Source organism: Schistocerca nitens, chromosome 9, assembly GCF_023898315.1.
Source record: "Schistocerca nitens isolate TAMUIC-IGC-003100 chromosome 9, iqSchNite1.1, whole genome shotgun sequence".
Classification (NCBI taxonomy): Eukaryota; Metazoa; Arthropoda; class Insecta; order Orthoptera; family Acrididae; genus Schistocerca; species Schistocerca nitens.
The window spans coordinates 310,899,439-310,971,527 of NC_064622.1; positions in this window are offsets into that span (position 1 = coordinate 310,899,439).

Consider the following 72,089-nt stretch of genomic DNA (forward strand, 5'->3'; position numbering starts at 1 on the left):
ACAGGACCTGTTTAATAGAATGGGTGGTCTACTGATAGAGTACAGACTAAGTGTAAACCGAACAAAGATGAAGTATTAAACATCAGTAAAAATGAGGTTAGTGAGAAACTTATCAAAATTAATGACCCTACAGTGGTTGGTGGAATTCTGCCACTGTGGAATCAAAATTGCACATGGTGGATGAATCAAGGGCACAAATGCAGACTAACACAGGCAAAGAGAGCATTCTCAACCAAGAGAAATCTATTTGTATCAAACATAGATCTAAAGTTGACAACGAAATTTCTCATACTGTATATATGAAGAGAAGCAAATGTTTCAGATGTGGTGTTGCAGGACAATGCTGAAAATTAAGGACTGGTGCAACAGGAAATGAGGGGGCTCTCTACACCATTGACAATAAAAGGAATATGTGTAGATTAGTACTTAGAAGAAGGGGCAGGCTAGGACATGCATTAAGACATCAGGCAATTTTTTTGTGCTCTGAGTAGTAGTGTATGTCACACAACAGTGTAAGTCAAGTGTTCAAATGTCTGCAAAATAGTTTTGATTACACAGGATTTTAAATTTAAGAGTGCTGTGTGTGTTTTGTACAAACTAATAAATTGGAATATCTTGGTATGACAAATTCTTTGTTTTGGATAACTTATGGCCAACTGAAATTCATCCATAGCTGGTGAAGTGATCTACTTCTTCATTATCAGTAGTTAAAGAATGAACAATTGAATTCAAGTGATGCTGCTGGAAGCAGCCCTTTCAATAATATGTACAATTATGAGCTCAAAAAATTTAGCAATCAGATGAGAGAGCAACTTGTTACATCAGAATCACAGTTAACATAAAAATGTTGGTGTGTACCTGGCTGACCAATCCATGTTCCATTTGTTGAACAAAGGCATTATATAACTGTCAAGTTCACGAAATGAGAAGAAATTACCTCCAGTTTTAACCAGATACATTGACAATTCCATCAGAGCAAGTTTTCTGGTCTCTAACATTTGTATTTTTAACAAAATTAAGATTTGTGATTACCTAAATTAAACTACAGCTTCTGTGTGCAAGAAAAGTCCTAAGAAACAGCAGTGTGAACAATTATAAGATATTTGGAACAGACAGTTTAACATGGATTAGCACTAATTGTGGAATAGAGATGTATAGCAAATTATATGTCAAATCAGAAGTTTAGGAAAGAGAAAATTTATCGTTTAACATCTTACCAATTTTCTAAAGTGCCCTGATATTCATCTGTGAGAAATTTTTATGTCTTCCTTGGTTAAGGAACATGGTATTACTGGACTAGAGACTAGAATTTATAACTACAGAATGGATAGTGTGTTTGATGCTGTGGAAGACTATCTACATATTAAATGGCAACAAAAAGTATCTACAGTGTGCTCAGCTATACTCTGTGTCAATCATTTCTATGTGGTGTAAGCTATCAGACAGCTTATAGAACAGTTTCTGTGTTGTGTTTAACAGTGGTCTTCAGTTTGTCTACTGGGGCAATAAGGATATACAAAAGTTGACAGGTGTAAAAGTAGACCTTCCAGACAACCAAGGCCAAGAAAATATTATGAACCATATTTTATCTGCCTATAGTTTTCATTTATTTAGTTGGAAACTATGTGAATTTTATTAACACAGACTCCAACAAAGAGGACAAACTATTACATATAAGTGTCATATTTAAGCTGGAAAACATATTTCTCTATTCAGGATGTTGTTCCTGAGAATAACATCAAATATTGTTGAATTAAGATTGGTTGCAATGAATACCGTTATTCTGCTGGTTGTGTGAAAAAGACAAATGTATCAAATAGACTTAACCCATTCCCTACAGCAGAAATAACTTCTTTAAGTGCAGTTAGTGTCTTATGTGTATGTTCAAGGTAGGCTAACTGGAAATAGAAGGGGCTGGAGTCGAAAAATAAAAACTGGAGAATATGGTAAAAACAATTTCCATGGAGGAAAAACATAAACTGCTACCGAAAAAAGAACAATCCATTGCAGATGTGCAAGCAAGGGTTAAAAATTAATTTAAATATCTTATATGATAAAAAAATATTTGATACAGGTGGGGAACAGAAAATATCAGCATTTACTATAAATATAAATGGAAGATGGCACTGTGTTAGAGTATTTGCAGAAAACAATCGATCCAAGGACACTTAATACACTCCTGGAAATTGAAATAAGAACACCGTGAATTCATTGTCCCAGGAAGGGGAAACTTTATTGACACATTCCTGGGGTCAGATACATCACATGATCACACTGACAGAACCACAGGCACATAGACACAGGCAACAGAGCATGCACAATGTCGGCACTAGTACAGTGTATATCCACCTTTCGCAGCAATGCAGGCTGCTATTCTCCCATGGAGACGATCGTAGAGATGCTGGATGTAGTCCTGTGGAACGGCTTGCCATGCCATTTCCACCTGGCGCCTCAGTTGGACCAGCGTTCGTGCTGGACGTGCAGACCGCGTGAGACGACGCTTCATCCAGTCCCAAACATGCTCAATGGGGGACAGATCCGGAGATCTTGCTGGCCAGGGTAGTTGACTTACACCTTCTAGAGCACGTTGGGTGGCACGGGATACATGCGGACGTGCATTGTCCTGTTGGAACAGCAAGTTCCCTTGCCGGTCTAGGAATGGTAGAACGATGGGTTCGATGACGGTTTGGATGTACCGTGCACTATTCAGTGTCCCCTCGACGATCACCAGTGGTGTACGGCCAGTGTAGGAGATCGCTCCCCACACCATGATGCCGGGTGTTGGCCCTGTGTGCCTCGGTCGTATGCAGTCCTGATTGTGGCGCTCACCTGCACGGCGCCAAACACGCATACGACCATCATTGGCACCAAGGCAGAAGCGACTCTCATCGCTGAAGACGACACGTCTCCATTCGTCCCTCCATTCACGCCTGTCGCGACACCACTGGAGGCGGGCTGCACGATGTTGGGCCGTGAGCGGAAGACGGTCTAACGGTGTGCGGGACCGTAGCCCAGCTTCACGGAGACGGTTGCGAATGGTCCTCGCCGATACCCCAGGAGCAACAGTGTCCCTAATTTGCTGGGAAGTGGCGGTGCGGTCCCCTACGGCACTGCGTAGGATCCTACGGTCTTGGCGTGCATCCGTGCGTCGCTGCGGTCCGGTCCCAGGTCGACGGGCACGTGCACCTTCCGCCGACCACTGGCGACAACATCGATGTACTGTGGAGACCTCACGCCCCACGTGTTGAGCAATTCGGCGGTACGTCCACCCGGCCTCCCGCATGCCCACTATACGCCCTCGCTCAAAGTCCGTCAACTGCACATACGGTTCACGTCCACGCTGTCGCGGCATGCTACCAGTGTTAAAGACTGCGATGGAGCTCCGTATGCCACGGCAAACTGGCTGACACTGACGGCGGCGGTGCACAAATGCTGCGCAGCTAGCGCCATTCGACGGCCAACACCGCGGGTCCTGGTGTGTCCGCTGTGCCGTGCGTGTGATCATTGCTTGTACAGCCCTCTCGCAGTGTCCGGAGCAAGTATGGTGGGTCTGACACACCGGTGTCAATGTGTTCTTTTTTCCATTTCCAGGAGTGTATTAGAGGATACATGAAAAATCTATTTATAAAATTCAGTTCCCATTAGGGTCTGCTTAAAAAGGATGATTACACAGTATCGAAAATATGATCTCGACAATGTACATCTAGAAACAAAAACGCCATTTACCGACTTTATAACTGATGGAATAACCACATTTAAAGAAGAGTACAAATCATAAACCCAAGAGGAAGTGGAATGCCTCAACAATATTACCACATAGGAGAACAATGCAAAATTAAAACTCCTGAATGGTCTCAGCTACATGAATTATAGCAGAAGGTATTTCATGTACAACACAAGCACTGTGTGCGGCATTATATGCATTCCGTTACAGGGCAGACAGGGCTCCATCGCCACATACACTACACCCTGACCATCGGACTTTGGCAGGTGGCGTATCGCTTTTATCTGACCTACTACGAGTTAGGAGTAACCTAAAAAATAAGTCTGAGACAATGGTTGCACCATCTAGCAGTCAAGACTAGGTAATAAATGATGTTTATAAATTGACTGTTCCTTATATAATTCAATTCAAGATTCATACAGCTTCCACTATAAAGCAATGTAAATTGGCATTATTGACAAAACCCAACAAAGTGAGCACTTTAGTGTGGGGACTGGAATCTACATGAGCCTCGAAAGCTAGACAACAGATACTTAGAAATTTGCATTGGGTGCATAGAAGGAACTATGAGAACAAGGTGGTGGAACAGGGCGTTAAGAGATCAGACTTTCGCAATAAGTGGTGGCTTTGGAATATGTAGAACGAACTACCAGACCTAGATGGTGGTGGAGCAGCAATTACTGATCCAACTAGGAGAACAAGATGGCGGGTGAGAGAGAGAGAGAGAGAGAGAGAGAGAGAGAGAGAATGGAGGTGCAAGCATAAACACACATTCCGCTTTTCTCCTTGTCACAGCCTTGCCCCTGCTTGTAGGAAACCCTGTCAACCAAGAAGAAAAAAGGTCGTATAGGGGAAAGAAATTCACGCAGTCGAGAATTTTTGGGCAGTAATAGGAGCGAGTACCATCAGCAACATAACAAAATCATGAGTTAGGGACGTGCATTAAAAGTCAACTTTTATGTTTTTCTTGAGTAACTCGAAAACCGAAGCTTCTATCGAAAATGTCTCCCAGTACAAAATGAAACTACATTAATTTCCTACAAAAGACCCTATTCATTTTTCTCTGTGACTAATAGTTTCAGCATTGCATGGCAATGTAAAATAAAGTGTGTTACGGACAAATATTAAACGTGTGAAGCAGGCTAAGTGCAGTAGAGCAGTATTAAGGGATAAATTGTGTTCGGATACTATAACAGGGTGAGGAAGGGGGCTTAACGTAGACACAAGAAGGAAAGCAGGTCTCCAGGTTGTAGTCATCTATATCTACATACTCAGCAAGCCTGTCGCCGGGTTGTAGTCATCTATAGCTACATACTCAGCAAGCCTCTGTGTGGTGGATGGCAGAGGGTACCTTGTACCACTACTAGCCGTTTTCTTTCTTTTTCCACTTACAAACAGAATGGGAGAAAAATGCTGTCTTTATGCCTCTGTGTGAGCCCTAATTTCTCTTATTTTTGTGATCATTACGTGAAATGTACGTTGGCAGCAGTGAAATCATTCTGCCCTCAGCTTCAAATCCCGCTTCTCTAAATGTTCACGATATTGCTTCGCGAAAAGAGTTTCGTCTTCCCTCCAATGAATCCCATTTCGAGTTCGTGAAGCATCACTGTAATACAAAACTGTCAAGCCTTTCATGGCCACTTCTTGACAAACTGCCTGTTGGCTTCTGTTTCAGGTTCTTCGGCCGAATTTGACGATTTTTCTGACGTTTCGCCAACACGAGTGGTTGGCACTGTCAAAACTTCAGCCTCCTTTGCTGGTTGTGGGCTGGAGACGAGCTCGCAGCCTCAGATTATATGTACCTGGCGCGCAAACGTCCAAGGACTTCTCCGTGGTCTTTTTCGGTGTGCTTCTCCTCTTGCTACCTGCAACGGTCGTTTGCTGCAACAAGAAAGAAGAAAGCCTCAAGGGAACGGATCCTGGATTCCCGTGCTTTATGGATGAGTTCCTCTTTCCCAAAATTCTCGCACTAAACTGAAGTCGACCATTCACGTCCCCTACTACTGTCCTTATGGGCTCATTCCATTTCATATAACTTTTCCCTCCTTCACCAGTCTGTAAACTAGTGAGTGAGCAGGCAGTTCCCCACTGTATCACACTGAGTCACAAGAAACAAATACAAGGTGTTTAAAAAACTTGTGCCACCTCTTTCTCAGCGTGCCTCGTGTACCACTGGAGAAGTAGTGTGCAGACATGATCAGGGGCGTGTTTACTTTCCACAAAATGCATTTACACTACGTGGAAAACAGATACGAGTAACTAATAAAGCTATCGCAAGAAACGCATATCTGGATCTAAGGTAAATCTATGCACGCTGTTCAATATTGCTAGAGGGGAAATTGATTCTTAGTCTTTCTGCACGGCAACTATAGCATTCGTCCGGAAAAGGCAACGCCCCACTCTTATCCGTGTTTTTGCGTTTTTCATTTTACAGACTATACTTTCCCGGCTTTACCTGTCCAGTTCTCTTATGTGAGTAGACAAAATAACTTAACTCAGCTCGATATGGAGTTATTTCAGTTAATTGAGTATTTAATTGAAGTTGTTAAGTGAGCTTTTGTGTAAAACGCGTTCGTATAAACAATAGTGCTGAGAAATGTGTAACATGTGTGACCTTGTCAGTGACCTATGTAACGCTGATGGGAAAGGAATTGGACTGGTAAATTTGGAACCTTACTGCAGTCTATCGTTGACAGTGTATTCTACAACTGTGTAACCATGTTGCAGTCATTTGGTGGCGAAATAATGAATGACCAAAATGTTACTGCACTTCCATCGCCGGCCGAAGTGGCCGTGCGGTTCTAGGCGCTGCAGACTGGAACCGCGAGACTGCTACGGTCGCAGGTTCGAATCCTGCCTCGGGCATGGATGTGTGTGATGTCCTTAGGTTAGTTAGGGTTAAGTAGTTCTAAGTTCTAGGGGACTAATGACCTCAGAAGTTGAGTCCCATAGTGCCCAGAGCCATTTGAACCATTTTATTTTGCACTTCCATCGCCGTTAACTGTGTTACTGGCAGACTGCATAAATCTCTTCCATTCAGTAATTACTGTTACTTGCAGAGTGGGCTGTAATAAGCGGAGCCAGTTACCACACACCCACAGTATCTTGCAAGGTGGCAGTGAATAAATCTGATGTAATGGCACTGTTCATGTTTAAATCTAAAAACGTAATGTGCTGTAATGCTTTGATTGACTTACGAAGTTCCAAAACTCGTAAGTGACCTACTTTAGATGCTGGCAGAGCTGAGACTTGAATGATGCACTTGTTGCCCCTCAGGCTATGATTGGAAGATCTTCACTTAACATCTGAAACACTTTATAAACTGAAAATAACTGCGCTATTTTAACACAAGCTCAATGAAATACTCTCAAAAAGAGAACTGGACAGAAAATGCTGGGAAATTATAGTCTGTAAACTGAAGAGCGAGCAGCGCTTGTGGTGGGGGAAGTTGCTACAGCTGCCTCACAGGATGATTAAGAAGCTAGGCCCCCTCTAGCAGTGTACAACAATCCGCGGAGATTTGCGTAGATTCAGACCATATGCGTTTCTTGCGTATTATTAGTGACTCATTTCTATATTCTATTTAGTGAGGGCGCACTTTGTACAAATTAAACACTCCCCAGGCCTGTCAGGGCACTGCGTTGACAGTGATTCATAAGGTGGGCTGCAGGGAATTGGCTAACTTCGTGAAACACCCTGTAGTTCAGGGTGTATACGCGGAGAAGGAAAAATAAATCCCGGATTTTTCCCGGATTTCCCGGTTAAAATACACTTTTTCCTGGACGAAAATACACTTTTACCGTGTTAAATGACAGGATACTTTCCCTCGGAGCTGTAAAATTTATCAATCCTTTGAAGGGTTAAGGTTTCATGCACCAGCTTGAAATTCCCAGCACATTAGTAAACGACCGCGAGCGGGAAAAAAAATATATATGCAGCCACAAGTACGCTGCATATTTTCATATTACAAAAGTACAAATTCGAATTCAACCAAAATCGGCGAGTTACTTTCCGAAGCATTGAAATCGAGTTTGCGATACGCTTTTGTAAGTCAATCATAATGCCACGTGATCTCGCCAGCCAATGAAGGCAGGTATTGAGAGCATAGAACATGTGATGCAATCAGTCAACAGCAACATCACTGTTAAATAGCACGAACACACGAGTAGGAAAAGTTAATGGTTTAAATTTGGCTGCAAGGGAAGCTACGCTTTCACATATAATACTGGTCTCGAAGATTAATTAGCCACCAGAAAAGCTAAGGTTTCACCTATAAATCGGTTTTTTTCTACGAGTGTTATAATCCAAGAGCATCGGAAATTCGTAAACCACACTAAAATACCCAATTCCGCTTAAAGTGTACATTCTACTGCATTATCTCTTGTTTGGTTGTTTATTATCGTGGCGTTGAATGAAATAAAGACTTGCACCTGGGGGCCGAACTTCCCCGAATAGGGACCTCCCGGCCAACGATGCCATACGCTCATTTCATTTTATCGATAGTGCCATACGTGCCAGAAGAAGAAAACGTGCACTTGTAATCCAGCAAACAGTTGAAACTAGTCAATAGTATGGGATGGAACGAAACACTTCGTTTCAAATAAATTGACTGCCTCAGCGGAAAAGATTAATAATAACTAAATTTCTTTAGCAAAACGACGAAAATAACTTCACCGTTCTGCAAGGCGATTAATGCTTGACTGTTATAAACCCGGAATTAAAATAAAACCAAACAACTGATACAAATAACGTATTTTAGCCTTCCATAATTATGTGATTTATTTTATCTATGAATCTACGAAATCTGTGAATTGGTGGTTCCCAGCCACAGAAATCCGTTTTGTTTTCATTTGACGTGAGATCTGTAAACGAAGAGGAAACAGCAAAATAATTAAATGTAAACACTACATCCCAGAAAACTTTTCCGGGTAGCACCTGGCTGCTTGCTACAGCCACTCTTACAAGTAGCCAGATGCGGGAGAATGTACTGTTCATAAGCGACTAGCATCTTCTCTAACGAAGCTAACGTAAACAGTTTGCTGTTATGAAGTATAGCATTGTCTTTCGTCCTAATGCATTTAACACGTTTTGTTGTTGGCAGACGTTTGCGTGTGCAGTTTGTTTTCTTGTAAATGTCGCATTTCCTTTGCAACTTAAGTTTTACTTAATTTTTTTCTCCCATTAATGTTTTATTGCTGCAATATAATTCTGCAGTAGCGAGGTAGAGTAATATTCTTTGTTAGACTATCAGTTGTTAGCAATCAAAATTACACAAATTTAATTGAAAAACTAAAACTCGAAAAATTCCCGGAGTCTTGAAAAAAATCCCGTGTTTTTCCCGGTTTTCTCCCGGATGAAAAAATTCCCGGGTTTTTCCCGGATCTCCCGGTTGTCCCGGTTGTCCCGGGGCGTATATGCACTGGTAGTTGCTTCTTGTGATATAGTGGGATAGATACGAGTGGGCAGTCACCTGCGCGCTCTTCTGTTTACAGACCTATGAAGGAGAAGTCCATGACCACAATCTGGCGACCTACCCTTCCTTGCGCTTCTACCCTCCACCCCTCCCCTCCCCTAATCCTGTTACACTCTCAAGAACACAATTTATTCCATAATAAGTCTCTACTGCACTTTGAAGTGGTTCACATATTTAATAATTATTCTTAACACATTTAATTTAACAGCAAAAATTAATTTTATACCATTTAAACACTATTTTTAATAATATGTTATGGTTTTTTAGTTTCGTTTCGTTTCACTTTCCGCACGTGGTGTAATATATTAGGTTGAAATTTATAGCTATTCAGGGAGCACGAGGCATTCTCGAAAGTGAAGTGCACGGCAGATTTTCCACTTTTATCAAGAAGACATATACATATTAAAACATCGGCACCCTTATATTTTGTACTGATCAACATTCTGAAGTTTTTTTCAAGTAGTTCATAGCAATACAGTACAAAATATTGAAGTCCAGCTGGCGTCTGAGTTATTTACGAAAGTTGACGCTTCGTTAAAAGTCGTCAACTGCAAAGAGAATGAGGCAGTAGTATTAAGTGGTATCTAAACTTAAAAGTTCTCAGCATACGTGTTCTACACAGGTCTCTCGTTACATTACATTGATACTTGTTCTATAGATCGTGAATACGATATTTCGTAGTGATGTGGAACGTATCAGCTTAAGATAAGGTTTCTTTACACAATACGATTTTTTCCCTACTTCATACCTAAAATTAATGCTGGTTGCCTATTTTTCAGGCTTTTACCGCTGTCTGGTAGATAACCAAAGATTTTTGTGGCAGCATAATGCACCCTTTTCTGTGGCATAGTCAGATTTAACCCAGACTAGTGAAGATGATCATTTCTTCTAGTGTTTTAGCTATGCACTTTGTTATTATTTTTGAATTGGGGTGGGTTCTTAATAACAAATTTCATTTCATACCGTGTAACTTTTCCTCACACAATTTACAAAGGGAATCATGGAATTCAACATTTCAGCTATTGATAACATTTCTATGGTTGCATAAAGAATGTTAAGTCATAGTGTAAATGGTTGCCGTTAAAGTATAAAATTAACACATGAAAATTAATTAAGGACTTTAAAGTGTATGTGAAACAACGACTGGAAAAATATACACATTCACTTGACGCCAATGGAAACTGTGATGTATTCAGTAGCCTAATGTTCCCAAGTAAAGTATTCCGAAAACAAGTTTACTAAATTTCAGTTTCCGTTTCCCTTGTTTACATTTTTACAAGACTTAGTCGAAATACTGCCACTGCTGCAAAACATAGCAGTTTATTTTCCACAGTAGAATTTCACGGTACAGTATCGTCCGAAATTCTGAATGAAATTGTTTGATGAATTGCACGTGTGTGGCTGGGTCATAGCGAGCGACAGATTGCGTGCGATATCATTGACGCCTGGAGCGATTCTTCACTCATGTGTGGGGCCTGTTACTTTGGTACCATCTCCGGGGAGAGATGGGAATATAGAATCATTAAAGCTTCTGTAGGATGATGTTATGGATATGGGAGCCACTGAGGGCGTGCACAACGTGGTGGCTGAAGTTACTGTGTAAGATTTAGGTGGATAGAGCACTAGTATGCTGTATATACGTACATACTAATGGATGTGTGTGTGTGTTTTTCCGGGGATACCTCTTTACACCTGGAACAATTTCATATAAATTTGGCGGACTAGGACTTACTACCAAGATACAATCAGTGTGGGTATAGTACAACTCTTGCACCCCTCTTTGCAGGGCTGAAAAAGGATGAAACAGATATGTAAGCCGAACTCTAGAACGCCTGGAGGAATTTAAGTCAATTTTAGAGTATATGTGTTTTACTAATGGAAAAAAGTTCCGTTGGATTATGACACACCCAGCACACTTAGAGGTAATGATACGAAAAGGTGCTATACTCACTGAAGAAGCAAAGAAACTGATACACCTGTCTTATATTGTGTAGGGCCCCGCGAGCAAGCAGAAGTGCCGCAACATTACGTGGCATGGGCTCGACTAATGTCTGAAGTAGTGCTGGAGGGAACTGACACCATGAATCCCGCTGGGCTTCCCATAAATCGGTAAGAGTACGAGGGGAGTGGAGATCTCTTCTGAACAGCACGTTCCAAAGTGTTTAAACTCAGAAGAGTGTTCCCGGGGCCACTCTGTAGCAATTTTGGACTCGAGGGCTGTCGCATTGTCCTGCTAGAACTGCGCAAGTCCGTCTGAATGCACAACGGACATGAAAAGATGCAGGTGATCAGACAGGATGCTTCTGTACGTGTCACCTGTCAGAGTCGTATCTAGACGTATTAGGGGTTCCATATCACTCCAACTGCACACGTCCCACACTATTACTGAGCCTCCACCAGCTTCAACATTCCCTGCTGACATGCAGGGTCCATGGATTCATGAGGTTGTCCCCATTCCCCGTACACATCCATACGCTCGATACACTCTGAAACTAGATTCGTCCGATCAGGCAACATGTTTCCAGTCATCAACAGTCCAATGTCTGTGTTGATGGGCCAGGCGACGCACTAAGTGTTGTGTCGTGCAGTCATCGAGGATACACGAGTGGGCCTTCGCCACACGCTGACACTTGTTGTTGGCCCAGCATTTAAATCTGAAGCAGTTGGCGGAATAGTTGCACTTCTGTCACGTTGAGCGATTCTCTTCAGCCGTCGTTGGTCCCGTTCTTGCAGGATCTCTTTTCCGGCTGCAACGTTGTCGGAGATTTGAATTTAACAGGATTCCTGATATTCACGGTACACCCGTGAAATGGTCGTTTGGGAAAATCCCCACTTCATCGCTACCTCGGAGATGCTGTACCCCATCGCTCGTACGCCGACTATAGCACCACGTTCAAACTCACTTAAATCTTGACAACCTGCCATTCTAGCATGGCCGACCGCAGCGCCGTGTTGTGGCTGTTTACATACCTCTGTATTTGAATACGCATGCCTATACCAGTTTCTTTGGCACTCCAGCGTAAAAATAATAACGATGTTAGTATCGACTGCATAGTTCCCGAGGCCTCTATGCTGATTGGCGACAATCCTGATCACATTTAACCAGTAATGGTGAGAGTGGGGGTAGGATGGGGTGTTATTTAAAGCACAAACCCACAATGCTCTTTGGTAGCCGTATGACTTGTTGTTGTTGCTGTTGTTATGGTCTTCAGTCCTGAGACTGGTTTGATGCAGGTCTCCATGCTACTCTATCCTGTGCAAGCTTCTTTATCTCCCAGTACTTACTGCAACCTACATCCCTCTGAATCTCCTGGTCGCCCTCTACGATTTTTACCCTCCACGCTGCCCTCCAATACTAAATTGGTGATCCCTTGATGCCTCAGAACATGTCCTACCAACAGATCCCTTCTTCTAGTCAAGTTGTGCCCCAAACTACTCTTCTACCCAATTCTGTTCAATACCTCCTCATTAGTTATGTGATTTACCCATCTAATCTTCAGCATTCTTCTGTAGCACCACATTTCGAAAGCTTCTATTCTCTTCTTGTCCAAAATATTTATCGTCCATGTTTCACTTCCATACATGGCTACACTCCATACAAATACTTTCAGAAACGACTTCCTGACACTTAAATCTATACTCGATGTTAACAAATTTTTCTTCTTCAGAAACGATTTCCTTGCCGTTGCCAGTCTACATTTTACATCCTCTCTACTTCTACCATCATCATCAGTTATTTTGCTCGCCAAATAGCAAAACTCCTTTACTACTTTAAGTGTCTCGTTTCCCAATCAAATTCCCTCAGCATCACCCGACTTAATTCGACTACATTCCATTATCCTCGTTTTGTTTTTGTTGATGTTCATCTTATATCCTCCTTTCAAGACACTGTCCATTCCGATCAACTGCTCTTCCAAGTCCTTTGCTGTCTCTGACAGAATTACAATGTCATCGGCGAACCTCAAAGTTTTTATTTCTTCTCCGTGGATTTTAATACCTACTCCGAATTTTTCTTTCGTTTCCTTTACTGCTTGCTCAATATACAGATTGAATAACAATGGGGATAGGCTGCAACCCTGTCTTACTCCCTTCCCAACCACTGCTTCTCTTTCATGCCCCTCGACTCTTATAACTGCCATCTGGTTTCTGTACAAATTGTAAATAGCCTTTCGCTCCCTGTATTTTACCCCTGCCACCTTCAGAATTTGAAAGAGAGTATTCCAGTCAACATTGTCAAAAGCTTTCTCTAAGTCTACAAATGCTAGAAACATAGGTTTGCCTTTCCTTAATCTAGCTTCTAAGATAAGTCGTAGGGTCAGTATTGCCTCAAGTGTTCCAATATTTCTACGGAATCCAAACTGATCTTCCCCGAGGCCAGCTTCTACTAGTTTTTCCATACGTCTGTAAAGAATTCGCGTTAGTATTTTGCAGCCGTGAGTTATTAAACTGATAGTTCGGTAATTTTCACAAGTGTCAGCACCTGCTTTCTTTGGGACTGGAATTATTATATTCTTCTTGAAGTCTGAAGGTATTTCGCCTGTCTCATACATCTTGCTCACCAGATGGTAGAGTTTTGTCAGGACTGGCTCTCCCAAGGCTGTCAGTAGTTCTAATGGAATGTTGTCTACTTCTGGGGCCTTCTTTCGACTTAGGTCTTTCAGTGCTCTGTCAAACTCTTCACGCAGCATCATATCTCCCATTTCATCTTCATCTATATCCTCTTCCATTTCCATAATATTGTCCTCAAGTACATCGCCCTTTTATAGACCCTCTAAAAATATCTAAAAGAAAAAGAATCCAAAAATTTAAAAAAAATTATTGATCTAGGACACCCCCAGCCATCCAGGGGTAGAGAGGATGGGAAGGGTAGTAAAAGAAATAGGGTGACATGTAACTATAAATTTGGTACATTCCAAGCAGGACGGCATAACTGTTTGCAAATAAAGGTCATGAAGAGTCAACCCCACATCTCTTTTACCCTGACGTCACAGAGAAATTGAAAACTTTGCCCCGCAGACCTGCTACAATGTCGACTCGGATGGCCGAGCGCTTCTAGGCGCTTCAGTCTGGAACCGCGCGACTGCTACGGTCGCAGGTTCGAATCCTGCCTCGGGCATGGATGTGTGTGATGTCGTTAGGTTTAGTTAGGTTTAAGTAGTTCTAAGTTCTAAGTGGACAGATGCTAAGTCCCATAGTGCTCAGAGCCATTCGACTCTGATGGCAGGTGTATGCGTGCCTCCAGGAGGAGCGCAATACTCTTAAATGAAGCCTAGCGCCTAATGCTGACGTGAGTTACACTGTGAAAGTTGCTTGTAACGATCTATTGTCTCCACTAGCATCTGCCAGGGCCGGTGGCGGAACTTGTCACATGGCCAATCCGAAAATGGTTGGGCTCTGTGACCTCTGATTCGTCACAGAAGGTGTAAATCATGATCTCTGTTGTCTATCCCGCCTACAAATAAAGGTTGTTAGTTCTGGCCCAGATGGTTAGCGGTTATCGATTTAGTTAAACGTTTGACAATCAGGAACAACAGGAAAATTTCCTTGATCTCAGTATAACAATGGGGACTCCCTTTCGACATAACTTGGTTTGCAAAAAGATATAAAATCATTTTAATACCGATAAAAAATGCTTACGGTTTCTGTCTCATTCTTCTCTGAGTTGTCATTACTGGAAATTAGTGACGCAGTGAAAGTCCATCTCCTCACTCTGGTGTGATCAAGGTGACAAACTTGAAGTACTAGTTACTGACGATAGTTTGGTGTCTGTCATCTAAATCACGATATTCATTTGTGTGTGTAGTGCTTTATTCCTATGTGTCAGAAACGTCAAGTAATGCATCTGACATGCAGCATCTCTAGTCGTACTGCTGTCTCTGTTATCTGAAACTACGATGACAGTTATGTAGAAAAGCATGTGTCAGTAGTGAAGCGCTGTGGAAAAATTATATTGTGGATCAGCTAGTAAACGGTTTAAGAGCTCCACATCATGACACATAAAAAAGTGCTCATCACGAAGAATGTAGACATCTATTGGCTGTGGTACTCTGCATGACCAATTTCCTTCCGCGTATTATGGTTGAAGAAAACGAACCCTTTAGTAAAACCGGTTTTGTTTAAAACTTTCTTTTTAGGAAGTCCTAACTTCGATCCAGTTGGCGTGTCATTGTTTGTTTCCTATAAAGTATACTAGAGACAAGTGTGAGGTGAAAATATGTTGATAGCACTGTTATGCTGTGTAGCAGACAATAAAGCTTTGCGGTTCAACAAAACGGAAAAGCGAGGGGTTTCACGAATTCTGTCACTGACTGTGCGTATGCGAACTCCGTATATGATTCCAAAACTCCAGTTACTTTCCTTTGTGGAATGAATACGTTTTGTGTAAGTGATAAGTTACTCCAGAATATTACCCCGTAGGATACCAGTGAATGATAATGTGGAAAATCTGTAAACTTAATGAAATGAAATGTCGAGTGGCTAGGGCCTCCAGTCGGGTAGACCGGTCGCCTGGTGCAAGTCTTTTGAGCTGACGCCACTTCGGCGACTTGCGTGTCGATGGGGATGAGATGATGATGATGATGATAAAGACAACACAACAGCCAGTCCCTGAGCGGAGAAAAATCTCCGCCCCAGCCGGGTATCGCACCGGGGCCCTTTAGCAAGACACTCCATCACGCTGACCACTCAACTACCGGGGCGGACTTTGAACTTAATGATTTTTACGAAATGGATTCGCATATTGCCAACAACTGCACATCTTTATTTGTGAAGCTGTGAAGCATGTAATATCACCTATGCAAGCACTTTTGTGATTCCTGTACAGAAAGAGAGAAATTTTTATTCTCGTCATTCTTGCCTGTCGAGGGACGTATGTATCTATGATCAACACATTGTGTTTATACAGTGTATGTTACGTTACAATGTCCTTCCACTTGCCATTGGTATATATGCGTCAACGGGCTAAAATAACTTTAAAAGTTTGTCTTTCCCTGAACGGGAATCACAAAAGTGGGAGCATAGGGGACATGGACAATGTGACACATCGATGGTGTTAAACTGCAACCTCCTATGTCAGTTTGTTCATACAGCAACGTCGTATGTTAAGTTTGATTTAACGTATGGTCTGAAATTTATTTTCCGATCTTTTTTCATCTGATATTTTACTAATGATATGTACTATAATGATAATAATTTTACATCTGTACCATACCGAGATAATAAAATGTTTTTTCACTCTCCTGTAAAACTGAATTTTTTGACACGCGGGGTTGCAGTTCAGCACCATAAATATGGAGGTAAGGGTTGGTAAGGGAGGCGTACACGGGTAGCCGATGTGATTAAGACGATAAATGGGATATACGGATTTGGTCCCGACCAAGCACAGACTTTCATGTGTCACTAAAAAAAAAGGTATAGCTGAAATTGATATGCACCACAATTTGCGAATCCATTTCGTAATGTTTACAAGAGCTGTGAATCGTGAAACAGTGTCTATTTCTTCAGACATGGCCGAAGGAGATTCTAATGGTTAAACACAGACAATGTAATAATCATTAATGATTTTTATGTGCCCAAAGGTGCTAACTATTCTTATGGCAAATGTAAATGAAACTTAAATGTTTTACTAGTAAAAAAAAGCACAGCATCCACCTAGTTTCTTTATATAGCTTTATTTATGCCAAAACGCGTTTCGGGATTTTTACCCAACTCGAATTCGCGTAATATATTTACATCATCATCAAGAAGACACTTTTGTCGACTACATGTATTACAACAGTTTAAGATGGGTGAAAATCTGAATCGTATCTTAACATAAATAAAGCTGCACAGAAAGTGGCTTGGCAGATAGCTCTATTTCTTCAAGTACATAATCCACAGCTACTGAGCTCTACCATCATTACCTTAGATAAATTAATATATCTAAACATTTAGCAGTTCTACTACATGGTCTTCCTAGTTTAAGTACATCACTATGTACTATAATGCGCAAAAGTATCCCAACGACCTGAATTGTGATCCGCCTGATTTGCATGCAACCAACATAACGCAGCTGTCTAGCGGGCCCTCTAAGCGCTTTGCGGTACAGTCGTTCGACTATACAACATGGATACTTCGAGAGACTACTAGACAACACTGTTCTTTAAGGCAATCAGTGCGATGTAACATTACACCATGATACTGCAGAAACTAGAAAAACACGTAATTAGAGATTAATTAGTCCCTAACGCTTGTACAGGTTACAATGATTTTCAAACGAGTTACCATCTCATTACAATCTGAAACAATTAACTATGGTACATAAACTATGTAGCAATCCTTAAAAAATTAAATGTTTGCATGAACTAGATATTCTGAGACAATGTCTGGACTAATAAAGGTCTATGACAGTTCGAAGTATTTTCCCTCTGTATAAGGTTTTCCCGCACCTGCTAGTTGTCCCAGTGACGATTGGTTTTTGCATAAACTGTTCGTTAAAAGAACTAGTTAAAGAAAACGCGATAAACAGCGGTAAACGCTCTACAGAAACCGCAATATTAATGGAGTATAATCAGTAACTTCACTGTACTAATTATTCATGAAGAATTATTTGCCCCTATGTTTGAACTATAAAGGACATGCCGAAATTTTTTGTTGTGGATCTGGACAGAAACCCAGCAGACGTAGCCACTACTAACTAAAATACACTTTCGCACCTGCCTGGGACTTGATCAAGGAAACGATCATCAATGCTGACTAGCCGTAAAGAGACGTGAAACATGAAGGTTTTCACCAGTATTAGTTAACACATCTGAACTTGAAACGGAATGACGAAATTATTTCTACTACATCAAAACCATTATCGCCCTGTTAACTAACCACGAAAGACGTTTAATATACTCTCCTTCACAAGTAACCAAGTATGCATGTGCTGAAAATTGGAATGCTATGACTTAATATGTTGTGACGGGATTTTCTACCCAGCAAGTTATCTGATTGTTAACTAAGAAAAATCAGAGGTTAGAAATCGAATTTATTTACCAGCAGCGAGCTGTATCATTATGATTGGTTCAAATGGCTCTGAGCACTATGGGACTTAACATCTGAGGTCATCAGTCCCCTAGAACTTAGAACTACTTAAACCTAACTAACCTAAGGACACCACACACATCCCCGCCCGAGGCAGGATTCGAACCTGCGACCGTAGCGGTCGCGCGGCTCCAGACTGTAGTGCCTAGAACCGTTCGGCCACTCCGGCCGGCTGTATCATTATGAGATGAGGGTGCAATTTGTTTTGCTTGCCCGGGAATCGAACCCGACGCGTTATGACGCTGTTTCCCATCCATAAATAGACGTTAAGTGTCAACTGCTTGCTCGCCAGTAGTGAGATGCTCGCATGTATCACTAGAAATAACGGAACCTATCGTTATTGTTGATTATTCTTGAACAGACATTAAATATGCAAATTATTTTTCGGTGGTAGGTCAGTGTGCACATGTTCGGGCGTAAAATCATTAAGAGAAAGGCGTTTTTCGTTGCGACGGAATCTTCTCACGAAATTCCAATCACCAACTTTCTCCTCCGAATACGAAAATATTTTGTTGACACCGACCTACATAGGGAGAAACGATCACCACCATAAAATAAGGGCAATCAGAGATCGTACGGAAAGATACAGGTGTTCATTCATTCCGCGTGCTATACGAAACTGGAATAATAGAGAATGGTGAAGGTGGTTCGATGAACCCTCTGCCAGGCACTTAAATGCGATTTGCAGAGTATCCATGTAGATCTAGATGTAGATAATGAAACAGATGAAACCACAACATGACACTGAATACAAAACGCAATATCAACAAAGACATTTCATAAACTGTGAATAACACATTGTTTCATCTATATCTCACACGCCGTGTACGGTGTGTGATAGAGTGCACTTTCTACATCACTATCACTTCTCCAATTGTTTACTCCAGGCACGAATGTTTCGTGAGAAGGACGATTGCTGGTATTAGAAACTAGCAGGTAATTAACCAGTTAATCGAGAGAGCCGGATTTTTTCACAGCTTCTAGGCGCATCGTCGGACACAACAACACAATCAGGACCTTGCACACTGTGAGTTGCGCTGGTCCGCTGGGTTGATCGTAGTTTGGTAATTGCGGCGCATAGGTTCGATTCTCACTCATGGCGTCCATTTTTAACATTCACGGAAAGATCTAATTCACCTATGGTAATGCCAAGTCCAGAATGTTAGGTCGAACAGTGGTTCAGAATCGGCATTAAAAACAATATCTCTTCACTACCAACAGCGTCAGAGCCTGTTTAAATGGCGCCATAACAAAGGCGGCAGCCGCCGAAGGCACAAACTCTGTCGCCAGTAAACTAGCACCAAAAAGTTTATTTAATTTAATTTAGGAATGGTTATTTCGTTCACAGTGTTCATATTTAATTTGAACTTGAGACGTTGCAATTTTTGATCCTCGACTGGAATTCGAATTCGGATCTCTAGGAATGGAACGTATCTGGGTTGCAATCCTGGTCCACCACAAACTTATTCATAATTTAATTTTACGCCCTAGCATGTGCACACTACATCTACATGATCTACATGATTACTCTGCAATTCACATTTAAGTGCTTGGCAGAGGGTTCATCGAACCACAATCATACTATCTCTCTACCATTCCACTCCCGAACAGCGCGCAGGAAAAGCGAACACCTAAACCTTTCTGTTCGAATTATGATTTCTCTTATTTTATTTTGATGATCATTCCTACCCATGTAGGTTGGGCTCAACAAAATATTTTCGCATTCGGAAGAGAAAGTTGGTGACTGAAATTTCGTAAATAGATCTCGCCGCGACGAAAAACGTCGTTGCTTTAATGACTTCCATCCCAACTCGCGTGTCATATCTGCCACACTCTCTCCCCTATTACGTGATAATACAAAACGAGCTGCCCTTTTTTGCACTCTTTCGATGTCCTCCGTCAATCCCACCTGGTAAGGATCCCACACCGCGCAGCAATATTCTAACAGAGGACGAACGAGTGTAGTGTAAGCTGTCTCTTTAGTGGACTTGTTGCATCTTCTAAGTGTCCTGACAATGAAACGCAACCTTTGGCTCGCCTTCCCCACAATATTATCTATGTGGTCTTTCCAACCGAAGTTGTTCGTAATTTTAACACCCAGGTACTTAGTTGAATTGACAGCCTTGAGAAATGTACTATTTATCGAGTAATCGAATTCCAACGGATTTCTTTTGGAACTCATGTGGATCACCTCACACTTTTCGTTATTTAGCGCCAACTGCCACGTGCCACACCATACAGCAATCTTTTCTAAATCGCTTTGCAACTGATACTGGTCTTCGGATGAACTTACTAGACGGTAAATTATAGCATCATCTGCGAACAACCTAAGAAAACTGCTCAGATTGTCACCCAGGTCATTTATATAGATCAGGAACAGCAGAGGTCCCAGGACGCTTCCCTGGAGAACACCTGATATCACTTTAGTTTTACTCGATGATTTGCCGTCTATTACAACGAACTGCAACCTTCCTGACAGGAAACCACGAATCCAGTCGCACAACTGAGACGATACCCCATAGGCCCGCAGCTTGATTAGAAGTCGCTTGAGAGGAACGGTGTCAAAAGTTTTCCGGAAATCTAGAAATACGGAATCAACTTGAGATCCCCTGTCCATAGCGGCCATTACCTCGTGCGAATAAAGAGCTAGCTGCGTTGCACAAGAACGATGTTTTCTGAAACCATGCTGATTACGTATCAATAGATCGTTCCCTTCGAGGTGATTCATAGTGTTGAATACAGTATATGCTCCAAAACCCTACTGCAAACCGACGTCAATGATATAGGTCTGTAGTTCGATGGGTTACTCCTACTACCCTTCTTAAACAGTGGTGCGACCTGCGCAATTTTCCAATCTGTAGGTACAGATCTTTCGGTGAGCGAGCGGTTGTATATGATTGCTACATAGGGAGCTATTGTATCAGCGTAATCTGAAAGGAACCTTATCGGTATACAATCTGGACATGAAGACTTGCCCGTGTCAAGCGATTTGAGTTGCTTCGCAACCCCTAAGGTATCTACTTCTAAGAAACTCATGCTAGCAGCTGTTCGTGTTTCAAATACTGGAACATTCCATTCGTCTTCCCTGGTGAAGGAATTTCGGAAAACTGCGTTCAATAACTCCGCTTTAGCGGCACAGTCGTCGGTAACAGTACCATCGGCACTGCGCAGCGAAGGTACTGACTGTGTCTTGCCGCTTGTGTACTTTACATACGATCAGAATTTCTTCGGATTTTCTACCAGATTTCGAGACAATGTTTCGTTGTGGAACCTATTAAAGGCATCTCGCATTGAAGTCCGTGCCAAATTTCGCGCGTCTGTAAATTTTAGCCAATCTTCGGGATTTCGCGTTCTTCTAAACTTCGCATGTTTTTTCCGTTGCCTCTGCAACAGCGTTCGGACCTGTTTTGTGTACCATGGGGGATCAGTTCCATCTCTTACCAATTTATGAGGTATGAATCTCTCAATTGCTGTCAATACTATATCTTTGAATTTGAGCCACATCTCGTCTACATTTGCATAGTCAGTTCGGAAGGAATGGAGATTGTCTCTTAGGAAGGCTTCTAGTGACACTTTATCCGCTTGTTTAAATAAAATTATTTTGCGTTTGTTTCTGGTGGATTTGGAAGAAACGGTATTGAGCCTAGCTACAACGACCTTGTAATCACTAATCCTTGTATCAGTCATGATGCTCTCTATTAGCTCTGGATTGTTTGTGGCTAAGAGGTCAAGTGTGTTTTCGCAACCATTTACAATCAGCGTGGGTTCGTGGACTGACCTACCACTGACCTACCACCGAAAAATAATTTGCATATTTAATGTCTGTTCACGAATAGTCAACAGTAACGATAGGTACCGTTATTTCTAGTGGAACATGCGAGCATCTCACTACTGGCGAGCAAGCAGTTGACACTTAACGTCTATTTATGGATGGGAAACAGCGTCATAACGCGTCGGGTTCGATTCCCGGGCAAGCAAAACAAATTGCACCCTCATCTCATAATGATACAGCCGGCCGGAGTGGCCGAGCGGTTCTAGGCACTACAGTCTGGAGCCGCGCGACCGCTACGGTCGCAGGTTCGAATCCTGCCTCGGGCGGGGATGTGTGTGGTGTCCTTAGGTTAGTTAGGTTTAAGTAGTTCTAAGTTCTAGGGGACTGATGACCTCAGATGTTAAGTCCCATAGTGCTCAGAGCCATTTGAACCAATCATAATGATACAGCTCGCTGCTGGTAAATAAATTCGATTTCTAACCTCTGATTTTACTTAGTTAACAATCCGATAATGTGCTGGGTAGAAAATCCCGTCACAACATATTAAATCATAGCATTTCAATTTTCAGCACATGCATACTTGTGTAGAGAACAAGGGGTTATTTTTAGGAAATATGGTGCGAAATTGTGATTTACAAGGGAAGGCCGCCAATTGTGAAATTCAGATTCGATTCATACTGCGCATAATAAAAGCTCATGGCCAGAGGTGTAATGTGGCAAAGCACCAAGATGCACTTCTCAGCCGTTGTCGAGAAAATCGACAGTTAAAAGAAACCGTTGCGGTGAAATACTCTCTACGATTAATAGTTTTCTACAGCGCCGTGGCGCAGCGGTAAGCGCTCGGGTTCGTAATCCGACGGTCGCCGGTTCGAATCTCGCGCCATGTAACATTTTTTTATTATTAGTTTTTTGCAATTCAAATTATATATATATATATATATATATATATATATATATATATATATACGACGATGTTATAAGTTGCGCTAGGGACAGCATCTACCTTCTTTCGAAGTTAGCAGGCAACTACGCTGTTATGCGGCGGCTCGTTTCGGCCCATTCAACATCTGTCCTTCAAGTGTAACGAGCGAGTAACGGAGTTTATATTTCATACCTGCCACAGCAAATTTGTGTTCGTGGGGTTTCTATTCTAATTCGAACGTTTGACTTACGCTGTACGTATTCGTTTCGGAATATCGTTTCTACGTCTTCCGTTAACTATACGTGGTTAACATTATGAAGACAATTAATAACATTTGTGAAATACAACTTTGTTTGCGGAAAACATAATGATGTTCGAAGTCGCCAGTTTTTCCACGACAAACGACTTTCAACAACTTATTATGTGCATAATTGTTGCAACTGAGCGCTTGGGTTCGTAATCCGAAGGTCGCCGGATCGAATCTCGCACCATGCAACGTTTTTTTTTAGTATTTGTTTTATATATATATATATATATATATATATATATATATTTTAATTACAAAAAACAAAAAAAAAGTTGCATGATGCGAGATTCGATCCGGCGACCTTCGGATTACGAACCCAAGCGCTTACCGCTGCGCCACAACCCTGTAGGAAATTATTAATCGTAGAGAGTATTTCACCGCAACGGTTTATTTTAACTGTCGATTTTCTCGACAACGGCTGAGAAGTGCATCTTGGTGCTTTGCCACATTACACCTCTGGCCATGAGCTTTTATTATGCGCAGTATGAATTGAATCTGAATTTCACAATTGGCGGCCTCCCCTTGTTAGTGTGTTTCAGTGCGCGATGCGCCAGCCTCACGGCAGACGGCGGTCGAAGGCTGGCCGGCGCGTTATGCAGGTGACAAAGTTTTGCAACGAGCGTCGGTATGGGTGTTCGTGTGCGGCAGCCATCAACAGCCAGAACGCAGCATCAGCAGAATTACGCAGGCGCGGGCCACGTGTGTCGCGGTTGCGTTAGCCAACTCACCGAGAACATTCTAATAAACACGGCGCCGCGTAACCGGCGGATTCAGCAGCGGGCTCCACTATTTAAGGGCATCAGAGGTGGGCGTCGGTATCGGTTCGACCGATTGGGCGTTCGGTCGCTGTTACGTCGTCGTCATCAGTGACGCTGTCCCCGAGGAGCGTCCGGCAGAGGGCGTTGCCAGCTGCTGCACTGGCTACTCATCACGAGCCGCAGTGTCTGCAGGAGGCGAGCTAGGTCGGGCCTCGTGCCGCTAACCTCCTACCGCCTGCGCAGCCGCTGACTGAGCACGGTGTCGCGTTTCCCAGGCCGCGCGTATCGGCACGTCTCCACTGCGATACGAGTGGTGGAGCTGAGCTACCGGAAAATGTATTGGAAGAACCAACAATAAAGAGGAAGATTGCTAAAAACAGCCACATTCTTCTATCCAGCCTTGCATTCGGGAGGACGACGGTTCAATCCCGCGTCCGGACATCCTGATTTAGGTTTTCCGTGATTTCCCTAAATTGCTCCAGGCAAATGCTGGGATGGTTCCTTTGAAAGGGCACGGCCGACTTCCTTCCCCATCCTCCCCTAATCCGATGAGACCGATGACCTCGCTGTTTGGTCTCTTCCCCCAAACAATCCAATCCAATCTACCCAGCCACGCCCTACAACCCCGACCACATCACCCGCTCCGGTCATCCTATTACACTTGGTTACTTGTCAAGGAGAGTATATTAAACGTCTTTCGTGGTTAGTTAACAGGGCGATAATGGTTTTGATGTAGTAGAAATAATTTCGTCATTTCGTTTCAAGGTCAGATGTGTTAACTAATACTAGTGAAAACCTTTATATTTCACATCTCTTAACGGCTAGTCAGCATTGATGATCGTTTCCTTGATCAAGTCCCGGGCAGGTGCGAAAGTGTATTTTAGTTAGTAGTGGCTACATTTGCTGCGTTTCTGTCCAGATCCAGAACAAAAAATTTTGTCATGTCATTTATAGTTCAAACATGTGGGCAAATAATTCTTCATGAATAATTTGTACAGTGACCTTACTGATTATTCTCCATTAATATTAAGGTTTCTATAGAGCGTTTACCGCTGTTTATCGCGTTTTCTTTAACTAGTTCATTTAACGACCAATTTATGCAAAAACCAATTGTCACTGGGACATTTAGCAGGTGCAGGAAAAGCTTATACAGAGGAAAAATACTTCGAACTGTCATAGACCTTTATTAGTCCAGACATTGTCTCAGAATATCTAGTTCATGCAAACATTTACTTTTTTTAAGGATTGCTACATAGTTTATGTACCATAGTTAATTGTTTCAGATTGTAATGAGATGGTAACGCTTTTGAAAGTCATTGTAATCCGTACAAGCGTTAGGGACTATTCATCTCTAATTACGTGTTTTTCTAGTTTTTGCAGTATCATGGTGTGATGTTGCATCGCACTGATTGCCTTAAAGAACAGTGTTATCTAGTGGTCTCTCGTGGAATCCATTTTGTATAGCCGAACGACTGTACCACAAAGCGCTTAGAGGACCCGCTAGATAGCTACGTTATGTTGGTTGCATGCAAATCAGGCGGATCACAATTTAGGTCGTTCGAATACTCTTGCGCATGATAGTACATCCAACTTTCTACCTTATTTATTATATGTTGTTGGTACTCTACGTTAACAGAAGATGAAATATATTGTGATAGTATAAAATTCGATAGAATGTGTTTCTCTCGCACTTTTTTTAAATTTAAAGCAAGAACGTTAGTTTAAAACATTTAATAGCTTTAAGAAAATCATTATTTCCTACTCTGCTGACCAACAAAATAGCAATACCATGAAGACGGCATGTAACACACATCAAATTAGTAAGAAGTGTACTACATATCTGGTTGAGGAAGTAATCAGCTCTTCAGCGCAGTTGCATGAAGCAGGTAGGCATAGTGCCATCTACATCTCGAAAACCAGGAAAGACTACGAAAAGCGTTTCTCATTCAAAAACGTCATTTGAATTTTAGTTGTTCATGATAAGATACTGTTTTACCTCTTGAAAGAAGAAGTAAAGTTTATCAGGCCCGCCCGGTTGGCCGTGCGGTCTAACGCACGGCTTTCCGGGCGGGAAGAAGCGCCGGTCCCCGGCACGAATCCGCCCGGCGGATTTGTGTCGAGGTCCGGTCGACCGGCCAGTCTGTGGATGGTTTTTAGGCGGTTTTCCATCTGCCTCGGCAAATGCAGGCTAGTTCCCCTTATTCTGCCCCAGCTACACTATGTCGGCGATTGCTGCGCAAACAAGTTCTCCACGTACGCGTACATCACCATTACTCTACCATGCAAACATAGGGGCTACACTCGTCTGGTGTGAAACGTTCCCTGAGGGGTCCACCGGGTGCGCCGAACCGCACAATAACCCTGGGTTCGGTGTGGGGCGGCGGAGGGGCGAAGTGGACTGCAGCAGTCGTTGTGGGGTTGCGGACCACTGCGGCTGCGGCGGGGACGGAGCCTCTCCGTCGTTTCTAGGTCCCCAGTTAGCATAACATAATGTTCATCAGTATGTGTTGGAATTTGACAGTGAATGGGATTGTGCCCTCTTCGAGACTGTGGTTTATCGCTCCACAAGATTGCTGCTGGCCTTGGCGGAATCCCACACATGTCACGTGAATATGAAATCGATGAGTTCAGGCAGTGATGCAGATTATTTCAGTGGCCCCACATAACTCGTGCCTGAGAGGATACTGTTAAATCAGGTATGTACGAACGTACAGCCATGGCTACATCTACATCAATACTCCGCAAGCCACCTGACGGTATGTGGCGGAGGATACTTCTGGGCAGGCCGGTGTGGCAGAGCGCTTCTAGGCGCTTCACTCTGGAACCACACGACCGCTACGGTCGCAGGTTCAAATCCTGCCTCGGGAATGGGTGTGTGTGATGTTCTTAGGTTAGTTAGGTTTAAGTAGTTCTAAGTTCTAGGGGACTGATGACCTCAGATGTTAAGTCCCTAAGCGCTCAGCGCCTTTTGAACCATTTTTTTTTTTATACTTCTGGTACGACTCACTGATCTCCCCCCCCCCCCCTCCCGTTTCCCTGTTCCAGTCGCGAATGGCGCGTCGGAAGAATTATTAACGGTAAGCCTCTGCATTAGCATTAATTTCTCGATTTCTTCATTGTGGTCATTTCGCAAGATGTATGTGGGAGAAAGTAATATGTTGTCCCACCCTTCCTTGCAAGTAATCTCTTGATATTGCAGTATTAAACTTCTCCGTGATGCATATGCCCCCCTTGTAGCGTTTGCCTCTGTAGTTTGTTGAGCATCTCTGTAACGCTGTCGCGCTAATTAAACGATCACATGACGAAACGCGCTGCTCTTCATTAGATCTTCTCTATCTCTTCTATGTTCTACCTAGCAAGAGTCCCAGACTGATGAACAATACTCAAGAACCAGTCGAACAAGCCCTTTTTAAGCCACTTTTTTCACTGATGGGTTATATTTCCTTAAGATTCTTCCTGTGAATCTCACATACCTTGAACCAAGAACGAGATTTGTTTGCACCAAATACAAGTATCCACACTGAGAGTGTGATTACATTTGGAGGTACAGCGAGCACTGCTACGCCGTCACTTGAGGCAGCAGCAGAAAGAATGTTGAAATGGCTCTGAGCACTATGGGACTTAATTTCTGAGGTCATCAGTCCCCTAGAACTTAGAACTACTTAAACCAACTAACCTAAGGACATCACACACATCCATGCCCGAGGCAGGATTCGAACCTGCGACCGTAGCGGTCACGCGGTTCCAGACTGTAGCGCCTAGAACCGCTAGGCCACCCCGGCCGGCCAGAAAGAGCGGCACAGCAACACTGTACACACTAGTAGCACCACAACCTCTTTTCAGATGATCCAGTTCTGTGTATAGCATCACGAGGGATTTATTCATGTATGGTGGGTTTGAGAACAAAAAACGAAGAAAGGTTGGATTCGTGATTGTCACATGGGACCGGCGCCAGGCGTGATAGTATGAGGTACACAACCTGATCACCTCTCACTCACATAGCCGACAATTCCGATAGCAAGCTTTGCTTTTCTGGGATTCTGTGGCTGTGCCCTACTTATGAGATTTCCGTGAATATTTCAAGAAGATAACGCAAGTTTCCTGTTGCGTTTTGCTGCATTGACCAATATCGACACAGAGGACGTTCGACTATTGCTCTGGCCAGCTCGTTCTCCAGATCTCTCATCCATTGAATACATCGGGTCATACCACGCCACAACTGCCCACCATTATAATTGGTAAAGTCTTGGCGTGAGTAGAATGACGTTTCCATATCTATCGGATGGTTTTAATTAAACTGACCGTGCTCCGAGTGCTGCAGTGCAGGCTGTACACATCGCAGGACGCTGAAAGATCATTAATCGGTGTCCTCACGGAGCAGCTAAAAAAATAATAATTCCACTTTCTGCCACCAGGTAAAAATATGGCGCTGTAAACAGTCAGAAAGAGGCGTGGGTGCAGGAATATGGGAGGAACGATCAAACACACGATAACGGTGGTTTTCGCAAGTTTATTACGACAATGTCACAAGTTACAAAATGTATTCAGTATCGTCTCCCGACGCAGCATCGTGCTGCATCCATAACATGGCTGGTCGACAGTTACTTGTAGCATATCCCGTGTAATCAGCGCGATACTTCAATGTATGCTATCCTTCAGATCAGGAAGAGTCCAGATACATTGCCGATAATCACGATCTTTCGGATGTTCCCACAACCAGAAGCCACATGGCTTTAGGTAAAGGCATGTAGAAGGCTATACATCTTGAAATTGCCTAGAGATGATGCATTCATTAGCGATGGTTTCTTGAAGCATATCTTTCACCTTGTAAGCGACATGTGGTGTCGCCCTAGCGTGCATGAAAACAGTAGTGTGAACACAGTTTCGTTCTTGCAAAGCTGGAATCACATGCTGCACAAGGAGGTCCTTATAACGTGCAAATGTCACTGTACAGCTAGAAGGCCCAAGAGGTTTATTTATTTAGCTTGGTGGACATTTCCTGAAGTATTCAGCCATCAATTCCATATCTTGGATGAGAGCCTGTTCAAGAGAAGTCATATTAGTATGCTGGCATGCAAGAATGATGCCATCTTCGTAAATAAATTTTCTGGATGTGGTAATTGGTAGGTTGGCTACATAGAGATTGAACAGCGTAGGCGCAAGCACTGATCCTTGGGGGAGACCATTACTCGGGAGTTTTGATTTGCTGAAAGAGCCACCCATTGAGATTTGCAAGACTCTACTTGACAACATGTTCTCCAAAAAGAGATATCATCGTTTTACATCTAGTAGCTTTTAGGAACTTACATGTTAGACCCTCTCTCCAGACAGTATCATATGCTGCTGTCAAATCAACGAAAATCGCGCCAGTTTTCAGGCGTTGTTCATAGCCCCGCTCAATGAACGTTGTTAATTCGAGGACCTGATCCCCACAGTTTTGATTCGGTCTGAAGCCGACTTGGTCGACAGGCAGAGATTCCAGTATAATTGGATTTAATCTGTTGTAAAGGAGACGCTCATGCAGTTTATATGCTACACTTAAGAGAGCGATGGGTCTATAGCTTCTCGTTTATCGTTTGGCTTTCCTGGTTTGAGGATGGCAATGATCTTTGCCCTCTTGAATTCTTTTGGCAAAACTCTTGAGTGGAGTATGTGGGAGTAAAATGTCGTCAGCCATTATTTTGTTTGTGGTCCACAGTGTGTTAGGAACTCTGAGTGTATGCTGTCGAGACCAGGGGCCTTGCCGTTTCTTATGCCTCGTAGGGCCTGTAGCGTTTCTGTGACTGTGGACGGTTTTCACAAGTCTTGTCGTTCACGACTGTTTTTCTTTAATGTGTTTAGTTCTTTCTTTATTTTACGTAAGTGTTCTTTATCAGCAGGTGCTCTAGACGTTTTGACTATATTGTTGGCAATTTGGTCTGGTGTAATACTTGGCTTAGTTTGTGGTACATGTGAATTAGCTCCTAGTTTCTTCATAAGGCTCGATATTACAATGGTGTTCCTCCACTTGACCCTTATAGCTTCGTCCAGGCTATGCAGGAGGTCATCTGCAACTTCATATCTTCCGCTCTTCTCGTAGTCCTCATGCAGCCGTTCACTAGCTTCACTCCATCGTGGTATATACTGCTTTCTAATACCGCTAGGAAACCGGGAGGGGTCATCTCAAAGAAAAACGGACCGAAACTAAGGATGACGTTACGGCGTTGTAGCCTACTTTGGAGCTTCATTTGGTGTTCATTCTGAATCTTGTAGGAATACAAGTATAAATGCACTACAAAATCTTTTGAACTCTTGTCCTGGGGATACAGACAATTCCTGTGAAACAGCTCGGGAATTGGCTGCAGAATTTGAGACATGTGCTGCACGATCGGCTATAGCTACAACTACTTCATTAACAGATGCCATGGGAATGGGCCGCCTCCCTCTCCTTGCAACATCACCTAATTCACCTGTTTCGTCAAATTTCATGGACTTGTTCTTTAGCCCATTTATTGGCATGGTGCTCCGTCCTAGCTGTTTCTATCAGCAATATTCCTGCACTGCAGAATTGCTGTTGTTGTCGTTCATATAAAACAACTTTACCACTGACGCACAATCTTTCTTCTCAATACCCACTGTGTTTTGTGTGGAATACTTCAACCTGATTATCCCTTCGTGCCAACAGTCACTTCACAAAAGAAACCAACGTGGATTGTGAAGTGACAAAAGAGCATACTGACATAAAAAAGGTAACATTTCACAGTCTGACTGCTTACAGCGCCATATTTTCACCTGGTGGCAAGAATAGGAACTATTACTTTTTCAGCATACTGCACGAGCACACCGATTAATGAACATACCTACGATGTTTCAGAGTCCTACAATGTAGACAGCTCCTACTGCAACACTCGAACCAGGGTCAGTTAAATTATAACAACCCAGTATGATCCAAGTTCTGTTCGATTAAATGGCCAGACGTGTTAGAGCCATTGCTGCTGCCAGAGTTGTGTGCTAAACTTCGCATCTTACGTACCCCCAAATCACCAACAAAGTTTACCACGTATTTTTATTACTGTATTGTATACGCACATTAAGTAGGATTTCGATATTTACTATCCTTCCTGGTATCGCACTTTTAATAGCAAGCAGAGTACTTTCGCCGGTGATGCTTCTTTGCTTGTCTTGATAATAATGCTTATACGCTACTGGCCATTAAAATTGCTACACCACGAAGATGAAATGCTACAGACGCGAAATTTAACCGACAGGAAGAAGATGCTGTGATATGCTAATGACTAGCTTTTCGAAGCACTCACACAAGGTTGGCGCTGGCGGCGACACCTACAACGTGCTGACATGAGGAAAGTTTTCAACCGATTTCTCATACACAAACAGCAGTTGACCGGCGTTGCCTGGTGAAACGTTGTTGTGATGCCTCGTGTAAGAAGGAGAAATACGTACCATCACGTTTCCGACTTTGATAAAGGTCGGATTGTAGCCTATCGCGATTGCGGTTTATCGTATCGCGACATTGCTGCTCGCGTTGGTCGAGATCCAATGAATGTTAGCAGAAAATGGAATCGGTGGGTTCAGGAGGGTAATACGGAACGCCGTGCTGGATTCCAACGGCCTCGTATCACTAGCAGTCGAGGTGACAGGCATCTTATGCGAATGGCTGTAACGGATCGTGCAGCCACGTCTCGATCCCTGAGTCAACAGATGGGGACGTCTGCAAGATAACAACTATTTGCACGAACTGTGCGACGACGTTTGCAGCACTATGGACTATCAGCTCGGAGACCATGGCTGCGGTTGCCCTTGGCGCTGCTTCACAGACAGGAGCGACGAACCTGGGTGCACGAATGGCAAAAGGTCATTTTCTCGGATGAATCCAGGTTCTTTTTACAGCATCATGATGGTCGCATCCGTGTTTGGCGACATCGCGGTGAACGCACACGTGTATTGGTCATCGCCATACTGGCATATCACCCGGCGTGATGGTATGGGGTGCCATTGGTTACATGTCTCGGTCATCTCTTGTTCGCATTGACGGCACTTTCAACAGTGGACGTTACATTTCAGATGTGTTACGACCCGTGGCGCTACCCTTCATTCGATCCCTGCGAAACCCTATATTTCAGCAGGGTAATGCATGACCACATGTTGCAGGTCCTGCACGGGCCTTTCTGGATACAGAAAATGTTCGATGCTGCCCTGGCCAGCACATTCTCCAGATCTCTCACCAATTGAAAACGTCTGGTCAATGGTGGCCGAGCAACTGGCTCGTCAGAATACGCCAGTCACTGTGGTATCGTATTGAAGCTGCATTGGCAGCTGTACCTGTACACGCCATCCAAGCTCTGTTTGACTCAATGCCCAGGCGTATCAAGGCCGTTATTGCGAGTAATCACATGTCAGTTCTAGTATAATATATTTGTCCAATGAATACCCGTTTATCATCTGCATTTCTTCTTGGTGTAGCAATTTTATGACCAGTAGTGTAACAGCTTAAAATGGTTGATCATTAACATAGAGTAAGAAAAGTAATTGCTCACGGTCGAGCTCTGCAGAACGCCAATTGTCGGAGGAAAGAGAGAGAGAGAGAGAGAGAGAGAGAGAGAGAAGAACAGCAGTTGGCTGATGGACGCTCACTGAGGAGTTAAGTGCGGCGGTGCACCTTTGCAGGGCTGCGTGCTGTGGCCGCGGGAGTACCAGGCGGTGACTGCCGTGGGGCTGGGCTTGGCGCGCGCAGGGATGCGAGCAGGCGTCGGACAGCGCCGGCAGCAGCCGCCACGACGCCCTCCGCACCGCCGCTCCTGGACACACAGCCGAGCATCAATCCATCCTAAAAATGGTTCAAATGGCTCTGAGCACTATGGGACTTAACTTCTGAGGTCATCAGTCCCCTAGAACGTAGAACTACTTAAACCTAAAGGCCGGTCCACGCGCAACGATCTATCTGCGCAGATATCGGCGCAGATGTCTGTACATGCAAAAGATCGCTGCAAATGTGTTGTGTTCACACGACACAAACTCCAATCTACTACTCGCCTGCCATCTGTCCGTATAGAAAAGAAATATCGGTGGCAAGCGACTACGCTCGCCGAAAACGTCAGAAGTTTAATTAATTTATTTTGAAATTTAGGAATTGAAGAAATTCTGTTGTGGTCTGTGTTCGCAACTTGTGTTGCAAAAAAACATTCAGACAAAACGCAGGAAACAGAGAGAGCGGTCAAAATGGTATACATAGTGGCTGCTAAAGCGAAAGCATTTTTCGCACGTACATTTCCTGCGAGAGTTGCAGGGCCACCATAACGACTGGCGTAATTATTTACAGATGGATGTCGAAACTTATAATTGTCTCTTAACGCTAGTAACGTCTCATATTATACGAAATAATACTTGAATGAGAAGAGCAATTTCTCTCCATGAATGGCTGACGGTGGCATTAAGATTCCTGGCAACAGGAAGGAGCTATAAGGACTTTAAATTTTCAACTGCAATTTCTAAACAAGCATTGAGTGAAATTATACCCAGCACAAGTGAAGCTATTTACGCTGTCCTGAAGGATGAGTTCATGAAGGCAAGTCAAGTACATTAATTCTGTCAAGTTACAAATAATATTTTTACTGATGAAGAATCACAATATTTTTGCTGTTTTAGATGTGTTTGAATCACAAAATACCACAAACTTGGCTGGTATATTTCATCCACTCCAACGCCAGATCTTCGAGATTTTTGAACGTTTGATAAAAAAAAATGGCTCTGAGCACTATGGGACTCAACTTCTGAGGTCATTAGTCCCCTAGAACTTAGAACTAGTTAAACCTAACTAACCTAAGGACATCACACACATCCATGCCCGAGGCAGGATTCGAACCTGCGACCGTAGCGGTCTCGCGGTTCCAGACTGCAGCGCCAGAACCGCGCGGCCACTTCGGCCGGCAATCCATCTTAATTACAGTGGCCATCGTGAAACCACACAGCTCGAGGAAGTGCCTCTTTGTTCCATATACCTCATCCCCCACTGTCCCTCGACCTTACGGTGTTGCCTTTTACGGTACTGATAGATCAGTCGACACACTTCGCTAATTGCGTGTGGCTGATTTCGCTGTTTACTGAATCGGTTCTACTTTAAACTAGGCGCTACACTCACGACAAAAGCGCCTTCTTTACTGTTGCACTGGGACAACCAACCTTCTAGGCAGACTCTGATCACCGCACGATGCTTCATATCATCGCTTGAAGAGTGGCTACTGCGGATTCGGATTGCAGTGTGAAACTAGATGACTCAAGGTCGCGACTCTTGCAAGGAGAGGTCAGCAGTGACGGGAACGACCTTTTAAACCATTCATGCAGTGATGCATGATAAGATCCTACGTATCACACTGTGCAACCATTCACCCTGGTGGTCCTTCGTTTGCGAGTAACTGACAAAAAAATTAATACCGTCCACCTCACCCCCACATTGTCTCTCGCCCTGCAGTGTTGCCATGTACGATACAGAGTGGTCAGTCAACACAATTCACTTCTTGCATGTGACTGATTTTGCCGGCCGGAGTGGCCGAGCGATTCTAGGCGCTTCAGTCTGGAACCGCGCGACCGCTGCGGTCGCAGGTTCGAATCCTGCCTCGGGCATGGATGTGTGTGATGTCCTTAGGTTAGTTAGGTTTAAGTAGTTCTAAGTTCTAGGGGACTGATGACCTCAGCAGTTAAGTCCCATAGTGCTCAGAGCCATTTGAACCAGCCATGTGACTGATTTTCAATTTTTTCCATAAAATAGTTTTACTCAAGTGCTCTCTCTGGTGTTATGCAGCAACCGGTAAACCCATAGGCAGGCTCCAATCACCACTCTGGCTCGTTGCTTGAACAATGGCAGGTAGCATTTCAAGTGGTAGTATGAGACTAGACGACTATGTCGTACCACTATGTTCCATCTCCCTACTCTACATTGCCTGTTCAAATGGCTCTGAGCACTATGCGACTTAACTTCTGAGGTCATCAGTCGCCTAGAACATTGAACTAATTAAACCTAACTAAACCAAGGACATCACACACATCCGTGCCCGAGGCAGGATTCGAACCTGCGACCGTAGCGGTCGCTCGGTTCTAGACTGTAGCGCCTAGAACCGCACGGCCACTCCGGCCGGCCATTGCCTGTCGCCCTCTAACGCTACCAAGTATGACAGCAGTTGATCAGATTACACAGTTTACTACTAGCATGTAGCTGATCTTCTCTTTGTTCTGTAGAACGGTACATACAATACAACCACTGTCTGCACCGTTGCATGCGAATTTGTTATCACCATTGTCAGGTTCCTATCATCTCACGATGCTGTGGCTCGTTGCTCTAAAAGCAGCATCTGGAATTTCGGACTAAAGTGTAAAAGTAGATGAGACGAGATTCGCACCTCTTCATTCAGTCCGCCTCACCCCACGTCTCCCATCGACCTGCAATTTTGCCATGATCAGTCAACACAATGCGCAGTACTTGTGTGTGGCTGTTTTTCCCTTTGTTCTGTGAAACAATTATGCTTTGTACACTGAATTTCACGTATGATGCAAGCGCTCTCTCTGGCATTGCACGGGGAACCAACAACTTCTTAGGCAAGCTTCGATCACCGTATAGTAACTCTGGTCCTCTTCTCCGATAGCGTTACAGGTGATGAATCAATGTGTGTGTATGCGGGTGCGTTTGTGTGTGTGTGTGTGTGTGTGTGTGTGTGTGTGTGTGTGTGTGTAAATTTGGAAATTTGTGGTATGTTCCTATGGGACCAAACTGCTGAGGTCATCAGTCTCTAGGCTTGCACACTACTTAATCTAACTTAAACTAACTTACGCTAAGGGCAACACACATACCCATGCCCGAGGGAGGACTCGAACCTCCGACGGAGGGCGAAACGTGGCAAGACGCCTTACACCGTCGGTTATGTGTGTGTGTCTGTGTGCCTTGTTTACTGTCTGACTGAGCACACTTTATTCTTTCCTTTGTTACTGTGCTTAGTTTCTGTTCGCGATGGTATACACGCAGAATCAACAATTCTTTCTTGTATTGAACCACGCGAGAAGGGAACCTTATGTTGCTTGCCTTCAAATGAAAATTTCCCGGTGAGCGAGTCCACAGTGATTTGACGAGACACAGATTAGTAAAGACACTTCAAGAGACCGGATTCGTCTTACAAGGAGACAGCACGAGCGTGGAGTCGGGGATTTGTCCGCAATTTTGTGTGGTGAAAGAGGACCCCTAACAGCTCACGTGGTTAAAATATTAGGACGCACTACTCGGAAAATCCCGAGAAAACTCGATCCAAAGTTTATTAGGTCCCTTATGAGCATACAATGTTAGTCCATTGTCGCGCCGCCGTCTGGCCTACATGATTAGCTCTCGGACTCTTACGCCTGAGGTCTCGGGTTCGATTCCTCCTCCGGCACTTTTTTTTTCTTCTGTTGATTGCAGAATTGCAGCGCATTGTTACAGGAGAATCGTGAAATTAATTCCCGGGAAGATTGTATAAAAATTCATTCTATAATTCACCATCAATTATCGTCATCAATATTCCGAGACATGATTTAAGATGCCTAGTTTGCCACAAAATTGTCAGAAACTCAAAACATTTTCGTAAATGTTAATGGGACATGTTTTTGTACAGATTTATTGCAAACGCCCTGTGATTGTAAAAAATCCGCTTTTATATGTTGCGCAAGATGTCGCAAAAAATATTGCTTTGTTTGTTTTTACGATAATTACCACTGCGTTTCTTGTTTATAATTAATGTATGTATAAACATTGAATGTTTCCCAATCGACTTTGTTATTCTGACTAAAAAGACAATGTTTCTCCTCATATACTTTACAATGAAAAATGGAAAACCCACCGCCATGAATTGTGTTGTTGGACAAAAAGAAAATAATTTTTATTCAATAATGCAACTAATTTGTTAAAGATAATGTAGGTTTGGGAAACTTTCTGAGTAATTGTTGGAATAACCAAAGACAATGAAACAGAAGAAAAAAAAGTTACAGAGGAAGAATCGAACACAAGACCTCTGGCGTAAGAATACGACCCCAAAACAACGAGGCCAGACGGCGCTGTCTGCTTTCGGCTGCGGTGGGGCGAGGACTTACGCTGCGCCCCGCCGTGCGCGACCGTGAGCGCTCGCTTGTGTTTACCTTCTCGCGGCGCGAGTTGTATTTGTTCCAAGTTCAGTGCGACTATGGCACACACATGGCGCCACAATACGATCAAAATTACTTTCCAACCAGACCACGCGCGTCCTCGAGCCTATGAAATAGAACAGTTCATACGCGACGATCTACGTTTAGATCCGGCGACTGTCGTCGGAATACATTTTTCTTTAACGGCGAGCGTGGTTTATGTTAAAATGACCAGTGCAGAGGTCTGCGCGACAGTGGTGTCTAAATACTCGAACTCTCTCAGATTCAAACATTCTGACGGGCATATCGGTGCAGTGACGGTGGATCATGCAGGCATGGGCCTAAGGACTGTACGGGTTTTTGAGCTCCCCTTCGATGTCCCAGAGGAAGTTGTCAAGGACGCCTTCCGGCCATATGGAAATGTCATCAGTCACCTTGCAGAAAAGTGGAAAACTTTCTCGACGTATAAGGTCTACAACGGTGTGCGCCAAATTAAACTGGAGCTCAAGAAACATGTGCCGTCCCATTTGAACTTCGGTGGCTGTCGTGCAATCATAATGTACGACGGTCAACCGCGCACCTGTTCCGGATGTGGGCAGGAAGGCCATGTTCGATCGAGCTGCTCACAACGTAGAATTACGCAGACACCAGTGGGAGACTCCGTTTCCCCTACGGGGACGACAATCGTGCCCCTCACGTACGCTCAGACGACGATGCGCACCATAGATAAGGACGACACTGGCGATCGGGCACATCCATCGACGCCAGAAGGACCAAGGAAGGAAGAGGTAGGACCCCCGATGCCAACCCATATGTCGCCCCCTCCACAGCAACACCAGCAGCAACAGTCCCACGGAATCCAGACGCAACATAACAATCAGAACGAGATGGACGTGGACGCGAACATTGTCCCGACCGCGGCTTTCCTAGCGGAAGGTGATACGACGCTGGATTGTCTTCCGCATTCGGATACGGATGTCCACGTTCAAAAGCAACGTTCGCCTCGACGACGCAAGCGACGTCGGCGGACCCCTTCTGACGATTGCCTCCTACACACGACCGGTCAAGAAGGTGACATCTCGTCAGACGGCATGGATGCTGCGCCTGTTGAGGATCTAAGTGGTGTAGACTGTTCACTTGCCCATACTACGAGTGCCCAGTTACTTCTTGCACCACAGATGCAGCAGGTCGCGTCGATGGATGGCGCTCCGTCTATCTCTACCAAAGACGACCTGCGTGAGAGAAATTTAGGTGCCGATCAGCTACACAGCATCGTGTTGCACCCACTGTGGCCGGACAATGTTGAGGAACTTCCTGGAGAGGGCACGGGTGACAGGGGAGGGGATGGCATTGGGGATGCCACTCCTACCGTGAAAGACTCTTAAATTGTAACGGGTTCGGTGGGTCTGGCATATCTTGCGGTTATCCTCGATTGCCATGGCGTCTACCCTAGGTGAAGAGGCTACGCAGCACACCTTTCGCCTTGCCACAATCAATATCAACGCGATAAGGGCACCACACAAACTGACAATGCTACAACGCATGCTCGATGCGACGGACATCGACGAGGCCCTCTTGCAGGAAGTATGTGTCGCTAGTTTCCCTGACTTCTACGGATATACCGCCCACATCTCCCACGCCTCTTCTACCGATTGTGGTGTGGCTGTCCTGCTACGGGACGGCTTGGCGGCTACGGACGTACTGTACTTATCGAGTGCAAGAGCCATGGCAGTAACTGTCAACGGTGTACGACTCATCAATATATATGCCCCTTCAGGATCAGGGAGACGGAGAGATCGGGTCCGCTTTTTTTCGGAAGATATTACGCCTCTATTTCTGGGCCGCATAGACGATATGGTGATCGGAGGAGATTTTAACTGTACATTATCTCCGTCTGACCAGCAGCCACATCACGTCCCGTGTGCGGAATTGGAAATGCTAGTGCGTGACCTCCACCTGATTGACACGTGGAGCCACATCCATGGCCCAGCTCCTGGTTACACCCATTATACAAGTCATTCATCAAGTCGGTTAGACAGGATTTATGTCACAAGCACCCTTTCTACGGCAACGAGAGGAGCAGAGCTCTGGCCCACTATATTCACCGACCACACAGCCTATATTTGCACCATTGCCCTCCAACCTGCACGTGTGTGGCGCAGTAGGCCCCCCTGGAAACTGAACGTCGCCCACCTGGACGAGCCGGCATGTAAAGGTGCTGTCGAAGAGTCGTGGAACGCGTCCTTACAGCGTCGTGGTCGTTACCGATCGACCCTCAGTTGGTGGATTGAATGTGCGAAGCCTGCTCTTAGGCGCACCTTCATGGCTTACGGCTGGGAAGCAGCGGCATCGAGGAGGAGCACGGAAAACTTTTATTACACCGTCCTACGGGAATGTCTTGCTATGGAGCCCTCACCTGACAGCAGATCATAGTCAATCGCGCGAAAGCGCAACTCGTCTCCTTAGCACGCCGTCATTTACAGGGCGCTGTTATACGGTCGCGTACTCCAGACATGATACAATCAGAAAGGCCATCTATGCACCACGTGCTCCTAGAACGCAGGAGGCGCCGTAGGGCACTGGTAACCGACATAATAACGGACGACGGTCGACACGTGGTAGAACAAGCAGATATAGCAGAAGCCTTCTATGGGCATTACGCTCAACTTTATTCAGCAGTACTCCCTCATGTGGCGACGGTAGACACCGTTTCAGCACATGTCCACGGTACAGTTCCACCAGACATGATACCGACTTTACTGGAAGATGACAGAAGAGGAAGTGCTCGACGCCATTCGTAAAGGTGCTCCCCATAAATCACCAGGAATCGACGGATTACCATTAGAGTTCTATCGAGCCTTTACACAACTGTTAGTACCGTGTTTGATTGAAATTTGTCAGGAATTGATGTCCCCGGGTATAAAATTGCCTGCACCGTTCTTGGAAAGTCTGATTGTCCCCATCCATAAGCCGGAGGGACGGAATCATGTCCACGATTATCGCCCCGTAACGTTATTGAACAGCGACTTCAAGATCTTTTCGAGGCTGCTATCAGACCGTATTCGCGGCACGCTATTGCACGTCCTGTCCAGCGATCAGACGTCCTTGGGGGACCCAACAACATCAGAACAGCGTTATGTCGTTACAGACATCTCATCTCCCTTGCACGGGTGAGACGTTTGCCGGCAGCCCTGGCGTCTATCGACTTTAGCCAGGCTTTTGACCGTGTGGGCCACACTTTCCTCACGGCCGTTCTACGGCGCATGGAATACCCCGACCCCTTTATCACAGTGTTGACACGCCTTCTGCATGGTGCTACTTCTCGAGTTCTTGTTAATGGAAGACTGACGGCACCCATGCCGATCCGCCGATCAGTACGACAGGGATGTCCATTATCAACATTGTTATTTGCATTGGCCTTAGAACCTTTGTTGTGTGGTCTCCGAGACAGGCTCACTGGGATACAGTTCGGCGGCTCCATCTATCGCTGCACCGCCTATGCGGATGATTTGATGATCGTCATACGTGGAGCTGACGACATGGCCGCGGCTTTGGACTGGATTGCAACCTACGGTACAGCTTCTGGTAGCCACATCAACGTTGACAAGTCCGTTGCCTTGAGCATCGGGATTGGGCTACCGCAGGAACACATTGCCCCCTTACGCTTCAGTGATACTGTACGCTGCTTAGGCTTAGATTTCATAAACGACATGCGACGCGCGACGACGCTCAATTATCGACGCCTTCTTCACCAAATTAGGGCCGGAATTGCAAATCAGCGCTTGCGATCCCTCAACATCGCTCAGCGGGCGTATTATGCCAATGTATATCTTGCGTCCCGCATACCGCATGTCGCTCAAACGCTACCCATTCCGAAGCCCTTGGCTAGTAGCATTATGGCAGCGCTGGGATACTTCGTCACCGCTGGTATGTTACTGAAGATCAGATACGCATATCTTACCCTCCCAAGGAAAAAGGAGGTCTCGGCCTAATTAACGTCCATGATAGGGCCATTGCCCTCTATGTTAGCTCACATTTATGTCTGCTGCGCCGTTGTCCTACGAGCCTCACGAGTCTACTTCTGACGGTGCTGCGACCTGCTTCACTAAGAGCGCCCGTGCCATTACAGGACATCCCAGCGCCCCTCTTTTATATAGGACGTTTCTATTTAGAACAAAGTTATTGCAGTGTAGCGCTCACGACACCGCGAATGGCCACAACTCGACTCCTATATTACGACATGCAGCAACGCCGCCCCCTCAATGTGGTCGAACTAAAATATCCTGACGTACGGTCGCGCGTGGTGTGGAAGACTGTACACGATGCCATGCTTGATTCCGATGTTGTTTCCCAATGGTACGTAGTCGTTAATGGGAAGCTGGTGGCGCAAGAACGTCTCTACAATATTCACATGGCAGAATCTCCCAATTGTGTGGGTTGTAATACAGTAGATTCTGACGAGCACCGCCTCAGCTGTGGAGAGGCGGAACCGGTTTGGCATCTAGTGCGGCAGATGCTGGCTTATCTCTTGCGAGTTAGGCCAGAGCATATATCTGCACGCACGTTATTGTTTCCGGATGAGACATTTTACCCCACGACGCGAACCAACTCTGTCACCTGGATACGTGGACATGCGGTCCATTACCTCTGTCGTGACGGACACAAGAATTTACTTGACTTCTGGCTCTATTTGCAAGAAAGACATCATGCTATTTTCTGGCATACCAGATATCGACAATGCTTCGCAAACTACCTCTGGAGTGCTTTTCACAGCCCGCCTTGTAGCTGGAATGTTACAGGCAGTGGTAGATGAGGTCAGAACGAACTGCAAACGATTATAGTGTGTGTGTGTGTGTTTGTGTGTGTGTGTGTGTGTGTGTGTTTGAGGTTTTCGGGCGCTAAACAGCGTGGTCATCAGCGCCCAGAAACGATTATATATTGTACAATCTTTATCAGTGGGCGCAGTCGCTGGGAAGCCTAACTACGAAGTGGTGACTTTATTTTCATGTTATTTATGTTTACTATCTTCGACGGTGTCTTCATTCTGTTTTAGTTTTCCAGGCTTGATTAACTATGACTGTTCGCACATTGATATCTACATAAATAAAAAAAATTAAAAAAGAAAATGAAAAACAAACAAAAATAAAAATTTAAAAAAAACAATTAGAAAAATACCTTCCGCACCCTACTAGAAATACCCTTCCCCCATTCCTTTCATAGTGTTTTTGTGGGTTGATGCATACACGTTAGTCCCGTATAGTGTAGTTTCTACACATTTTCGATAGGGTGTGGTTACGTACAGTTAGGAAGGCAACGCCTGAAGAGGTAAGAGTTCATTTTTGTTTGGCAGGGACACAAGTGGCGGTGCCCCGTAGGGATGGCTATAATTTTGTTTTATTTCTTTTGTAAGGAAAACAAAATAAAAAAAGGGGTGTAGAGGTAACAAAAAAATAATAAAAAGAACATGATTAGCGCTCGGGCCCTTACGCCAAAGGTCTCGGGTTCGATTCCTCCTCCGGCACTTTTTTTTTCTTCTGTTGCTTGCAAAATTGCAGCGCATTGTTACAGGAGAATCGTGAAATTAATTCCCGGGAAGATTGTATAAAAATTCATTCTATAATTCACCATCAATTATCGTCATCAATATTCCGAGACATGATTTAATATGCCTAGTTTCCCTCAAAATTGTCATAAACTCGAAACATTTTCGTAAATGTTAATGGGGCATGTTTTTGTACAGATTTATTGCAAACGCCCTGTGATTGTAAAAAAATCCGCTTTTATATGTTGCGCAAGATGTCGCAAAAAATATCGCTTTGTTTGTTTTTACGATAATTACCACTGCGTTTCTTGTTTATAATTAATGTATGTATAAACATTGAATGTTTCCCAACCGACTTTGTTATTCTGATTAAAAAGACAATGTTTCTCCTCATATACTTTACAATGAAAAATGGAAAACCCACCGCCATGAATTGTGTTGTTGGACAAAAAGAAAATAATTTTTTATTCAATAATGCAACTAATTTGTTAAAGATAATGTAAGTTTGGGAAACTTTCTGAGTAATTGGTGGAATAACCAAAGAAAATGAAACAGAAGGGAAAAAAAAGTTACAGAGGAGGAATCGAACACGAGACCTCTGGCGTAAGAATCCGAGCCCTAAACAACGAGGCCAGCTGGCGACTCGGCAGTGTACTAACATTTTAGACTCATAAGGCGCCTAAGAAACTTAGAATCGATTTTTCCCGGGATTTTCCGGGTAGTGCGTTCTAATATTTTAACCACGTGAGGTGTTAGGGGTCCTCTTTCACCACACAAAAATGCGGACAAATCCCTGACCCCACGGTCGTGCCGTCTCCTTGTTAGATAAAAGAAAGCCTAGGAAACCAAGTGTTTCATCCTAGTTAGGAGCAGCCTTGGAAAGAGGCAGTTTTGCACTTCCGACAGCAGCACCTGCCCTCAAAGGTATGCACAAACTCAGAGTAACCGAAAAACACCGACTGACTGATTTAGATAATGCTGCTTAACGTCAGTACTGCGACTGGTTATTCCGGGACGTCCATTATGGAGATGCTGAGCCTGAACTGCTGTATTTTCTGATGAAGCACGGCTGCATCTATTGGGGTACATAAACTCGCAGAATGATCAACGTTGGTTTTATGAAAATCCTGTGCATGACGCGAAAACAGAATGTCATATGCAATGGATAGAACACGTATTACTGGAAAGAATTTTATCCCAAAACATAACTCCTCATACGGATGTGAGCAACATACTGCAACCTTCCTTCAAACAACCACCAAATGAGACAGAGACCTACGGTTATGTCGTGCTGAACCATGTCACAGAACGTACTGTCACTGCATCTATTGCAGTTCTGTGAGGTGTTTTTGATGGCAGAGTAACTGACTCGCCTTCCAGTTCCTCAGACCTGTATCCACAAGATTTTTATCTTTTGTGAGCATTTGAAAGATAAGGAGTAAGCAAATAGTCCTCTTACATTTGAAGGGTGTCTGCCCCCGGTAGCTGAGTGGTCAGCGCGACAGAATGTCAATCCTAAGGGCCCGGGATCGATTCCCGGCTGGGGCGGAGATTTTCTCCGCTCAGGGACTGGGTGTTGTGTTGTCCTAATCATCATCATTTCATCCCCATCGACGCGCAATTCGCCGAAGTGGCGTCAAATCGAAAGATTTGCACCCGGCGAACGGCCTACCCTACAGGAAGCTCTAGTCACACGACATTCGTCATTTGAAGGGTTAGTTATTTCTAGAATTACAGCAGCCAAGATTCAAGGAGTATTTGACAATGTCTTCAGAAGGAAACAGGCTGCTCTCTCCTCAGAGAGACATCATTTTGAGCACCTGTTCAAGCTAAAGGTAAGCTTCAATTGGCCACATTGCGCCTTAGTTTACACTTAACTTACGGAAGACTCTCCAAGCCATCACGCCGAGGGAACTAGCTAACACAAATCCTGTGTGAGTTGCAGTCATACACTACTGGGCATTAAAAGTGCTACACCTCGAAGATGACGTGCTACAGACGCGAAATTTAACCGACAGGAAGAAGATGCTGTGATACACAAATTATTAGCTTTTCAGAGCATTCACACAAGGTTGGCGCCGGTGGCGACGCCTACAACGTGCTGACGTGAGGAAAGTTTCCAACCGATTTCTCATACACAAACAGCAGTTGACCGGCGTTGCCTGGTGAAACGTTGTTTGTGATGCCTCGTGTAAGGAGGAGAAATGCGTATCATCACGTTTCCGACTTTGAGAAAGATCGGATTGTAGCCTATCGCGATTGTGGTTTATCGTATCGCGACATTGCTGCTCGCGTTGGTCGAGATCCAATGACTGTTAGTAGAATATGGCATCGGTGGGCTCAGGAGGGTAATACGGAACGCCGTGCTGGATCCCAACGGCCTCGTATCACTAGCAGTCGAGATGACAGGCATCTTACCCGCATGGCTGTAACGGATCGTGCAGCCACGTCTCGATCCCTGAATCAACAGATGGGGACGTTTGCAAGACAACAACCACCTGCACGAATAGTTCGACGACGTTTACAGCAGCATTGACTGTCAGCTCGGAGACCATGGCTGCGGTTACCCTTGACGCTGCACCACAGACAGAATGGTGTACTCAACGACAAACCTGGGTGCACGAATGGCAAAACGTCATTTTTTCGGATGAATCCAGGTTCTGTTTACAGCATCATGATGGTCGCATCCGTGTTTGGCGACATCGCGGTGAACGCACATTGGAAGCGTGTATTCGTCATCGCCATACTGGCGTATCACCCGACGTGATGGTATGGGGTGCCAGTGGTTAGACGTCTGGGTCACCTCTTGTTCACACTGACGGCACTTTGAAAAGTGGACGTTACATTTCAGGTGTGTTACGACCCTTGGCTCTACCGATCATTCGATCCCTGCGAAACCCTACATTTCAGCAGGATAATGCACGACCGCATGTTTCAGGTCCTGTACGGGTCTTTATGGATACAGAAAATGCTCGACTGCTGCCCTGGCCAGCACATTCTCCACATCTCTCACCAATTGAAAACGTCTGGTCAATGGTAGCCGAGCGACTGGCTCGTCACGATACGCCAGTCACTACTCTTGACGAATTGTGGTATCGTGTTGAAGCAGCATGGGCAGCTGTACCTGTACACACCATCCAAGTTCTGTGCGACTCAATGCCCAGGCGTATCAAGGCCGTTAGTACGGCCAGAGGTGGTTGTTCTGGGTACTGATTTCTCAGGATCTTTGCACCCAAATTGCGTGAAAATGTAATCACATGTCAGCTCCAGTGTAATATATGTGTCCAATGAATACCCGTTTATCATCTGCATTTCTTCTTGGTGTAGCAATTTTAATGGCCAGTAGTGTATATGTGCATCATTCGTTAAATGCCTTGTAGTTCAACAAGAATGAGTCTGAAGAGCAACAGCTTGTGCAAAGCATAGAATTGCTTATAAAGTCACCATTCGTACATCAGAATTACACTGTGACAGAAGTTGGGATACCTCCTAATATCGTGTCGGAGCTCCTTCTGCCCATCATAGTGCATAGTGGAGCACACGGCATGGATTGAACAAGTCGTTGGAGTCCCACGGAGAAATACTGAACCATACTGCCTTGTAGCCTTCCACATTTGTGAAAGTGTTGCCGGTGCAGGATTTTGTGTGTGAACCGAACTCTCGAATATGTCCCATAAATTTTCGATGGGATTCATGTCCGTTGATGTGTGTGGCCAAATGATTCGCTCGAACTGTTTATAATGTTCTCCAAAGTGATCACGAACAATTGTGATCCAGTGACATGGCGCATTATCATCAATAAAGATACCATTGTTGTTTGGGAACATAAAGTCTATGAATGGTTGCAAATGGTCTCCAAATAGCCGAACGTAACCGTTTCCAGTCAATCATCGGTTCAGGTGGACCAGTGGACCAGAGAACCCAGTCGATTTCATTTAAACACAGCATCCAGCATTATGGATCCACCACCATCTTCCACAGTGCCTTGTTCAAAACTTGGATCCATGGCTTCGTGGGGTCTTCGCCACACACTAACCCTACCATCAGTTTCTACCAACTGAAATCGCGACTCGTTCGACCAGACCACGGTTTTTCAGTCGTCTAGGGTCCAACCGATGCCGTCATGAGCCCAGAAAAGGCACTGCAGCTGATGACGTGCTAGTAGCAACAGCACTGGCATCGATCGTCTGCTGCCATAGCCAGTTAACGCCAAATCTAGCCACACTGTTCTAATATATACATTCGTCGTACGTTCCAAATTGATTTCTGTGGATATTTCATGCAGTGCTGCTCGTCTGTTACCACTAACAACTCTAAGCAAACACCGCTGCTCTCGGTCGTTAAGTGAAGGCAGTTGGCCTCTGAATTGTCCGTGGTGAGAGGTAATTCCTGAAATTTGGTATTATCGGCGCACTCTTGAGACTGTGGATCTCAGAATATTGAATTCCCTAACGATTTCCGAAAAGGACTGTCCCATGCATTTAGCTGCAACGACCATTCTGTGTTCAAAGTCTGTTAATTCTCGTCGTGATTTTCAGATAATCACCTGAGAATGAATGACAGGTCTGCCAAAGCACTGCCCTTTTACACCCAGTGTACAAGATACTACCGCCATCTACATATGTACATATTGCTATCCCACGACTTTTGTCACCTCACAATGTTTTATTAGCGATCATAGAGGCCCTTTGTGGTGAGAACGGCTCCCCCCCCCCCTCTCTCCAATCTCCAGGGAGTTTCTGAAGGCAGCGAGTTCAGCAATGTTGATGCAACGGAAGGCCAGTGGCCAGCTTGACTCAGCAGCTGCCTAAGAATGCTGACAGGTGGGGTCTGTGGCAGCACATGTACTGTCTTGGCACGGCTTCAAAACTGAGGATAGGATACACCAGTGGCCTTGGAGAACACTCGTGATTCTTGTAGTGGAAGACAGCCCGCAACAATGGTGTCCACCCTTGTGAGCGGACAAACCGAAAGATAATGTTGGCTCTACATTAAAAACAAATAGTGCTGTTAACTGTTCTGTACAGAAGGTAACCATTAATTTACTTTAACAGTTAAGTTATGCTGCATACAAGACGTCAATTGTTGTGGTGAAAGTATTTGGGGTGGTTGTGATATCGAAAATCCTGTGTTATGGACTATTTCTGAAGGGCTTAATGTTCCATTAAGCAACTTTTAGCACTTTTATGAACTTTGAAGACACATACATTATAGACCGTGACTCTCAAGCCTCAATATTTCAATCACATTGATGTTTTTCAAAAACACAATTTCTTCTCAACCAAAGTAACCACCATCTTATGTGGAGCATAAGTTAAATGACAAAAATAAATGTGAAGGGCTTCTGATGATGAATTTGTAAGTCTGAAACCAGTAACGACGCCATTTGTTTTTAATAAATACGAGTAGCGTTATTAACTGTGTCTGGCTGCTGTAATTTACTTTCTAGGAGAATTAACGCAGCCACCATCTCGCCAAGGCACTTTTAGAGAGAGCAGTGTGGGGTTACGATACTTCTGCATCACAATTAATTTACTTTGCACGGCTGGGCAAAAGTTAAGCCACCTAACCTCTGCAAGTGCTAGAACCCAGGTAAACAAGTCAAAGCAGGTGACTGAGCAGAGCTATGGAAGGGCTGCCTGCTGATGCAGCAAGTACTGCTGCTGAAGCGTCAAGGTGGTTACCTCATATTATAGAAGAATAAATATAACATTGACATAGCAGAAATGCAGACAATACAGCCTGGACTGCCTATTTACTTCACACCAGAGCCATGGACTTTTTGTGGCTCATGTGATGAAAATAAATGCTGTAGCAAGACAAGGGCAGCCCAAGACCATATAAGAACTTGTAATTTTTAGTCATAGGTATCACAGTCTGGCAGCTACCTGTTTGAGAAGGGCCCTACACTGGTCCACAGGTCTACAAGTCAACATGGGCTACAAGGCAACATTCCCAAGTGCCAATAAAAGATCTTGATAAAAGGTGGTGAGTGTGTGGGGAGGTCAATACTGCAATTCATGTTTTTTTTTCTGTTTGAGCCCAATTTCACTTTTAAATAGTAAAACGAACCCCAAAAGGTAATTGGTATTTTAGCTTTAGGGCGAATATCAGTCACCCACCCTGGACCCTGCTGTGGCTGCTACGTGCAGCTGGTGCTAAGTCCGATGCTGTGGACTTCGCAACCTCTAGCTGGCAAGCCACTTGTATGTGTACTTCAGCTGCCGGTGGAATTCCACATCAGATGTCTCTGGCTCTCATGCAGGGTCATGCAGCCATTTAACCACCATCACCTTTGTGGGGAAGCTCCTGCTGCCTGTTTCTGCTCTGGCCACACTACACCATCGTCAGCTGGCTTTTATACACCTTGCCCACCATGGTATCCATCATGCCATGGCATGGCTCATCCCAGGGTAGTTTTGGGACCTCCAGCCAGTGTGCCTGATGCTGTGTGCTCATCTCACTGGGTCATCAGCCTTCTGTACCATTAGTGTCTGCATGATACCACCACCACCCCTGGCTTTGGGCCACATCCTAACCATGGCACAATCGTCACTGGCATGTACTGCTGATGTCTTGCAGATGCCGGCATCCTGGGGTAATGACACAACTAACTGTAATACTGAGTAATAAGGGAATGGCCTTACACACTGTTCCTATGATGTCTCGTTGCATGTGTACCAGCCACCAAATCACCACTCCACTGCTACCCCATCAAGGATGGTGGACCATCCACATCCTGACCTCGATCGACCCAGTTCCATTACCCACGATTGTGGCTGACTTGCTTGGTCGCTATAAGTGGTGCCAGAGGGTTTATATTTCAGTGACAGATGAACCTCAAAAGACGCCATCTCTGAAGAAGGCGGCTCAACTGCTACAGGGTAGCAGATTTGTCAACATGTGGTGTTGTTGGTGCAGTGCTGTTTTTGTAATTTTGTTTGACAGTAGCATTGGTGCAAAGTCCATGGGTTTTTCGTCAGGTGTTTAATGCATTTGTATGCACAGTGTGGGAAAGATGAACTCAAGCAGTGTTCTGTGAATCACAAAAACGTGTGCTAGGTTTGCTGGCTGAAACAGGAAATGTGTTTTCTTTCGACAAAAGAATATTGCCCACTGTGTTTAAGTATGTAAAATTATAGTCATGAGTTGCCATTCAGGTGGGAGCATATTTTATAATAACTGTCATGCTAGTAGTATATTTAAGGGTCCTCATAGTCGTTTTATTTTGTTCTCCTACCGTTTTGTATAATTACTGGAGGATCGAAACCATGTCATTTTCAATACTGCAGGTGGCTACTCTGGATGAAACGTTGCACATTTTGGCAATTCGAGTAACTCGGTTGCAGACAAGCTCTGTGATTATATCTAGACAAGCAGTGGCTCTAGAAGTAAAGTAGGCGGCTTTGGCAAACAAGGAAGAAGTTGAGAAGGAAAGCAAACGAGGTTGGTTTATAGCTATTCAAGAGGAAATAGACAAAATGCGACCGGATTATTACGCTTGGTGGGTGGAGAACACTTGAGTAATGCTATGATTGTGAGTGAGTACGAGAGGTTAAGAAACATCTGTGAGAGTGAACAGTGCAAACAGACCTCAGGAAGAAGGCTATGGAAGGGAAAAGGCCTGTGCCTAGTTTACATGCTTCCACAATATGTCTAACTAGTGTTGACTCAATTAAACTGCTCGACACTTTGAGGAATTAGGAAAAACGGGACGTCTGATGGGACGAATTCTTGACTCGTTGAAATGAGAAACGTAGAAAATTACAGGCGAACAGTACTTGCGCGGAAGAAGAGAGTAAGGAGAAAGAAGTTGATGGCGTGAGTTTGATCGATGCACCATGTACTGATATGAAAGTTAGGGTGCAGAATTAGCAGCTCCAGTACCTTGTGAAAACGTCGAGTCTCAAGTGAGTGTAGTGCCAGAAGAAGTGTGTGCCGTACTGAAGTAAATTAATGTGAGAGTAGCAACATGGGTATAACATAAGTGATAATGGTTAATTTTCGAGGCCGTGGAGCATGATCAAGGTCGGATTAACCACCCTGGAGACCCGGCTCTAGAAAAAATGTGCGGCTCCTGCTTACTTCTTGTAGGCCTACTACATTTATACGGTAGTATAGTAGGAAAGGTAAGGGAATACACGTACTTCTATGACATCAACCAAGTCATGCATTAGATGATATTATACCCAACAGGTTTTCCGATTGCACTCAAAATCACGAAGTTAACGTGTTAAATAAATACAACGCATAAAAAATGAGTACCTCAAAAATTTCTTTTCCTCGCTTTCGTACTACTGAAGTTCTCTATCGCATCCTGGAACTCAATAAAACAAGTTACCTCGTGTCCAACTGCTAACAGGAGGAGAGTGGAAACGCATTCTTCTTGCATTGTAGCACGTAATTTGTTCTTGATAAGGGCTAGTTTGGAGAATCCTCTCCCAGCTTTACAATTTGCAGTTGGTATTGGAAGGAAAATTCGATAAGCAATCATCACATTTGGAAAAACATCACCATGATCTTTTTCAACCATTAATTCATATAATCCAACTGGTTGAAATGTTTAGCAGCCTTTCTTTGAGGGAACACTTCATACATTCACTAAAACGAAGAATTTCACAAAGAAAACTTCCTTCATCGAGATCACCTCGGAATTTTTCACAACGTTTTCTGACGTTTCTGTAAAGAATTCTTTAGATTCTTACTTTACTATATTGTTTGTTAAAGGTATGAAAAGATCGACTACTTTGCAATACCTTTCCTCTCGCTTTTTTAATTCTGCTTGTATATTATCAACAACTGCTGTAAGTGCCAAACAAAATTTATTAGTCCACTAAATTCTTCTGATTTTTCTACATCAGAGAATCAATCTTATTGTGCGTTCTCTTTCGTCGCTGTATTCTTGAAATACATGTTCACTTAAGCTCTTAACTTGGTTTTCATATTCATCTAAATTTTCCCTAACACGGATGAAAAACGGAATCAATGGTTGCAATGCTTGACACCTGTTAATTAAGTCCACTCCAGGCTTCTGCAAATATTTGCTAGTTTTGTTCATTCGGGACAACACATTATCCCATAAAACAAGCAATATTGGTTGGTGCCTCCAACGTTTTTACTATTTTCCGATGCGATTCAGCCTCATTTCTTGTCGCTGCCTTATCTTCGTTGCTCTCAAAATTTTCTTCAAATGACACGTAAACGACATCTAAATGCTGTCGAACAGCTGATATTGCTTCTTTATGGCACGACCATCTCCTATCGGACAATGTCGCCCATTATTCTTCACAAGAATATGCCAACGATGAGTGGAAGCTACAAAAAAGTCATATAGTCGTTACAAAATTTGAAAAAAAAAAACCCAGCCGATTCTAAGGATTCCCCTGCACTGTTTTGGACCACGAGGTTTAACTAGAGCGCAACACAGGGCACATAAAAAGTTACTGAATTGTTCCTTTATTTTTGCCATTAGACCTGAATATTTCTCACTCATGTTACTGACATTGTCATAGGATTGTGAACGACAATCTTCTATCCTAATACTGCATTTTCCAAAGAGATATAGGATAACCTAAGACTTTCTCCCGTATTACTGTGTATGGGAATAAAACAAAAACCTTTCGTGAACTCTCCCCTCGAAACTATATCTTACTACGCGGCTAGTTGATCTTCATGTGCTGTGTCTACCGTTGAATCTGCAACTAGTCTGTAATATTTTACTGTTTGAAACTCGCCACCTATTTTACTCAATATCTTGTTTCCCATAAGGCCGATAGATTCTTCACAGTCTCGGACAAACATGACTGATGCCCACGATCTTTACAGCCTTGCTCTTGGATATGTTGTTTCAAAAATGGGTCAAAATGTGCAATTAGTTCAAAGGAACCTAAATAGTTACCATTATTTGGCGCTCCAAAAATTTCGTTATCATGAAAAGCAGGTCATCTTGTTGCCAAATGTTTAACTACTTCTACAACGCGCCAAACGACTTCTTGTCAATAATTTTCCTTTGCTGTAATCATATGTTGCAATTCACTGTCGATACGTCGCTCCTTTATCGATCGCAGAAGCAAAGTCACTGAATTTTTGCGCTGATTAATGATGTCTTCATGGGATGTTACTTTCTCTTCCCTTCTTCATGTCAGAAAACCCATAGGTTGAAAATGCAGCACGCTTGTTGCCTACGTTCACGTTGTCACTGAACAGTTTACAGAAAATACAAAATACATTTACTGTAGATTCGGAATACAACAGCCATTTTGAAACATCCTGGCATATTAAAACTGTATGCCGGACCGAGACTCGAACTCGGGACCTTTGCCTTTCGCGTGTTAGTGCTCTACCAACTGAGCTACCCAAGCACGACTCACACCCATTCCTCGCAGCTTTAATTCCGCCAGTACCTCGTCTCCTACCTTCCAAACTTTACAGAAGTTCTTCTGCGAACCTTGCAGAACTAGCACTCCTGGAAGAAAGGATATTGCGGAGACATGGCTTAGCCACAGCCTGGGGGATGTTTCAAGAATGAAGTTTTCACTCTACAGCGGAGTGTGCGCTGATATGAAACCACCTGGCAGAATAAAACTGTGGAAGGTAGGAGACGAGGTACTGGCGGAATTAAAGCTGTGAGGAGGTGCGCTGAGTCGTGCTTGGATAGCTCAGTTGGTAGAGCACTTGCCCGCGAAAGGTAAAGGTCCCGAGTTCGAGTCTCGGTCCGACACACAGTTTTAATCTACCAGAAAGTTTCATATCAGCGCACACTCCGCTGTAGAGTGAAAATTTCATTCTTCAACAGCCATTTTCTTTCATTTCTCTCTCCATTTACCAGTTTTCTAAAGAACAAGTTTTTGGATGCGTACCTATTTGTGATTTGTAGACACGTTCATATTAAATCATATAAATCTCTAAACTGTTCTTAAAATAGTGTACATCGTTCGCTGAACATAGTTCTACGAACTCGTTTCTCACCCTACATTTCGCCGGATCTTTCTCCAATGTTGGAGACTTTAATAATTCGATGTTAGTACTATCACCGTTTTCGATTTTATGATCGCGCAGTTCAACATTTGCATTCATCACTACTTCACCTACAAAATACTGCTCCACAAAAATTTCAGATTCACCGGAGCTTGACAGACACTCCTTACAAGGGAACCTCCCCATCGCACCCCCCTCAGATTTAGTTATAAGTTGGCACAGTGGATAGGCCTTGAAAAACTGAACACAGATCAATCGAGAAAACAGGAAGAAGTTATGTGGAACTATGAAAAAAATAAGCAAAATATACAAACTGAGTAGTTCATGCGCAAGATAGGCAACATCAAGGAGAATATGAGCTCAGGAGCGCCGTGGTCCCGTGGTTAGCGTCAGCAGTTACGGAACGAGAGGTCCTTAATTCAAGTCTTCCCTCGAGTGAAAAGTTTACTTTCTTTATTTTCGCAAAGTTATGATCTGTCCGTTCGTTCATTGACGTCTCTGTTCATTGTAATAAGCTTAGTGTCTGTGTTTTGCGACCGCACCGCAAAACCGTGCGATTAGTAGACGAAAGGACGTGCCTCTCCAATGGGAACCGAAAACATTTGATCGCAAGGTCATAGGTCAACCGATTCCACCACAGGAAAACACTTGTGACATATTCTATACGACACTGGTGACGGCATTTGCGTCACATGACAGGAATATGTTGTCGACCCACCTAACTTGTACACTTGACGAATGGGTAAAAAGATTCTTCTACCTTGCCCGATTTAGGTTTCCTTGTGGATGTGATAATCACTCCCAAAAAAGTGATGGAAACATAAGAGTTTGTCACATAAACTGCAACAAATGAATGCAACAGTTTCACAGTCGCACAGTTTTCCCTGTGCTCTGTCAAAACATATGTTTTTAACGTTTTCAAATTTTTCCGTGTGTAGACCGTCAAATCCTGCATATGTCCAAGCAATTGTCCTGGAATTTTGGAGAGCGAAGTTGATTATGTGTGAGTGCCTGAACTTTTATAATTGTCTGAAAATAAAAAATTAAACTTTTCACTCGAGGGAAAACTTGAACCAAGGACCTCTTGCTCCGCAGTTGCTCACGCTAACCACGGGACCACTGCGCTCCCACGCTCAGATTACCCTTGATGTTGTATATGTTGCACATGGACTACTCAGTTTGTATATTTTGCTTATTTTTTTTATAGTTCCACATAACTTCTTCCTGTTTTCTCGATTGATCTGTGTTCAGTTTTTCAAGGCCTATCCACTGTGCCAACTTGTAACTAAATCTGAGGGGGGTGCGATGGGGAGGTTCCCTTGTTAGAAGAAGTAGACACAGGTGCAGGAGGTTCTGGTTCAATACAAACTTCACTAACATTACCAACGGAGTAATCTTTCTTTATAAAATACGAAGTCACTTTTTGCAGTTTTTCACAAACTGAGCTGCTTGTTTCTGTGCTTTTCTTTTGCTGGCACCACTGGAAAACATTTTCGCGCGATGACAGTCTATTTCGAGTCCCGAAAACAAGAAATGAATTTAATATAAGTTACCCATTAACTGATTAGGATAAGCAATGTCACCCCACCAATCTGAAAAAAAAAAAAAAAAATACAACGCTCTAAGGAACTGATGATCCTGTAGTTTGGTCCCTTTATACTCCAATCCAATCAGTCAATAAACAACGCTCTAGTCTAAACAATACTGCCACATGAGTTCCCAGTTCAGCTCTGCAACAACAAGCAAGCGACAAGAGCAGCGAACAAATCGAGGACGGGGCGAAAGGTGGGTGTAACACAGCACATAAGTGTTCGAAGTAACCCGCCTACTGTTGTGGAAAACTTCTACCCGAGTCCACGTATATGGAGTTAATAATCACACCGAACATGTTGACATGAAAGGAAAATAATCTATTGCCCAACTACGCCGCGACTCAATTTTTCGGTGGATTGAGACCGGGTATTGCCACGCGGAGTGGCCGCGCGGTTTGGGACGTGGTGTCACGGACTGCGCGGCCCTTCCCGCCGGAGGTTCGAGTCCTCCCTCGGGCAGGGGTGCATGTGCCGTTCTTAGCATACGATAGTTTTAGTAGTGTGTAAGACTAGGGACCGATGCGCCTCAGCAGTTTGGTCCCTTAGGAATTGACAAATATTTTTTTGGACCGGGTATTCTATAATTACATGAGACTGGAGAACACTTCCGTTGACCGAGAAAATATGAATGAATCACCATTATCATACATTATACTCGATCTTCTTTTTTAAAACTGATTTATGCTACTTTATTAAGACTGTGAACGTAACAAACAAAGATATTTGTTTCATATTTTTGGTCATATTTTATCTTAGGATGATGATGATTGTATCTTGAGTGATTATTATTAAATGGCCAGCTGAGAACTCGATCTATGCGGAGACCCCCGGCCATATGCAGGCCAAGGTTTAGAGCGCCCCCTCCCTCTCAATCCGGCCATGAGCAGGGGTCAGATGTAGAGAGAAGTTCAAGTGCCACTGTTTTTTGCGTCATGCACAGAGGCACTGCACTCGGTAATTTTATTGAAGATCCTGCGATGGATGCACAGTAAGCCACTGATAATGTTAAACAATGGAAACAGCAGGCTGGAATATCATCACTGTATGGAAAGACAGGTTGCTACCTACACGTTAAGTTACAGACAGGAACAATTAAAAGACACTTGCAAAAAGCTTTTGGCCGCACCCTTCATCAGCAAAAGAGAGACACACACCATTCATTCACACAAGCAATCACACCCCATGCACACAAGACCGCCAACTCCAGCATCTGGCTGATGAAGTAGTGCAGACACACGTTTCCCGAAGTAAAAGATTCGTCACCATCAGCGATGGCGCCGCCTCCTCAGAAGAGAGATGGGATGAAGAGAAGAAAGAGGAAAATTGCTTATAAAGGTACTTTCAAAATTCAACATATAGCGACAATGTCGTCCGGCAACAGAAAGTGCACTAACGTGAGCTGGTGTGAGTGCAGCTCTACTAGTTTTATGTTACACAAGGAATGAAATCAGAAAAAACTAGAGAAATCGGGCTTTGTGGATGCGTCTTTTTCAAGTAAGCGGAATGCCCAAGAAAATGTAACTCGTGAACTGATGCTAGATACATACCTGTTCCAGAATTTTTCTAGAATGTCGAAAAATGATTTCGAATATCTCGGCCGGCCGGAGTGGCCGAGCGGTTCTAGGCGCTTCAGTCTGGAACCGCGCGACAGCTATGGCCGCAGGTTCGAATCCTGCCTCGGGCATGGATGTGTGTGTCGTCCTTAGGTTAGTTAGATTTAAGTAGTTCTAAGTTCTAGGGGACTGATGACCTCAGACGTTAAGTCCCATAGTGCTCAGAAACATTTTTGAATATCTCATACAAGCAGTTGGCCCGAGAATCGCTAAAACCCTTGCAAGTATGAACGAGTCTACACCCGGTTGGCGAACACCCTTCGGCTTTTAGCTACTTGTGATTTGTGCAGAAATTTAACGTGCTTATTTAAACTCCAATATTCATCAATACGCCACATAACAAGAAGTATACAATGCATTGGTAGAATGACTGAAAGACTGCATTACGGGAAGTTTGAAATAGGAATAGAATTGTTATTTTATTTTTGTTCATCAGCACACACACCACTGTTTACACGAACAATGTCTGCTTCAGACATGTCTCGAGACAGTATGAAAATAATGACATCAAATGCAAAACGGCTGTGCTTCCAATCTTCCTATGAAACTTTTTTATCTCGAATTTGGCTTCGGTTCGAAGACTTCGGAATTTTTTGTTGCTTCGTCATGCGTGATTCTGAGCTCATCGGCAACAGCTTGCCAACTGTTTTGTTGAGACTGCGATATTTGTATACTTTACTTTCGATGTCCCGTAGCTCCGTCCGTAGATGAATCGCATTTATGAAATTCATAGTTGTCTCGTTTGTCGACTTCTCCATCGCTGTGTACAACACAATCACGACAACAAACAACTAAAAAACAAATGGCTGTATGTAAAAGCATTCGAACTATATTGTTTTTGCTCCGACGATGCGACTGCAGCGTTGTTCGTGAGAGAAGTAGGAAACAAAGGTGAGAGGGAGAGGGAAACATGTACAGACAAGGACAGAGATAGAATACGAAATATTTTCCACTCATGACGGACAACACCGGTAACCCTGTCGTCAGTACGCACCTTAAGGCGTGCCGAGAAGACCGAATCTTCTTAGGAATGTGTGCCTGACAACCAAAATTAAGTTCATGACGCTTGCATGTTATAGCAACAAATGTCCCGCAAGGTTGGTGTTTAGCGAACAGTCAAACTTGGGGTGACATTGTTTCAGCCGACGAAGACATCTACATGCGATACATTGTCGCAATGCTCTATTATCACGAAGGTAGAACCACCAAAACGGCGTACGACATCATTACAACGAAATATACGCGATAAACAACAGTTGGTATTTGTGAGGAAAGGTACAAGAAAACATGGCATAACAAGACGTCGTCAATCTGTATTTAGCTTTATAGTAAGCGAAATAATCGAAGCTACTAACCACTATACCCTATCGTGACCAGCGGGACATACACTACTGGCATTACGATTGCTACACCAAGAAGGAATGCAGATGATAAATGGGTATTCAGTGGACAAATATATTATACTAGAACTGACATGTGATCACATTTTCACGCAATTTGGGGGGCATAGATCCTGAGAAATCAGTACCCAGAACAACCACCTCTGGCTGTAATAATGGCCTTGATACGCCTGGGCATTGAGTCAAACAGAACTTGGATGGCGTGTACAGGTACAGCTGCCCATTCAGCTTCGACACGATACCACAGTTCATTAAGAGTAGTGACTGGCGTATTGTGACGAGCCAGTTGCTCGGCTACCATTGACCAGACGTTTCCAATTGGTGAGAGATCTGGAGAATGTGCTGGCCAGGGCAGCAGTCGAACATTTTCTGTATCCATAAAGGCCCGTACAGGAATTGCAACATGCAGTCGTGCATTATCTTGCTGAAATGTAGGGTTTCGCAGGGATCGAATGAAGGATAGAGCCACAGGTCGTAACACATCTGAAATGTAGCGTCCACTGTTCAAAGTGCCGTCAATGCGAACAAGAGGTGACCGAGACGTGTAACCAATGGCACCCCATACCATCACGCCGGGTGATACGCCAGTATGGCGATGACGAATACACGCTTCCAATGTGCGTTCACCGCGATGTCGCCAAACACGGATGCGACCTTCACGATGCTGTAAACAGAACTGGATTCATCCGAAAAAATGACGTTTTGCCATTCGTGCACCCAGGTCCGTCGTTGAGTACACCATCGCAGGCACTCTTGTCTGTGATGCAGCGTTGACTGTCTGTGATGCAGCGTCAAGGGTAACCGCAGCCATGGTCTCCGAGATGATAGGCCATGCTGCTGCAAACATCGTCGAACTGTTCGTGCAGATGGTTGTTGCCTTCCAAAAGTCCCCATCTGTTGACTCAGGGATTGAGAAGTGGCTGCACGATCCGTTACAGCCATGCGGATAAGATGCCTGTCATCTCGACTGCTAGTGATACGAGGGCGTTGGGATCCAGCACGGCGTTCCGTATTACCCTCCTGAATCCACCGATTCCATATTCTGCTAAGTCATTGGGTCTCGACCAACGCGAGCACCAACGTCGCGATACGATAAACCGCAATCGCGATAGGCTACAATCCGTCCTTTATCAAAGTCGGAAACTTGGTACGCAGTTCTCCTCCTTACACGAGGCATCACAACAACGTTTCACCAGGCAACGCCGGTCAACTGCTGTTTGTGTATGAGAAATCGGGTGGAAACTTTCCTCATGTCAGCACGTCGTAGGTGTCGCCACCGGCGCCAACCTTGTGTGAATGCTCTGAAAAGCTAATCATTTGCATATCATCTTCCTGTTGGTTAAATTTCGCGTCTGTAGCATGTCATCTTCGTGGTGTAACAATTTTAATGGCCAGTAGTGTATATGGCCAACATACAAATTTATTTCCCCGAGTTCACAGGGACGTGAAAGTCCCACATGTATGTGGTGCTACGATCTAGCGCTGAATGTGGCAACTGTGTGAAGCCAAGAGGCTCGTTTTTTTGGCACCGAATGAGCGAAATATCGCTTAACTGTTTCAATTGTGCATTGTGTGTCTTGTATTTGGCGGATTTAGTACTTTTTTTCCTGCCTGGAATAGATAAGCTTACTAAAGGTATTTATTCTCTCTTTCACATTGTTTGCTAGATATATACAGAGTTGTGCAAATATTTATGATAAAACATTCGTTTAATGGCTTTGCTTTACGGCCAGTGAGTGCAGATAATTTCATTTTGTGCCTTTTGTTCAAATCTGCGCCTAAATTCTTATATATTTATACACTCTCAGATTTAAAAAACAACGCTCCGCGAAGGAGTTGATGCAAATTGGTCACCAATTGGTTTTCGTACAGGTATCGGCTGAAAATGCAAAATTGTTAACTTTGGCGGCCGATGGAGGAATGTGTGACGCTGCAGCACAGTCTCACTTCGCAGCTCAAAATGGTTAAAATGGCTCTGAGCACAATGGGACTTAGCATCAGAGCTCATCAATCCCCTAGACTTAGAACTACTTAAACCTAACTAACCTAAGGACATCACACACATCCATGCCCGAGGCAGGATTCGAACCTGCGACCGTAGCAGCAGCGCGGTTCCGACTGAAGCGCCTAGAACCGCTCGGTCACAGCTGCCGGCACTTCGCAGCTGGCAAGGATTTTGAATAGCGGACATTTCTATAACCGGGCATAAAGTGTTTGCTAATTTAATTCCGTGTACTCAGTTGGATAGTAACTATGCCTCGCAGACAGACGTGTGAACAATATACGCAGACGTGGACAGCAACTTTGTCTCGCAGACAGGCGCGTGAATAATATACGCAGATGTCAGCATTTGAGAGAGAACGTATACTTGGGCTCAAAGAGGCCAGCTGGAGTAATCAGAGAATCGCTCGATACTTGAATAGTAGTGGAGCCACTCTTGGACGTTGTTGGCAGGTATGGATGACTCATGGCCGAACACAGCATCAAGAAGGAAGCGGTCAATCTAGAGAGTCGACAGAATGTGAGGACCGAGCAATCATTAGAGAGGCACTCAGAGGCCCGGATTCGTTATCATCATCGATCTGACGATCACAAGGACCATTAACAGTCGGCTCACAGGAAGGGAGCTAAGCTCACAGTATCCCTTGCGCCGACTGCCACTGACCTCTGTACGTCAACAAACCCCTTCGCTGTGGTATCGGGCACATTCAGTCTGAAGTCTCACTGACTGGATTAGAACTGCCTTTAGTGACGAGTCCTGCTTCGAACTGAGCTTCGATATCTGGCGAAGACGTATCTAGAGAAGCCCCAGACAGCGGTCGGATACCAGCCTGACTGTCGGCCGCCATACGGCACGATGACCGGGAGTGAAAGTCTGGGATGTAATTTCTTTTCATAGCAGGACCCTTTTAGTTTCCATTCACGGCATCCTTGTAGCAAGCAGTACGTCGACGACATTCTATGCCCCGTTTTGTTGCCATTCATGGCAAGCCATCCTGGGCTTATATTTCAGCAAGATAGTGGCCGCCACCACACTGCGAGAGTTTCTACTGCTTGTCCTCGTACTTGCCAAACCCTACCTCGGCCGGCAAAGACGCTAAATCTCTCCCCAATTGGGAAAGTTTTTAGCATTATGGGCGAGGCGCTCCGACCAGTTCGGGATTTTGACGATCTAACACGCCAGATAGATAGAATTCCTCAGGTGGACATCCAACAACGTCAATACAACATCAATCAGCGTCAATCCGAATAATTGCTTGCATAAGTGCCAGAAGTGGTCCAACACGTTACTGACTTGCTCAATTAGTGAACTCTTTCTTTTGAATAATTCATCTGATGTTTCGAAAATTGTAATGTTTGTCTGTACATGTACATCACATCTAGAGATTTCCTTCCCACTCCGCTAATTCCTTCGTGGTTTGTTGTTTTGTTGGCAACGGCCTTGCCGCAGTGGATACACCGATTCCCGTGAGGTCACTGAAGTTAAGCGCTGTCGGGCGTGGTCGGCACTTGGATGGGTGACCATCCAGGTCATAAATTTTGTGTTATGTCCTATATGATCGTACTCTTATTAATAATAAGAAGTGTTTCTTACTGAGTCAAATGAGTTTCGGAAGTCAAGAAAGACGGTGTCCACCTGATTATCTTGATCCATGCCTTTCAGGAAGGGGTCGAATGGCTGCTTCGGTGTTGGCAATGATGTCCTCCATAGGTGTAGTTCTCGGTTCCATTTTCCCGCAAGACATCAAAAAGCTCTTCCGTGCATGTCTCACCACGAGCTATTTCACGTGGAATGGCGATTTCTACAAACAGCTGGAAGACGTCGCCAAGGGTAGTCCTCTTAGTCCAGTGGTGGCCAACTTCTTCATGGAACAATTTGAAGCACAGGCACTGGACTTGGCGACTTGCAAACCTAAGGTGTGGTACAGATACGTCGATGATACTTCCGTTGTATGGAGCCATGGTGAAGAACAGCTCGGTGACTTCCTAAGACACCTGAACAGCCTCCATGTCAACATAACATTTACCATGGAAGTAGAAAAGGACAAGAAACTGCCATTTCTAAATGTGCTGGTCACAAGGGATGGCGAAAACCTGGGACATAGCGTGTATCGAAAAACGACACACACGGAACGATACCTGCACAAACTATCAAACCACCACCAGAGCCAGAAAAGAGGCATGATTAATACGGTCGTATTGAGAGCGGGACGAATATGTGAGCCGCAGCACCTCAGACAGGAAATGCAACACCTGGAAAGTGTTCTGAGGATAAATGGGTACTCCACAAATTGTATTAGAAGTGTAACAGAGCCAAACACTCGGCGAAGTAAGGAATCAGAAAAAGAAATGCCGGGTACGGTCTTTCTGCCATACATTCCCAGAGTGACTGACAGAAGCGGCCGTATATTGCGCAAACATGGCGTAAAGACGATTTTCAAACCGACAAAGAAGATCAAAGAGTGTCTTAGATCGGCGAAGGAGAAAAGGGACCCACTTGCAATGTCGGAAATATACCGTATACCATGCACATGCGGAAAAGTTTATGTCGGAATGACTGGACGATCAATTAACACCAAGATCAAAGAGCATAAGCGACATTGCCGGTTGGGGCAGGTGGAGAAATCGGACGTGGCAGAGCACGCACTGAGTGAGACCGACCACATAATAAAATTCGCCGAGACGGAAGTTCTGGTTGTAGAGAATCACTTTCACACGCGCTTGTTCAGAGAAGCTGTAGAAACACAAAAATATACGAACAGTTTCAACAAGAAAGAGGAAAGCCTTAAGGTAAACGGATCCTGGCTTCCCGTAGTGCAGCGAACGACCGTCGCAGGTAGCAAGAGGAGAACCGCACCGGAAATGACCGAGCAGAAGCCCTCGGACGTTGGCGCGCCAGGTACATATAGTCTGCAGCCGCGAGCTCGGCTCCAGTTCACCACCGGCAATGGAGGGTGAAGCTTTGACAATGCCAGCCACTCGTGCTGGCGAAACGTCAGTAAAATCATTAGATGAACGTAGGCCGAAGAACCCGAGAGACGAGCCAATAGGCAATTTGTCAGTGTACTTGTTATTCAATCGTAACAACAATCGAACGTAGTTAAAATGCCTAAACTCCAAAGCATTAGAAAGAGATAAAAACCATGTTATTTACAATTACATTCATTCTCTCGCAATCTCACTTATGTTCACAAACACAATCCCATCATTTATCCTTTAAAATAATGCGATTCTTTTATACCATATGCTCTAAGATGTGTTATTAAAACACGGATGTTACGTGAAGGAGACTAAAATAACTACAAAGGGATCTTTGGTTGCCTGATCATTTACAAAAGAAACTTGTCTGAGCTAGAGAGGATATTTCGGGAGTCTTAATTAGTCGTAACACGTTCGTTTCATGACTGCTAAAATACAAGACTAATCTGTATGTACATATCTTCAACATTTCGCGACCCTGTCAGCAACTGTATAAATATTAATTTTAATTTTAATAATGTACAGTCTCAGTTGCACCGTTTACCTAGAATTTACCTAGGTTTCAGTCGGGATAACCCAACCTTCTTCAGAATAACAGTAACTACCGTTTGTCCATAGTGGACATCGTCAAGCTAAAACTGCAAATCCATAAATTATCGTCAGACTGTAAAACCTTATCTGAAACTGTCTCGGCCCCACTTCGCGAGCGCGATGCCCCAGCCACGAGTGCTGTACTGGAACTGACCGTAGTGTCATGAGGCCCGCCAATGCGGACACAATACCTTGCGCCTGCGTATAAACTGTATGATAGTTACTTGTTGGGACAAGACGCGAACTTAATTCCTTACCTTGAATTTACTAGTAAAGTGAAATAAAAGGTACAGCTGAGGAAAAGGGCGTGTACGTTATCCTGTGCAGAACGTACTTCGATCGACTGTATTAACATTTATGAAGTATTCATTGGTCATGATATAAGGAAGACATCATGTGCTTACAAGGTATGTCCTATCTAGGAAAATTTTTGTGCTTAAGCACGAAGTTTTATCACCTAAAAAAAAAACTTAGGAGTGGGAAGGATAACATAAAACCAATATCGTCATTATTATGACTAGATCCAGAAATTTTTAAGACGTAATTGTTAAACACTTGCCTAGCTATGGTTACAACGCATGAACATCCTATTGACTTAGCACACAGATGGTCATGATTGAACTTATGAACAAGTCTATACCTAATCTGTAACATCTGGCAATACCAGGCACGAATTATGATGCCAGTGGTCCACACACAGTTTTTACAGTATGTGTGTGGATCACCTCCATGAAGGCAAATTGAGTACCCCATTGCCGCCACATTATCCCCTACTATAGTGTTTTCTGCAACTCATAACCATAACTTCGCCAAGAAGCTCAATCAGGCACGTACATTAGTTTTTGACTTGATTCTAGACCATTTCAGGTCAAATATACTAATGTTGAATAATGACGCTATTTTACATGGCCCGTATTGCCGGATGTTACAGATTAGATACAGACTTGTTCATAAGTTCAATCATGACCATTTGTGTAATATGTCAATAGGATGTTCATGCGTTGTAACCATAGCTAAGCAAGTGCTTAACAATACGTCTTAAAAATTCCTAGAATTAGTCATAATAATGACGATGTTGGCTTTATATTATCCTTCCCACTCGTAAGTTCTTTTTAGGTGATTATACTTCGTGCTTAAGCACAAAAATTTTCCTAGATAGGCCATACCTTGTAAGCACATGCCTTCCTCACATCATGACCAATGAATACTTCAGATCAAGTACGTTCTGCACAGGATAACATATACGCCCTTTTCCTCAGCTATACCTTTTATTTCACTTTACTAGTAAATTCAAGGTCAGGAGTTAACTTCGCGTCTTTTTCCTACAAGTAACTATCATACAGTTTATGCGCAAGCGCAAGGTTTTGTGTCCGCATTGGCGGGCCTCAGTTCCAGTACAGCACTCGTGGCTGCCGCATCACGCTCGCTAAGTGGGGCCGAGACAGTTTCGGATAAGTTTTTACAGTCTGACGATAATATATGGATTTGTAATTTTAGCTTGACGATGTCCACTATGGACAAACGGTCGTTACTGTGATTCTGAAAGAGGTTGGGTTATCCTGACTGAAACCTAGATGAATTCTAGGTAAACGGTGCAACTGAGGCTGTTGATTATTAAAATTAAAATTAATCTGTACGTACATTAGACGCTGCCCTGCCGGGTGAAAATAAAACACAGTCAACGAAAATGTGGCACACTGTGAACTGCACGCAATAAGCATCACACATTGGAGTGTCCTCTCGTTGGAGCAAGGAGCCTTCGTCTAGGGCTTTGTCCCATGCGAAGTCGAGGGAGAAGTATTTCATCACGTCTGTGTGGCTAGAACGAAGTATGCAGCAGCATAGAAGAGTTCCCTCTGTTCGAGATAAAATATTATTTCAGTTCAGAATGCGTCCTAGGATTCTACAACACGTATACGTCAGTCAGACTGGACGTTAGTTTTGTGAAACACTATTGATGTCCTTCTAGTATACAGGTGTGACCTGTGCTTTCTTCCATTACTGGGTGTAGTTTTTTCTTCAAAGTATCCACGGTATACTATGGTTAAAATGGGAGCTAATTCAGTTGCAAGTTCTGTACAGAATCTGACAGGGATTTCATCTGGCCCTGGAGACTTCTATAATTTTAGCTGTTTCACAATGGCACCGATATTCATAAGCAGTACTTCTGCATATTCCTTAGTAGAAATACTTCAATTCAGCTTTTGTGAGTTAATCAAAGATGAGAAGTTACAAATTTCTCTGCGTTAATGGATTTTGTGACTCTTTCTTTACTATACACAGTTATGTTATCCGTAAGATGCTAAAACATACCTCTTCTTCGTCTTCTGATCGACCGCAGATCGCCCCGTAACATTTCCGGCAGTATATTTCATCTTGGTATAGTTTTGCTGAACACTCGTCTAAAAGTTTCCGACATTTTCCTGGAATTCGAAACACGTCTTAGTTGAGTGCTCAAAGTGTTGAACAACAGTAGCATGTAATATACTATCGTAATGAATAAACTAACTGCATGAAACGCAGAAGTTGTGCCACACTCTTCCCAAAGCAACTTTCTCGTCCGCAACGTACACATTCCGCTTGCACCGGTGACATACGCCGGGCATCGCATCATGATCACCGCTTGTCACACTTTAGTAGGAAGGGAAGCCGTGTTCACTTCGGTGACAGTAAAATCTGCAACAAAATATTGATAAATTTAATGTTGTATATCAGCGCATCAGATATTTTTGTTGAAAGGAATATAGAGTTATACAATGCTAAAGAATTTTAAGGAAAATATATGAATGTAAATCATTGCCGCTTTTCAGCGACGACGTGTTTTTCCAAGGAACGTCTCTCAACTGTTAAAAATATAGTTCGACTGACTTCTTGCTTAGCACATTATCATGGGAACTGTCAGAAAATAAAACAAAAGAACGATCAGTTGCAAAATATTTTGAGTACAGTTTACCAAATTGTTAAAAACAACCAAATGTCGGTACAAAACTTATGGAACTTGTTATCTGTTCGATTTCGTTAAGTAGCTGAACGTGTGGGATTTATACACATAATGAACTGAAAACATTGCACAATGTGATACATAAGAGAGTGTTGTACTTGGGAACTTCAGACTCGCTCCTCTAGCCAGTTCTGTAACAGATGTTTGGCATATTTTTCTATTCAAGTAAAAAAAGTGGCACTCATGTTGGATGTTGTCATCTTTTTTCTTAAATTACAAAAATAACTCCAGAAAAGTAACGTTTTTCGAAATGTGAAAAAATATTTCAAGGTGGTCATGTACCTAGAAACAAATATTCTACTGAAATTGAAAACTGGTTGCAGTCTAGAAAATTTTGTCAATACTATATTTAATAGTTTATCTGATGTATTATTACTGTACTACACAATAATAATTAGTGTCTAAGATCGAATTAAGAATAAGTTTCGATTAGTAAAGTAAACAACCAGTCAGCTGCCGGAAGCTTATTTACTTAAACCTGACCTAGGTTTCGATACTGCTAAGTGTAGCCGGCCGGTGTGGCCGTGCGGTTCTAGGCGCTTCAGTCTGGAACCGCGTGACCGCTACGGTCGCAGGTTCGAATCCTGCCTCGGGCATGGATGTGTGTGATGTCCTTAGGTTAGTTAGGTTTAAGTAGTTCTAAGTTCTAGGGGACTGATGACCACAGAAGTTAAGTCCCGTAGTGCTCAGAGCCATTTGAACCATTTTGCTAAGTGTAATTCATTCAGAAGTACATATGTTACTTACATTGGTTACATCTTACATCAAACACAAGCTAACCAACTCAAGTCATATACAGTAATTAAAACTAAGTGTCCATTGAAACTGCAAGGTTAAAATACACAAACACAAACGTCGAACCCATAATAGTATCGAAAACTAGGTCCAGTTTAAATAAACTTCCGGCAACCTACTGACTATTTTACTAATCGAAACTTACTCACAGTTGCCGTTAACTTTCATATCCAAGAATGTTAAGTGGAAGTATCATCAAAAACCAGTTACAAGTTCTTGGAAACTAAAACAGATTTCAACTTTCGAGGCAGGTACAATTGTTAAGACATGAAAGTAACTTAGATTTTGCCAATATCATATGTTCCATGGTAGATGAGTATCTTCCATTTAAAGAGACAAGAGGGTGCACGACCGATGATGTATGGTTTAACAGTTCATTCGTTATACACTCCTGGAAATTGAAATAAGAACACCGTGAATTCATTGTCCCAGGAAGGGGAAACTTTATTGACACATTCCTGGGGTCAGATACATCACATGATCACACTGACAGAACCACAGGCACATAGACACAGGCAACAGAGCATGCACAATGTCGGCACTAGTACAGTGTATATCCACCTTTCGCAGCAATGCAGGCTGCTATTCTCCCATGGAGACGATCGTAGAGATGCTGGATGTAGTCCTGTGGAACGGCTTGCCATGCCATTTCCACCTGGCGCCTCAGTTGGACCAGCGTTCGTGCTGGACGTGCAGACCGCGTGAGACGACGCTTCATCCAGTCCCAAACAATCTCAATGGGAGACAGATCCGGAGATCTTGCTGGCCAGGGTAGTTGACTTACACCTTCTAGAGCACGTTGGGTGGCACGGGATACATGCGGACGTGCATTGTCCTGTTGGAACAGCAAGTTCCCTTGCCGGTCTAGGAATGGTAGAACGATGGGTTTGATGACGGTTTGGATGTACCGTGCACTATTCAGTGTCCCCTCGACGATCACCAGTGGTGTACGGCCAGTGTAGGAGATCGCTCCCCACACCATGATGCCGGGTGTTGGCCCTGTGTGCCTCGGTCGTATGCAGTCCTGATTGTGGCGCTCACCTGCACGGCGCCAAACACGCATACGACCATCATTGGCACCAAGGCAGAAGCGACTCTCATCGCTGAAGACGACACGTCTCCATTCGTCCCTCCATTCACGCCTGTCGCGACACCACTGAAGGCGGGCTGCACGATGTTGGGGCGTGAGCGGAAGACGGCCTAACGGTGTGCGGGACCGTAGCCCAGCTTCATGGAGACGGTTGCGAATGGTCCTCGCCGATACCCCAGGAGCAACAGTGTCCCTAATTTGCTGGGAAGTGGCGGTGCGGTCCCCTACGGCACTGCGTAGGATCCTACGGTCTTGGCGTGCATCCGTGCGTCGCTGCGGTCCGGTCCCAGGTCGACGGGCACGTGCACCTTCCGCCGACCACTGGCGACAACATCGATGTACTGTGGAGACCTCACGCCCCACGTGTTGAGCAATTCGGCGGTACGTCCACCCGGCCTCCCGCATGCCCACTATACGCCCTCGCTCAAAGTCCGTCAACTGCACATACGGTTCACGTCCACGCTGTCGCGGCATGCTACCACTGTTAAAGACTGCGATGGAGCTCCGTATGCCACGGCAAACTGGCTGACACTGACGGCGGCGGTGCACAAATGCTGCGCAGCTAGCGCCATTCGACGGCCAACACCGCGGTTCCTGGTGTGTCCGCTGTGCCGTGCGTGTGATCAATGCTTGTACAGCCCTCTCGCAGTGTCCGGAGCAAGTATGGTGGGTCTGACACACCAGTGTCAATGTGTTCTTTTTTCCATTTCCAGGAGTGTATAACACTGATACTGCGACATGTGATTTATTAATCAATTCAAGTAATTTTCATCTGCCAAATACGGGAATAATAATATTTTTGTTGAAATGACTCAACTTTTGAGATAAAGGCAATCTATTTATACCGGAAACTATATTATAAAAAAGAGAAGAATATTTTTTAAAACGTTTACTTTAAAAAATCAGATGATTTCAAAAAAGTGCTATGATTGATACAAGGAATAATAAAATTAATCATAACAATAAAAACATTTCAATAAGAATTATGAAAACCGTTTTGTATGGGATTTTCTTCGGAGTTTTTGTTCCAGACAGCCTCTCTGCAAGTTCTAGCAGTAGTCTCCCACCACATGGCGATCCCAACTTCCTTGATATCTTTCCCCCATAATCATGATGTCCTGCTGCAACCGTTCCCCTTGTTCTTCGATGTAATCGCCCAAGTTGTCAGGAAATTTCTCTAAATGGCTGTGCAAAAAATGCAATTTGACACTCACATTAGCTGCTAGTTTTTGGAAATTCTGGAGTGTTTTGTCTCCCACTTTGGAGTATTCTTCAGCTTTGTGATTCTCCATATATTTTTTGGCATCTGATACAAAGCGTGTCCACGCTTCCAATTCACCTTGAATCATGTGGTTTGTGAAAACATCGTTGTTAATGAGATTACGGATTTGTGCCCCATCAAAAATTCCTGGCTTTAGCTTTTCTATACTGAGAACTACACTGAAGAGCCAAAGAAACTGGTTCACCTGCCTAATATCGTGTAATGCCCCCGCGAGCACACAGAAGTGCCACTACACGACGTGGCATGGACTCGACTAACGTCTGAAGGAATTGACACCATGAATTCTGCAGGGCTGTCCATAAATCCCTAAGAGTACGAGGGGGCAGAGATCTCTTCCGAACAGCAAGTTACAAGGCATTCCACGTATGCTCAATAATGTTCATGTTTGGTGAGTTTGGTGGCCAGCAGAAGTGTTTAAACTCAGAATGTTCCTGGAGACACTCTGTAACAATACAGGGCGTGTGAGGTGTCGCTTTGTTCTGCTGGATTTGCACAAGTCCGTCTGAATGCACACTGGACATGAATGGGCGCAGGTGAACACAGTAGGTGCTTACGAACGTGTCACCTGTCAGACTCTTATCTAGACGCACCAGCGGCTCCATATCACTCCAACTGCACACGCCCCACACCACTAGAGAGACTCCACCAGCTTGAACAGTCCCATGCTGACATGCAGGATCCATGGATTCATGAGGTTGTCTCCTTACCCGTACACGTCCATCCGCACGATACATTTCGAAACGAGACTTCCGACCAGGCAACATATTTCCACTCATCAACAGTCCAATGTCGGATGTCGGTGTTGACGGGACCAGGTGAGGTGTAAAGCTTTGCGTCGTGCAGTCATCAAGGATACACGAGTGGGCCTTCGTCTCCGAAAGCCCATATCGACGACGTTTCGTTGAATGGTTCGCACGCTGACACTGGTTGGCGGCCCAGCATCAAAATCTGCAATAATTTGCGGAAGTGTTGCACTTCTGCCACGTTGAACGATTCTCTTCAGTCGTAGTTGGTCCCGTCCTTGCAGGATCCTTTTCCGGCAGCAGCGATGTCGGAGATTTGATGTTTCACCGGGTTCCTGATAGTCACGGTACACTTGTGAAATGGTCGTACGGGAAAATTCCAACTTCATCGCTACATCGCTACCTCGGAGATTCTATGTCCCATACCTCGTGCGCTGGCTATAACACCAGGTTCAAACTCGCTTATATCTTGACAACCTGCCACTTTAGCAGCAGTAACCGATCTAGCAACTGCGCCGGACACTTGTCTTATATAGGCGTTACAAAAAGGTACGACCAAACTTTCAGGAAACATTCCTCACACACAAAGAAAGAAAATATGTTATGTGGACATGTGTCCGGAAACGCTTACTTTCCATGCTAGAGCTCATTTTATTACTTCTCTTCAAATCACATTAATCATGGAATGGAAACACACAGCAACAGAACGTACCAGCGTGACTTCAAACACTTTGTTACAAGAAATGTTCAAAATGTCCTCCGTTAGCGAGGATACATGCATCCACCCTCCGTCGCATGGAATCCCTGATGCGCTGATGCAGCCCTGGAGAATGGCGTATTGTATCACAGCCGTCCACAATACGAGCACGAAGAGTATCTACATTTGGTACCGGGGTTGCGTAGACAAGAGCCCCCATAAATGAAAGTCAAGAGGGTTGAGGTCAGGAGAGCGTGGAGGCCATGGAATTGGTCCGCCTCTACCAATCCTTCGGTCACCGAATCTGTTGTTGAGAAGCGTACGAACACTTCGACTGAAATGTGCAGGAGCTCCATCGTGCATGAACCACATGTTGTGTCGCACTTGTAAAGGCACATGTTTTAGCAGCACAGGTAGAGTATCCCGTATGAAATCATGATAACGTGCTCCATTGAGCGTACGTGGAAGAACATGGGGCCCAATCAAGACATCACCAACAATGTCTGCCCAAACGTTCACAGAAAATCTGTGTTGATGACGTGACTACACAATTGCGTGCGGATTCTCGTCAGCCCACACATGTTGATTGTGAAAATTTACAATTTGATCACGTTGGAATGAAACGTCATC